At 34.0% G+C, this 56,747-nt stretch overlaps 1 protein-coding gene, 1 long non-coding RNA gene and 2 pseudogenes across 2 annotated transcripts; 3 read left to right on the forward strand and 1 right to left on the reverse strand.

Moving 5' to 3' along the window:
• The first annotated feature begins 11,920 nt into the window (after nucleotides 1-11,920).
• Nucleotides 11,921-12,591, forward strand: LOC125197913 (annotated as a pseudogene).
• Nucleotides 12,592-24,130: 11,539 nt separating this feature from the next.
• On the forward strand, nucleotides 24,131-27,462 carry LOC125197915. The gene is made up of 5 exons (XM_048096418.1): nucleotides 24,131-24,289; nucleotides 25,509-25,559; nucleotides 25,644-25,702; nucleotides 25,843-25,888; nucleotides 27,122-27,462. The coding sequence occupies exons 1-5, from the start codon at nucleotides 24,202-24,204 to the stop codon at nucleotides 27,262-27,264; spliced, it is 387 nt and encodes a 128-aa protein (XP_047952375.1). The 5' UTR covers nucleotides 24,131-24,201; the 3' UTR covers nucleotides 27,265-27,462.
• LOC125197914 lies at nucleotides 24,428-25,434 on the forward strand. The gene is made up of 3 exons (XR_007172295.1): nucleotides 24,428-24,479; nucleotides 24,849-24,951; nucleotides 25,035-25,434. It is a non-coding gene; the product is annotated as an uncharacterized LOC125197914 (long non-coding RNA).
• Nucleotides 27,463-29,699: 2,237 nt separating the features above from the next.
• Nucleotides 29,700-30,651, reverse strand: LOC125197916 (annotated as a pseudogene).
• Between the last annotated feature and the right edge of the window lie 26,096 nt (nucleotides 30,652-56,747).

The raw sequence follows: 56,747 nt of genomic DNA on the forward strand, positions 1-56,747 counted from the left end.
TTTACGTTTTGGCTATGAAGCAAATTTTCTTATGTTGCTGATCAGATCAACAAATTTTTTTTATTCAATTTGAATTCTACTAGTGTAATAATGGTGATTATGGTGTGATCATTCATTTTTATTTTCCTTTGAATTCTACTAATTTGTGTACCTTTTCCGTTGCTGATTTGTTCACTTTTGGTTATGATCAGTTCCTACCCCATGCTGATGTTCAATCGTTGATCTGCTGATGTTCATAACGATACTCTGCTGATTTTTTGCTGGAAATTTTTTTTGGCTGACAATATTTGCACCCCCTTTGCTGATCATCTTCTGTCTGTTCTTGTATCGTTTATTTTGCTCTGTCGAGACATCTACAACTGTGTTCAACTTCATCTCTCTCACACTCTTCATAATTGCATTTTCACTTGTTAATATCTGCACAATATTATGATCGGCCCCCCAATGTTTTCATCATTTTCACTCTATTTTTCTCTAGATGAATAAGTGATGAACTCTATTCGTTACATTTTAGGTGTTTATTAATTGAATTTATTATGAATGCTCTAGTTGTTAATAGGAATTATAAATTCATTTCCAATCTTTGAACTCTTTTTGAGTTGTTTTTCTTATCTGCTATTTTGCTTAGTTATATTGTTCATTAGGTTGATTGTAGCATAAGTTTTGTAATTTGGGTTCATATTTTGTTTTCTTGGTGTGTTTGTATATCTGTTCATTTTCTTGATTAGATTTTCTGAAAAATTAGCTAGGTATGGCAGTTTATGTAAAAAATTAGCATGGTATGGTTTGTTTATCAGAAATTTTAGTATACTATGTTGTCTTATTGGTTTATTTGTAAGTTTTAATCTGGTTTATTGTTAAATTTTGTACTGTGTTTTTTTTGTTTGTGGTATTAGATTTTTCTAAGAAAATTGTTTTATAATACTAAAAGGTTTAGATGCTTGAATAGTATCACATTATTGAAAAGTTTACCTTCTACAGAACTGTGATTTCTATAGCTTTATTCTCACTTAAAAAGAAAATAGATTTCAGAATATTTCTTCTGTATTACTAATTTCTTTTAATTTGTATCTTATTTTTTTTAAAAATATGATTATGAAATTTGAATTTGTATGTTTTTGTTTGTCGTCTGCCTTGTAATATTTTGGTTGGTGTATGAGAAAATTTGGTTATACTTTTTTTTTTGTTTAATATAGTATGAATTTGTTATAATTATAGTGTACTACTATGTTTTACTCATTAATTATCAACGTTATAAACGGGGCGCATTTGTATTAAACTACTTGTACTATGTTTTTTTTATGGAATTTTTTTTGTAGGAAAATTATTGAAATTTTTTAAATTATCACAATGAAAAACTGATTTGAGAATGTTCTTTCTTATTAATTTTATTTTTATTAGTATTTTTTGTATTCTCATAAATTTATTGTCATACTGCAATATTATTATATAATAATATTTTGCCAAATATATGTAGATATTCTATCCCATGAATTGTAAGTTTTTAGTATTATCTTTGTCGTGATCATAATAATTGATAATCTTTAAATAATAAATTGGATAATTATTTTGAAATTTGTTCTTTATTTTCTTACCTGGTATCTTGCTTGCGTTATTGTTCATGTGTTTTGGGTTTGATATTTGCATTGATTGTGTATTTTTTTCTTATCTTGTGGGTTTTCATATATTGTCTTCTTGGGGTGTTTGTATATATGTTCATTTTTTTTTAGATTATTGGAAAAGTTTTCTAGGTGTGATTTAGTATGGACTGAAATTCTAGTTCTTGGTGTATTTCTATATGTTATTTTAATTTATTCATTGTAAATTTTCCCATTTTTTGTTTGTGGTATTGTATTTTATTGTCTAAGAAAATAATTTCTTTATAATCCTTTAAAATTTTCTGAAAAGTTATTGATGCTCGAATTTTTTAAAGCTTAAACAATTATTGAAAAAAAAAATTTGTTTGAATCGTTTTGAATAAGATTTATCAATTGTAAATTATCCCCTTTATTATATTTTTATTTTTATTAGTATGTTTATATTTTAGAACTTGATGTAAATTTTATGATTACATCCGAATATGATGTAAATATTTTATTCCATAAACTTTGAAGTACTGTTATCTTTGTTAAAAGATTAGTTTAATATTTAAATAAAAAATTTGGTAATTATTTTGAAATTTGTTTTAAAAAATGCTCACCCATTACTTATGATTAATGACATCAGTAAGTGCCTATTAGATTCTACAAATAACTTTATTCTTAATAAAATCTCTATTCAATTTTTATCAGAATTAATTTTGAAAATTTTTAACTTTACCTTCTTCGAAGTTGTGATCATCCGCTTTATTATCACAATGAAAATTGATTTGGAATGTTTGATCTTATTAATATTATTTTTATTATTTGTTTATATTCTTAGAACCTAAATTTATTGTCATAGTGAACTTTATTATTATTGTATATGCCTATACGATGTAAATATTTTACGCCGTGAACTGTGAAGTAATGTTTTTATCTTTGTACTATAGATGTTGTGATCACATTAATTTTAATTTAATATTTGAAAAAAAAGTTACATAATCGACACCCATATAGGCATTTAATCATGGACATTTAATCGACATCCATATACACATTTGTTTTTTTGAAAGTAGAATCTTTGAATAATTATATTAGTGCCTACATTAGTAACTCCATTCATAAAAAAATGATGCATATACATTTTAAATTAGCTTTAATTTATTGATTTTTTTTTTAATAAAAAATAAAATATTATTTTAAATAATTGATAATTGATTTTAAAATTTTAAAAAAATAATTATAATAGTCTTCCTTGTGTAGAATATGGATTAAAAAAAAACTGATAATACATTGTTTTAACAAAATTTATTGAGTTGTAATTTGTTTTATGATTATGTGAGTATTATAATTTATTAAAAGGTAATTTCTTGTCTTTGTTCGTAACTCATACAAAGGAAGTTTTCTTCTAAATCAAGGACCTTCCGCTTTAGCGTATTTTGAGCTAAAACAAACTGTTCAAATGCTGTATTATGTGTTAGGGTTCGAACTGAATCTTGTCTCAATGAAATCGACAAAAAGAGTTTGTGTTAGGGTTACATTTATTCGTTATACGAATGAAATAGTCTTCCAAATCAGTTGTTGAGAAAACAGTTACTCGCGTCCCCTCCTTGCACTGACATCGCACCTCAATTTGAGCCCGATGAGAGGATTCCGTTTGATGCCATTGATAACTATGAAGAGGGCGCGGAGCATTCACAAGCTCAAGGAACGAAGCACCGCCACCACCGCAATCCCAACCACCACGCAGGGTTATACAGAGGAAGTGCTGGAAGCGGATACGCCGGACAAGAGCGAACCGCTGCCGCGGGAGGCCAACCAAGAGGAGTTTGTCAACACTTCCGCCCAATTAGGAGAAATCTTCTCCTACATGCAAACATGTCCAACGTTTGGGACAATCGAAGGAAAGAACAGCGGAGAATGCCTACAACCGCCATGGGTGGACGGCTCAAGGGCGACACACGGCGGAACAAGAATTTTGGGAGCAACAACGCTTGGAAGACGCTCATCGAAGGCCAACAATATGAAGAGCTCCGAATGATGCGACCGCCTTAAGCTAGGGAGAGAACTAGAGACAACGTAGAGCGATATCACGTACCTCGTTGGAGCTTCGGTGATCTTAGCGCCTCGTTTTCCCCTCCACCTCCTCAAGATTGAAGAAGTCAAGCTCGATGACTTTAAATGAGCATTTGTACCATGTTTTTGGATGTTTTTGAGACGTTTTATTTCCCTCTTTTGACAATAATTTTTGCTTTATTTTTAAGTATTTTTTGGTTTCGTTTAATTTTCAGGTTTTTGCAAAATTTTCGTGTGTTCTCGACCTTCCGTGGCGACCGCCGCAAGCTCATGAAGGTTCGACACCCGAACGCTGGAAAGCTTCTTTTGACGGCGTAAGTGACTGTCGAACAAACCTGCGGCGGACCGCCACTCCGGGCACATTTTCCAGCCGCGTATTGAATTTCAAATTTCGCCCGCTCAACTTCTACGAAATTTTTTCAGGTACGTTTTTGTTTCGTTAGTTTACTCACGTCCTCGGGATTTCTACAAAACTTATTTTACACTTTGTTGTAAATAAGTTCGGGGGATGGAAGTGGTGGACCGTGAGTTTGTAGGTTTTCTTTTTGTTTTTTATTTTGCTTTTGCTTTAATTTTCCAAAACCCGTAGGAGATTTTTGTGTTCTAAAAATGTTTTCTTTAACTATGTCATGAACATAACATGAAGAACTTAGAAACACGCATACTTAGGGACACATTAGACCGAGTTGCCAATGATATTATATTCCATCTATGTTTAAGTGTATTAACGTTTTTGATACGATGGTCATGAAAAGGCATAATTAGTGAATTGCTTAAGAGCCCGCTCTTGAATCGTGCTTCTACCTTGTGAGATTTGAGCCTTAAATTCTTTCTTGTGTGATTTATTTCAGATGCATGTATAAGGTTTCTAGAACTTACTCTGTCCGCTTGCTTACATAGTGTTTAAGCTGATTTATGATGTTAGCTGCTCTTTTCTTAGCTACTTTTATATCCAAATTTTCGAATCTCTCAATTTTTCCTTTGGAGCCAATTTTGAGCCTTTTAAGCCTTTTCTTTGGAAGCCAAAATAGAATGGGGACACCTCGGGTTAGTATAGTTTTTGTTATCTTATTTTGTAAAGGAATCGAGTACATAAGATGAAAGATAAAAAAGTAGTGAAGCTTAATATTAAGAAAGTACAAGTTGCGAAATTGAGAAAAAATTCCAAATATGTGCTTGATTCTAGAAAAAGAGAAAGGATGTGTAAGAAAGAAAAAGAAAGACAAAGACAAAGAAAAAAAAAAAAAGAAGAAAAAAAAATGCGTGAAAGGTCAGAAAAGAAAAATAAAATCAAAGGATTGAAAGAAGTTGAAGGAGAAAAACAAAGTGTTAGAAGTGCCTTGGTTTTAGAAAAGTGGAGTCATCCTAACTTTACCTGGGATATTTTTATATTTTGAGTCACTTTTTTTTATTCAAATATTCCCTCACCTACCAAAGAGCCTACGTTACAACCGAAAAGAAAGACCTTCGGACTTTACTTAATCACATCGAGTAGAGGAGGGATTAGACTTTCGAGCAAGCCTAGTGTAAACTTTCTCTTGCATGATGCATGATTTGAGTGATTTACACTTTTAATTATACACTTTCGAGAGCGAGGAAAAGAACACTTCCTATCTTTGGAAGCTCGCTTACATGTGAGTGCTTGAATTCAAGGTGTTCCAATGAAGCTAGTACTGAAAGTGCACTCATTAAGCCTTGCTTGATTTGATTGTGTTAATCCTTGCTTTGCACTCCATTCTTTCATCTTTTGAGGCAATTATGACGCCCAGCATTCCGTGCGTTTCATTCTTTGTGTCTTTTAAGGTTTTGTTCGAGGACAAACAAAATGTAAGTTTGGGGGAGCTTGATGTTCCGGATTTTGCACCGTTTTAAGGCCATTATTTGGTCCGTTGTCATCAAAATCACTCTTACATGTCCACATTTGCATATTCTATACATTTTGTGATTGGATTAAGCGGCGAATGCGATATTTCGAGCCGAAAGGGGCAGATAAAGATACCGGAAATCCGAGTCAGATGGCTGACCGATCACGCGAAAGTTAGACGGCGACGCCACGCTTCCGGGCGGTCAAAGCTACGCAGGCCCGCCTCAGAAATTTACGCTTAGGAGAAGAGTTCACGCCTGCCATCGCCGATATATGCCCACACTGGGTGGTCGAGTCTTCAATTTAACGGGCGACCGGCTGCCAGACAGGCGGGGGCGTGGGCTCACAGAGAGAAAGGCGGCGAACTGGACTAGCCTTGATTTGCTCCAAGATTTACCAAATTTTGAAGATCTTTTCCTTCTATGACGGAGTGAATAATCTTCCCCTATAACAACAGACCTGCTTCATCAAGAGTTTTTTTTCCTCGACACACAACAAGAACACATTCATAGAGATCAAAAGCTGGAGTACTTCAATTGTGCAAGGAGTTGAAGAAGGATTTCAAGAACATCAAGAACGACAAGGATTCAAATCCCACGCGTTTTATTTGCTTTAGTTTTATGTTCAATCGCTTTCCCTTCAATCTATGTTTAGTTTATTCAACATATAACTAAACTCATAGATTCTAGGGATGTGTTAGTAGCAACTTTGTTATAATCGCTTTCATTTAATATCCTTTGTTTTTACTTTGTTTCTTCCTAAGCTAATCATGATGCTTCATAATCAGGACACAATTATGTATGATTCAATACAACTTCGCTTCTATAACTGACAGAGTTCTAGCTAGTTAGATCCACTTAGTAGACACTACGCTTAGCTCTTTAATACTGCACTCGTTAATTGAGTGAGGACTTTTCAAGCGGGTCTTAGGAGCTTTTGGAGTTACGTGTTGTGATTTGGCCAACCCAATGCTGGGAGACCAACGTTTGGTATCGCATTTACGAGCATAAACTATAAGGACTCGGCCCTTCAAAGCATTAACCACAGGTATCAGAAGTTTGGAATTTGTATAACCATTAAAGTTTTCTAAAGCACATCCTCGAATTCCCTTATCTCTATACTTTTTCTCTCCGTATTTTGCTTGTTTTTAGTTGTTTACCGTTTTTAATATTTAATGCTTTTCAAAAAGTTTCAATAATTCTTGCTTCTCCAGATAGTAATTTATCTCTGTAGAAGATAGACACTTCTAGTACATCTTCCTCCTGTGTTCGATAATTCATCAACCTTTTGCTATAATTATACCTATCTTCAGATAATTTGCAGTATTTATAGTGCAAATAAAGTGCATCAGACGCCTTCAGACATACCACCACAACTCAAGGCTTTACGGAAAATACCATAATACCTTTTGAGCAATCTTTCTTTTCTCACCCGCTTGATCTCTTATCTCAAGTAATGCCATCTTGGTCAAGGACATGTTTCACATGAAGTTTGTCTTTCATTTTTCCCCACAATACAAAGTAATCATTTCGACAAGCAATGCATCTTTTTCATAGCCAAGTCCTGTTCTTTCATCAGCTTTCTCTAGCTTCATAGGACTTTTGGTAATTCATCCATGGCATCCGTAGCTTCTCTTAATAAGTCTAAAGCATATCAAATACTTTATTATTCAAGCTCCCAATGCACTTTTGGCGTGTTAACTGGATTATGAATGATAGTTTTGAGAATTTATCACATCCTTCATACAACGGTTTGCTGTGAACTCACAATCAACTCATAAAATTCTTTTGTTTGCCCACAAGATAATCTACATCCATCCAGCACCATGTATATCTTTCCTCGCATGTCCATCTTCGCTTGGAACCTAAATGATCATGAACTAAACCCCCGTGATATCATCACTAAACTATTAGGTAGATTTTCACCACCAGATGAAAGTCTACTAGGTGGTTCTCCATGAGCTATCCATTGGTTGTAGCCAGGAATAAATCCATCTCTGTCAAATGTTCAAATGCATCATCTCTACTCACCATTATACAATTTTGCAACGTTGCATGGACATAATATCGATCATGCATGCTTGCGTTGCGAAAAGCATAGTCCAAAAAGTATTGAAGTCCACTTTGGTATTCCGTTGTTACTCTTGATTTTGATCAACTTCTATCCATTTTATTTCAATAAATTCTGCCAAGCCTATATGTTTAATAAATTAAATATAGACAACTTAGTAAATAAGATAATTGATTATAAAATAAAATACCAAACAAAAATATGTAAACATTTTTAAGATTAGCCGTGTTCAATCAACAACACTTCCACTTGTCTGCATGTTATAACAAAAACACCAAAATAACCAAATTATCATCAGCATTAAGCATAATAGAAATTTGACGGTGTGCAACTTAATTTTGAAACTTATGAAATAAATCTACTAACAAATCAATTCTAAAAGATAAGGGTAGATATTCATTCTTCCTAATCGATATCAAGTAATCAAACTAAACAAAAATGTCAAAATTAAAATCAATCTTTATAGTACCTTGATCAACCATTCAACCACATTATCTTTATTTGATTATATAATAGTTGATTGTGATTGAGAAACTATTATGCATAAAAAGTGGTAGAATCAAAAATTAATTATCATGGAAATTCTCATAAAAAAAGCTATCGAAACCAAAAATAATTGAGAAGGGGAGATGATGATTTTGCCACTGCTGATTTTGGAAATGATTATATCAATGATCAAAACAATATTGAATTAGACGTTTACACAAACAAAGCACAATATTTCTTAAGCTAAAACCAACAAAACAATTCATACAAAATAAATTTCACATAGAAAAACAGGGTAACAAACCGTTAATTAAGGTGCATTAACTATAAGAATTGCATTCAAAAACAAAAACAAAATCCAATACACAAAAGTATATCATGCTCTGATTTTGCCCTAAATTATAAACATCAAACATAAAAAGCGCTCAAATAAAATTGAAAGGGAGATGATGATGGTGATGGTGGTGGTGATGATGATGAGTTCACCTGAGACAGAGAAGATAAAGCACGACAGTGGCGTGGCGGGGCGACAACCCTTCGCCGAGATAGAGCACAAGAAGAGCGAGATTGAATTCTTTCGACTCAATGGGGATATGGAGAATGATAGAGCAGCAGGGAGAGAAAGACAAGAACGATGGAGTGACGAAGAGCAAGACAAGAACGATGGGGTGACGACTGACGAAGAGAGCTGATTCTGTTAATTTAGGGATTCTGTTTTGACTCGCGTTTTTAATGTAATTTTGACAATTTCCGTGAAGCCAAATATTCAATTAAAATGAAATGGCTTACATTAAAAGGAGTAAAGTGCATATTTAGATTTACACTGATGTCGTGTATAATAATTAATTTCATATCTACTCCATAATTTACGAACGTGCCGTGATTCTGTTAAAAAATTTTAAACATTACTTTTATTTATTTATAAAATAGAGTACTGTAGTTGTTTGTGATTAATTTTTAACTAATTAAATTTAATTACTTTTTATTGAGAATATGTACAAATCTATTTCTGTTACGTATAATAGGCTTTTTTTATTGTAACAACATTCTATATAAAATACTCCATAACCTATGCAGTTGATAATTTAAATATATTATATTTATTATCATATAAAAACTAATCAAATTTGACATTTTATGGATAGAAATGTTTCGTTGTGATTATACAAACTCAAATATATTTATAGTAGTTATTTTATTATTTTACAGATATTTGCAAATATACTATTGTATATTAAAATAATACTGTGAGTATTATATTGAAACATTTATATAAACATTCCTTTACTCATTTCATTTTGACAATAAATTAAATTTTATGCATTTACGGGAATAATGATTTTTAAATAATAGAATTAACGTAGCATTAACGTGGCATTTCTTTGATATGGCATTTATTAATCAACGTAGCATTAATAATTAGTTTTGATGCATTTATTAATCAACGCTATGATTTTTAAATAACAGAATTAACGTAGCATTAACGTGGCATTTCTTTGATATGGCATTTTTGAACATGTAGCATTAGTATTTGATACCAGTGTCATAACATATGAGTGTATAGACAATGAATTTATGCTGGCATCTTCACGGAAGTGTGGCAAACTGAATGTAGTGAAAGACAATTATGTTAGGAGATTTAATATATAGAGCAGAAAAACGGATATTTGAAAGTGGTGATAAATACTTTAGATCAAATCAATTTGTGGTTCTAATAAAGTTATTTGATCGGATAAAATTCGAGTATGCGAAAAAATTTATATGTGTATTCAAGATGATGAACCGGAAGAATTGATCGGATTTTGAAGAAGATGAACCGATGCATGTTTACAAAAGGTGCATCCGTTAGGAATTTATGAAAATAACTGATTTTCAAAAGGTTTCCAAATTGCAAATTAGTCCTCGATTTTAGAAATTCATTTTCGGATGAATTTAACAAAGAACTTCGCTTGGAAATAAAAATTTCAAGGCTGCCCGGGACTACTCTTGGACCCCTAGCCCCGAACCCGTTCATGCTGTTTAGGGCTTCTAACATCATAATGAATTCAAATAAGCGTGCACTCCCACCTCCAAAACTTAAATGATGATCATTATAACAATCCGATCAATCAAGTTAATCCAATTACATCTGAAATATCGAACAAATTATTCTAGTAGTGTCGTCCTCCTTTTCTTAGCCATTTCCCTCCCAACAAGCCCCCAAGAATAGTCTACAAAATTGTCCAAGAGAGTGATGCGGCGGAGATCAGAGCGGCTAACTCAGCTTCACTTATTCTCATACGAAAACTTCCGTGGCGACGCGCCGTCAGCCTTGATGGTAGCGCAGGCCCCCACCACAAACACCTACCTAACCAGGTTGGGTGAGGTGGTGGTGTTAGACGCTCGGCTGATGGCGGGCCCGAACCTGAGCTCGGGGGTGGTGGCGCGAGTTCAGGGGATGTACGCATCAACCTGCTGGCCTCCTTATCTATGTTCAATTTAGTCTTCATCCGGGGAGTTCAAGGCGCAGCACACTACTCGTGTTTGGGCGTTATCAGTTCGCGCCGCTGTCGACTATGAGGGAGTTGCGGATCATCGGCGGCACCGGCGATTTCCAGTTTGCGGAGGGGTATGTTCTCATTAGGACATATTTTGGTGATGTGGAAACGGGGATTTATATGGATGAGTATGCGCTCCACTAATCATCCTCATGTATTTGTCTTCATTATTGTTCCACGCTTTCAATGTGAATACAATAAAAATACCTCCTACTCCTTGTTTGTGGTCCTTGGAGAAAATATATTTGATCGTAGCGTTTTTGTTCTAGTACAATTGACAATATTTGACGTATCACAAAATGATACCCTTAAATCTTAAAGATAACTCACTTTCTTTCATTTATCCAACAAAAAATGATATCCTTTCTATTTTTAGGAAATAATTAATTTATACTTCCCCGTTTCAGAGAATATGCACTTTGAGTTCACAGGATTTTAATATGAAATTGATAAAATAAGAGAGATATAGAGAAAAAGTAATTAAATATTATTATGGAGAATGGGTCATACCTTAATGGAGAGAAAAGACTTTCCAAAATTAGAAAGTGATATTCTTCGTTGACGGACTAAAAGAAAGATCGTATTGTGGACGAAAAAAGTATATAGTTAACTACTCCCTCCGTTCCCCAAATTTTATCACATAATCGGACACGGGTTTTAACAATGTAATGAAAAGTGAGTTGAAAAAGATGGCGGTATACAGTCCTACTTTTAAAGTATTAGTTTTATAATAAAATATGATTGGCAATAAGTTAGTGGAATGTTGGGCTTACTATCAAAAATGGTAAAAAAATGAAATGTGACAAATTTTGTGGGACGGACTGAAATGGAAAATTGTGACAAAATTTCGAAGGGGAGTATCTTTCTCTCTTTCTTTCTCCTGTTTTAAAACATCTATTATCAATCTATTTTCTCATAATTTGTTTATATTTCTACTTTAAAACGCTGAGCTAACCTTTTCGTTTTTACTTAAACTCCTGAAATAAGTGGGCATAAAATCCATTGGTGTCATTATCTATGTTACTTTATTTGTTTCTTACGCTTTAAAACATCCAACAAGCATTTTTGTCATAATTTGTTCATATTTCATATACTTTAAAACACTCTAACAATCTTTTCCTTTTACTTAAACTTCATATTTCATATTTTGCTATCAGTGATACAGTATATATCCTTTTTCACCCTGTTTTTAGCCAACTTATAAATACACAATATTCATATTCGTCCAGTATATATATGTAGTACAAATATCACCGATCGTCCGATCCCATACGCCACAACTAAAACAAAAACAAACTCATCTATTTCTCACAACACATCTGCAGCCATGGCCAAAGCAAAAACGTTCTCTCTCATAATCCTCCTCCTCTCCTTGCTGGCCATTTCCTTCCCAACAAACTCCCAAGAATTCTATAGTACTAAATTGTCCAAGAGAGAGATGAGGAGAGAACAGCTAACTCGCCTCCACTTCTACTTCCACGACGTCCTCTATGGCCGCCACCCGACGGCCGTGGTGGTGGCGCAAGCCGCAACCACGGCCTCCTACCCCTTCAAGTTTGGTGAAACGCTGATCATCGATGATCGGCTGACGGTGGGGCCGAACCTGAGCTCGAGGGTGGTGGGCCGAGCTCAGGGGATGTACGCGTCAACCGATATGGGCGACGCGGGGCTCTTGATGGTGTTCAATTTCTTCTTCACCGAGGGAGGTTCAACGGAGCACGTTGACCGTGGTGGGGCGGAACGCGGTGCTCTCAGCCGTGAGGGAGATGCCGATCGTCGGCAGGAAGCGGCGTTTTCCGGTTTGCGAGAGGGTACACTCGGACGAGGACACATTTGCTTGATTTGAAAAGGGGATATGCTGTGGAGGAGTATCATGTTTATGTGTTTCACTATTAATCTTCATGTGTACAAACTCTAAACTCATCGAAATAGTGTCAATGCCCTTGTGAACACATTGTAAAATTTTAAGATTTTGATGTCAACACAAGATCGTGCAGTTGATACCGTGTTGTCATTTTCTATTGATGTTATTTTATTATTAGTTGATATTTTTTAATGGTCCGATTATAATTTAGAGTTTCTAAAATATTTAGAGTTCAAATTTAATTACATTTTATAACATATGTGATAGTATTTTATATGAATATATACAATGAATAATCTCTTTATGGAGTAGTTGGAGAAGTATATTATTGTGAGTGTACATATGTGATATTATTATATATGAATATATATAATGAATAATCTCTTTATGGAGTAGTGGGAGAAATATATTATTGTCAGTGTACATACGTGATAGTATTATATACAAATATATACAATGTATAATCTCTTTATGGAGTAGTGGGAGAAATATATTATTGCTAATGTTGTTGTAACGTTACATTACTTTTTTAAAATCATACCTTGTCCATGAAATATTTATTAGCATCCATATCATCAAAAACATTTTCATATTCTCAATTCATATATTCTTCGTACTCTCCTTTCTCAAATCCCAAATTACTCAAGAGAGGGTGGCGGAATGTGGCGTGAGAGAGGAGGTGAAGAGGCCGAGAAATGAAAACCGTGAATTTAAAATATAAAATTACGAGATATTCAAATTGCAAGATTGTATTTCGAGAAATGAACCGATTTAGTTTGCAACCCCTTTTTTAATAAATAATAAGGAGATATATATCAAGTTTTTTTTAATAGGGTCCACTTTTGGACTCCACCCAATAACCCAATTAATTAATACGGGGTATAATTAGTTTATAATTTAATAATCTTAAGGCAATCAAATATTTTAGTTAAATTAAACCACGTACTTAAATTTAATTTAAAAGATTAGAATATAACGCACTCCTTTAGACCAATATCTCCCATACTATATAAATTTTCATAATTTTCTGATTTTTTAAATATAAATCATTAATTTTTTTTAATTCACGACATTCTTAATTTTGATTGTTTCAGGCGTTACACTTTTAGCACGGTTTACGTTAATTTGAGGAATTACAATCGACTCGTCAACTACAACTGACGCCTCAAATTATGTTGTGGCCACAAACTTATGCAACATGCAATGGATTGACACGGAATAAAGATTAATATGGTGAATTCCAACGTAATTCGAGTAAATAAATTAGGGTTTGTTTTTATTATGTAATTTTGTATTTTAACTGTATTAATAGTGTATTTCTTTTTGGATGTCGATATACATTTAACATGTCATTTATACTTACTTTTATAATTCTGATCCTCTCGTGTTAATTAACCAAATTTTTATTCTAAAGGGTGTATCCTTATATGTAGAAAAAAAATTAAGACTGGCCACGATATCCAACTTTTACACTGCAATCTCATTCCTCTTTTACACCACTCAGCCAACTTAAATTGTAACACAATATTCATGTCTGTTCGAGTATACCAAATCCTTGTAAAACAAGATAGTAGTAGTAGTATATAGTTTAAAAATATAACGTTTTCCGCATCAAGCCATGGCCAAATTAAGCACCAATAACGCTCTCACTAAGCCTCCTCCTCTCATTAGTCATTTCCCTCCCGACAAACTAATTCTATACAAATTAAATTATCCAAAACAGAGATGGGAGAGAGAATCTAACCCACCTTCACAAGAAAATTGAAGTGTATTTTTCAAGAAATTGATGATGATTCCTTTATACTCCATTTGAAATCGAAATTGATGTGTAAATATTACAATTGATGCATCAATGATTTTTTGATTTTTGTGGCCTTATCTTTGTGTAAGTTTGGGACTTAATTCGTTGGTCCACAAAAAGTATAGCATATCATATTCATATTCTCGTTGTGTTCAAACTGAAACAATTGTTCATGTCCAATTCATATTCGGATCGAGTAGATATATCCTTATTCCTTTACATATTGGGTTATGTTTGAGTTGGATCCAGGAAGACCAAGTTAAAAATGTTCTCAACTTGAAGAAAAGTTTATTAGATTACAAACTCATACGATATCAAATGAATAATTAAAATTAGAAGCCATATATAAGCATCATCCAGCTCCATTTAGCCTCATAAAAATGCATATGTAACATATAATATTTGTAAATTTAAAAGAGATTAGAAAAAAATTTTTTTTAAAATAAAAAAATGTCTATTTTTAAGAGAAAAATAAAAAAAGAATCTATTTTTGAAGAACAGAAATAGAATTGAAACAATAACAACATTATCTTGCTATATAGTACTCCCTCCGTCCCTAAAAAGATTAGACCACTTCTTTTCGAAAGCTTTACGATTTAAGGAATGATATTTAAATAGTTAAAGTGGAGAGAGTAAAGTTTTGAAAGAAAAAGTAGAGAGATAAGAGAGAAAAAGAGTGAGAAAAATAAAATAATTTTTTGCAAAAATGAAACGATAATATGCCGACATCCCAAAAAAGAAAGTTTTGCCTCATACTTTATACGAGGGAGTAATATATATTGTCCACTAGAAAACCCGACTCTAGTGGTAAACTGCTGTATGGGTCCCAATGAGTTTCGTCACGTCACTCCTCCACTATAGTCTGTCTCCCTCTATATAGAAAGTTAAACCATACACAAATTAAAATATGGAAACAATATAAAACAATGTTGCCCCCTCAAACAACTTTGAAAATACAATTCCATGTCTTGGTGTATAGAATTCAAATCTCACTCAACTAAAACCAAAAATATAAACTCATTTCTCAACACATTTAATTTGCAGCCATGGCCAAAGCACCATTAACGTTCTCTCACCATCCTCCTCCTCTCCCTTTGCCATTTCCTCCCATCATTAAACTCCCAAGAATTCGCTACAAAACTCTCCAAGAGAGCGACGTGGATGATCAAGAGAGAGGGAAATAACTCACCTCCACTTCTACTTCCACGACGTCATCGGCGGCAGCAAACCGACGTCCGTGGTGGTGGCGCGGGCCGACCACGGGCCCGACCCCAACAGGTTTGGCGAGGTGCTGGTCGTCGACGATCGCCTGACGGGGGGCCGAACCTGTTTTTGAGGGGGGGGCCGAGCTCAGGGGATTACCGTTGTCCGAAAAGGGCGCAAAGGGGGTTTTTGGTGGGGGCCCAATTTCGTTTTCGCCGAGGGGGGGTTTCCAGCGGCAGCACGCTGACCGGGTGACCCGGGGACGGGGTGCTGTCGGCCGAGAGGGGTGCCGGTCATAGGCGGCACCGGTGTTTTCCTTTTGGCAGGGGCGGCGAGGACGAGGAAAATTTTTGTTTGTTTGTAAGGAATGTTGTGGGGGGAGTTCATTTTATGTCTTCCCACTATTGATTCTCATGTAAAAGGATGGGTTTGGGACCCCTCTGCACCCGGTTGTGAATTTTTTTTTCCTTTTACATTTCCTTTTTATACACTCTACAATATTTTTTTTTAAATTTTGTAGCGATTTTGGTTTTTTTGAATTAATAAAATTTAGATTAGTAATTAAAACTACCAATAGTTAATCGGGATTCTTTAATATGTTTTAATTAGTTTTAATATATCTTGTAACAAAAAAAAAAAAAGTTAGTTTAATAGCAATACCTACGAAATTTTTTTCCTCCTCCTTCCAAAAAAGAGCCAAACTCAAAGTTTTATAAAAATTTGAAATTTTGTTTTTAGTTAAATAAAGAGAAAAAAATATAATTTTATATTCATGGAGAGAACTTTTTTTAAAAAATGGAAATGGGATTTTTTTGTAAAATAAATTAAAAAAAAAAAGATGACATCATTACACGAGGAGTAAATTTTTTAGGTTTAACCACATGTATATCGAACCGTTTTAGGAACCCAAACTTTATTATTCGATGGGTTTTTAAGGATTGGCCCAAAAAATTCTTTTGGGGGTGGGTTTAACTGCGACGGCCCCCATAGTCGGGCCATTTTGGATAATAGTATTTTTTTTTTTTAACCCAAAAAATTGATCTGAATTTAAAATTTTAAAAAAAAATGGAATTTTTGACCCAAACCCTTTTATATGATTAATTTATTAAATTTAAATTTCAGATTAGTGTTTCAATATATTAAAAAAAATTATTTTTAGTTTTTTTTATTATAAACAAATGTTGTAAAAATTTGATTAAACTTAAATATTGTAAACATATGGAGTATAATAAAGAAATATCAATAAAAAAAATAAAAAGGAAGAAAAAGAATGCAGCCTATTTGATTAATTTAGTTACTATTATAATTAAATTCATATAGAAAGGAAATGAAAAAAGGAACAAAAGAAAAACAGCAGAAAAGTGGGAAACCCTTTATTAGCACGCACGGTTTTTGGTTTACCCCAAGAGAGGATCTTTCCCCGGATGTTTTTATGTCGTGGTACTCCACCTCGTTTTTGTAGTCAAAAAAATTATATGCAATTTGGTTTACAATTTATATTTTTACAATATGTTCATTGATATGTTATGTCAAATTAATTTTTTAACTCGTTGGGTGGATTATAAACATGAAATTGTCGTACTTAATTATGGAGATAATCGAAGGATATAAATATGATTAGGGAGTGTTAGAGTGTCACCACCTTTTAAAAAATAACACCTACCCCCTTCATTCAATCATTTGTAACGAAAAATAAACCTAAATTTAAAAAAATCAAAAAAGATAAACAATATTAGAATATCAAAATTTTTTAGAATATAAAAGTTTATTGCAACAATCTATAGATGTATTTATAATATTGTTTATGTTGTCCCCCCCTTTTTAAAAAGGGTTTATTTTAAAAAACCCATACAAATTTTATTTAAAATTTGTTAATACTACAACACATAAAAAAACACTACCCGTGCAAAATAAAAAATGCTCCAACCAAAATAGGACGCGAGTATACTATACTTTATACTTACAAACTTATGAAGATGCCCAAAGGGAAGTATTTATTACTTGCATGGGGCCTACAACCACATTACTAAATTATTACATTTGAAAAATTTTTTTCTTAACCACCTAAACTCTGTACAAAATAAAGGGGGAAGAGATACCAATCCCTCGTCTTACTTCTTATTCATTCCTCATTCCATACTCTAAAAGACACATCCCCCTCTCTCAAATCCGCCATGGCCGGAGCCACCACCATCCTCGCATTCACCATCCTCACCCTCTCTCCCTTCTCAACCCACAGACTCCCATCACCTCCACAAACCTCAGCAAACGAGCAATGGGGAGAGAAAACTGCCACCTCCCTTCTCTTCCACGACATCGTCAGGGCCGCCACCCACGGCCGTCCGCATCGCCCAGGCCCCACCACACTCCTCCGCCCGGCTTCGGTTTCGTGGCGATGATGTTGACCCCCCTCCGGCCCAACTCACGAGGTCCAGATTGGGGGGAGAGCTAAAGGCTGACGGCTCCGCCGATTTGACCGAGGTGGGGCTTCTCATGGCGCTGAATTTCGCCTTTGTGGCGGGTAAGTTCAACGGCACGCTCAGCGTGCTGGGGCGAAGCGGTGTTCAACGCTGAGGGAGATGCCTCGTCGGCGGAAGCGGCGTTTTCCGGTTTGCGAGGGGCGCTCAGGCGAGGACTCATTTCTTTGACTTCAAAACTGGGGATGCTGTTGTTGAGTATAATGTTTATGTGTTGCATTATTAGCGCTTTTTGTTTTCCTGCTCTTTTTCAAATAACCATGGTTGATTGGGGTAAGCGTGTTTTTTACTAATCTTCATTTTCGCATTTTGGTTGCAGTTCTAGTCTTACTCTATCTACATGATTGTAATAGCTGTCAATTTCTCAAAGATGATGTGGTTTTATTTTTGGGTTTATGTTGATTCAACTGGGAGTATTATAAAATTTTATTATCGTGTTATTTATTCAAATGAATTTGAGTGTGTTAGTAACAAATGTAGCACAGAGATTATGAAAAGCAATAGGGGATAAATATAAAAGAAATATTTACTCCACCCCTGGTTATGCTAATGTAACTACTCCTATTTTTAAAGGCTATGGGAAAACCCTGACGCTACTATTTTTCTGAATTTATAAAAAAAAAAAAAAAAAAGAGAAAAGAAATTAATCTCCTTGACTCCTTTCATATATTAATATGCATTGTAAAATAGGTGAAACAAAGAGAGAAAAAATTAGAAATTTATATAAATAAAAATGAGCTAGAGTAATTTGGATGAATTGATTAATAAAATAAAAATTATCTTGATGGAGGGAGATCATTAATTATTGTAAGAAATCATAGTACCACTGATCTTAGAGTATCAAACCACTACAAGAGTATCAAACCACTACAGATTCCTCTTTGGATACGACATAAATATTTATTTAATTTTACAAAAAGTAAAATATATACCCATTTTGTTTAACCATGTGGTACAGACAGCATCAATAGTAGGTAGGGTTGAAATTTTGCTCGTCACTCCACCAACTCTACGGTCAGACAAATGATATGGTACAAAATGAATAAATTAACCATGTTATTATTTGCTACTTTTATTAAGCGTAGTTTGGTGAAATAATTTAAGAAAAATTATTAATTGTGTTAATTATCTTAACTAAAGATAATAATAATTTATTAGGATGAGAAACAATATCTGTATATTAAGTTCAAAATTCATAAAGATACACAATAACAATTTATTATACCAATAAAAACTTATATAATCAAATAAGTTTTGGAATTAAAAATTGCACACAAAGAACACGCGCGTCAATTAGAAACTGTTTTCTATTACAAAATGATCAACTACAAAACATCCTATTACATTTTAATGTTTAATGAAAAAAAACAGAGAATTTATTAAAAAAAAAAACAGAGTATTTTGCAAAAATGCATAATGCTATTTTATTTTCTTCTCTTTCCCACTTTAAAATACCCAATAAGATTGGCATGTAATATTCTACTTAGTACAGATATTACACCAATTGTTAATTAATCAAAGTAACATAACTTGATTCTGAAGTGTGATTATGTCATTTGTTACAATATCATTGGTCAATTAATATTTTATTTAACATTCAAATATCTTTTATATATTAAATGTAATATATGAAAATTATATTAAAATTCATAATCTACAAATAGAGATCACATTTGCTATAGTTCTATTCAAAAAAAAAATCTCTATTTTTCTCTAAAGATAATCTTTCTTCTATTTTACAATTTCTCCTTTGTTTAATTTATTCACCATGGATGATGAGAATAACATGTTCTCTAATTCTAAACATTTATATATATATGCACAATACAATGTATGCATATGAAACTCATTGCATAATAAGGTTTTCCCACCCAAATAAAAAGTAGGTTTTCCACCCAAAAAAACGTGGACTTTCCTCCTAAAAATAATGTGGGTTTTCCACCCCAAAATGGAGGGGTTGCTTGAAGCTAAAAAAAAAGGAGAAATTTGTTCATTTTAGAGCAAAAAATTGAAATTTGAAATTTAAAACTCAAAAGTTATTTAGAAAGTTGCTCATAAATATCGATACATAACACACATTCAAAAATTACAGGTTCTTCTCTCTCTACATTTACTTTCATATCTTTTTTCATCTTTGTATTTTTTTATAGATATTTCAATGGTTATCTTGATCATTTATATTTTGCAGATATTTAAGTATAGATATTTAAGGTATGTGAACATTATCCACCAATTGTTTTTACATAGCTTAACTATTTATTGATTTTTAGTTTGTGTTATTTTGCTAATCATTAAGGTTCGTTAGCTCTAACATTTTTCTTTTTTACATCTTCACTTTGTATTTTTTAGTTAGTTGTTTGTGTTTATTATTGCATTTTTTTATGATTCTAACTATTATATTTACACTACATAAATCAACAGAAAGCATAATCGATTTCATCCAAGATCTTCCCGCACACGCACAACAAAGAAAAATAGGGATAATTCAGAATAAGAAAAAAACAACTGAATACAAGTTCATTTTTGTAAAGCAATACATAAATTTGTAAATATGAAGAGATAATTATGTAGAGTTAATGCTCTAACTGCAATTGCATACCTTCTACCAGACCTCACCATTTTTCTCCCAATTTTTTTCTGGGCTTTGCAGATACTAAAAGCAATGGAAAAGATCTTTATTCTTATTTAAACAGTCTCTTTTTGTTTGAATAAGATAGATTTTGGGTTTAATTATTAATTAGAATTTTTTAGAGGATAATACGATAATGGACGTATTTCTTATAGAAGTTTGATCTTTGAGTTTCACGTATCCGTAGGTTCTTAGATAAACAAAGTTGGTTTATAGAATATGTGTTCAGCCATTATATGTCAAGATTTCAGTCAGATTGAGAGTTTGATGCATTTAGAAGAAAGTCTTGGGGGCTCAAAAGTATATTTTTTGTTTTATTTATTTCAGTTAATAGAATTAGAGATGGAAAAAATATTAGTTATTTTTGCTTATTATCTTTTTAGTTATTTTCTTTAAAAAGTTTGGATTTCTTAGTTATTTTCTTTCCATAAGTTTAGGATTTTTCTTTCTGTATAAAGGGTTATTGTTTGATCTTAAAAAATAGACTTTAATAATAATTAAATTGAAATTTTTATACTCCGAAGTTCTCAATTTATTGAGTTCTTTTATCCCTCGGTTTAATCATTCTCATAGTTTTCACGTTTATTTGCATCATTTGGTATCACGATCCAGGTGATTATCAATGGTTAACGTAACCCTGGCAACGACGTTGGGGATGCTCGAGGGGGGTAGGGGGCAGGAGATCTCCACCAAAGAGGCTGCCGACGAGCGTGATTCATAACATCGGAACGATGATCAGACAAAGGTTCGAGACCTCCAGCTGACATCGGGAACGGGGATCGCGCCAATAGTTCGGACCTCAACGACATTTGAGCGATTGAGAAGCGTTGTGGGGAAGCCAATCCCATGAGATCTCATGCGCGGGCGTCGTTCGGGATTTCGTTATTCACTGACGTCTACGGCGGAAGTCTAAGCCCGATACGACAAGGATATATTGTCGATGCCGTGTATGATAAGCCCGTATGCGAGGATATATTTCGATGCGGGATATGGAAAAGCCCGACGAAGATATTTTCTATGATGTTTTTGATACCATTAAGTTTGGTGTGAATGTGGTAGATTTAGGAGTAGTTGTTGGAGGGACAACAGAGAATGGATACAGGAAGGTTATTGAAGAGGAGGTCGACTTGAATCAGTCGATAGTGCTAATGAAAATGGTGATGGTATCGAGAAAGATGTCGTTACTAAGGAAATGGGAGTGGATCTTCAAAATTCTGAATCTGCAGCAGAGGAAAAGGGATATGACGAGAATCAGAAATTCGATGAATTCGAAGGAAATGATGCCGGTTTGTTTGCTTCTGCCGAGTATGAAGATTTGGATAAAGAAGTTGATGTTGTTTGGGAGACGATTGATCATAGGATGGATTCACGGAGGAAGGATAGAAGGGAGGCGAGGTTGAAGGAGGAGATTGAGAAATATCGAGCCTCGAATCCGAAGATCACTGAGCAGTTTGCTGATTTGAAGAGGAAAAATTTCACACAATGTCGATTGAAGAGCAGCGAGAAGGGGTAATGGATGAATTGCGTAATGTTAATTTAAACAAATTCTTCATTGAAGCTGTAGCTCTTTTGTGATGCAAAGCTTAAAGCAGCTGATATACAGTATCCTTTACAAATTTGTTCTTTGCTCCATCAGTGGTATAAAGAATTTGCCCTAGTCTTATTCTAGGTCTCTTAAAAGTTTCCATGCTGGGGAAATCTGTGGAGGATCTCGATGGAGACAAATACTCAGGCACAAAGAAGCTTCTTTTGGAGTTTTACTCTGTTGGAGCTTCTTTGAAGCTTCTTTTGGAGTTTTACTCTGTTGGGGTTGTAGAAGATACTGGTATATTTGTGGAAATGCCATAATTGTTGGTGTATGTGAGACGTGGTGATGGAGATAAAGTAGACTCGAGGACGAGTCTTTTCAAGAAGGGAGTATGATGCAGTTATAGAGACAAGTCTTGGAGGGTAAGAAAGTATATTTTTGGTTTTATTTATTTCCTAGTTATAGAATTAGGAGATCGAAAAAATATTAGTTATTTTTGCTTATTATCTTTTTAGTTATTTTCTTTCCATAAGTTTATGATTTTTCCTTGCCTATATAAAGGCTTCATTGTTTGATCTTAAAAGATAGACTTTGAATAATAATTTGATATTGAGTTTTTATACTCCGAAGTTCTCAATTTAGTTGAGTTCTTTTTATCCATCGAGTTTAATCATTCTCATAGTTTTTCTACGTTCATTTGCATCAGAGTTGATTTTGTAATCCCGTAATTCATAAGATATAATTGAATATTAGAATAAATCACCGTTTTATCGTGAATGATTGGAGCAACAATTTCATCTCTTAATTCGTCTTGCTTATTTTATTTCTTTTAATTGTTGTTGCATGATCTTTGATCAAAATCTTAAAAATAAAGTATTTATTGTTATGGATTTTGTTTGCTTTAGAGTTAAATAATCTTTACTTTTAAAAATAAAGTATTTTTGGATCGATACTCGAAGTACTACATTCGATGATGTATTCTTGCAGTATCGTTGTAATATTAGATTTATTCTATTAAACTTATGTGATCTTGCATTTGATTTTAGAACTCGAAAATTATATATTTTGCGATGATGATTATGTTTGTTGTGATGATACATTTAATATTATGTTTTTCAACATAAAGTCCATATTCTATTAAGGTGTCTCGGGAGTAGATGTGGAAAAATAAGTATTCATGTTTATACCCTTCTACATTTTTCTTATGTTGAGCCTTTCTTATTGTTTTGTGATGATAATGATATTAGTGGTGATAATGCATTTAATATTGTGTTGTTTCAACATAAGTTCCATATTTTCAAAATACTTAATCCGTGCATCACGCGTGTGTAATACTTTGTGTTGTAAAAATGCCATGTAAACTGCGAACTTGTTCAGTCAAAACGAAAGCATAAAATAAAATACACTTTCTTTCATAAACTCAAACACTCCAACTTTGAGCAGGTCCAATTCGATCAAATTGATGCACGAAAAAAAGATACTTCCATCATCATGATTTCATCATAAACTAATCAGTCGCAAAATTACTTTAGCTACATAGAACTCCACCTAAAACATAAACGAAAAAGTCGATCAAACAAAGAGTGGAGTATAATTTTTTATGATAGTTTTGATTAATATATAGAATTTGTATTTGTAGAAGATGTGGTAATGTTTAACATTCTTTTCCGAATTGACTTTTGTGTGTCAATACCATAAATTATAAATTAAATCAATAATAAATGCCTCATAATTATTTTAACCTTTCAAATTATATCAATAACTGCATATTTTATAGGTCAATTAATAAAAAATAAGTTGAACTAAATAAAAAAATTTAAAACTAAAACGACATGTAGTATTTTGTAGTGACCTCTACAGGTTTTTCTATTTCACATTTAAGCGGGCCTTAATCGTAGAGTATTAAGATATTTTGAGGCCCAAAGCCCATAGTAATGATGATGAAAACCTTCAGCTGGAAATGAATTCCTCATTGAAGTTGAATTCACGAATTTTCGAGTGCGAAGAGAGATGATTGTTTAGATCAATTGCAAGGAGAGATACTTGTTGATCAATTGGAAGGGGAGAGGAGTTTGTCGATCAATTGATGGGGACGCGGGAAGTGTACGAAGAGAAGCTGCGACGAGGTAATCTCATACACGATCCCACCATCAAACCAGGCCTCGGCACCGCCCGTTGCCCCGCTGCCTCTCTCTCTAAATCCTGCTAAGTACTATCTCTCACTCTCTCTGTGTGTGTGTCCACGTATACTTGTATTTGGCGATGCCGGTCAGCTGTTTGATGAAATGTGTCCTTAACTATTTTTTGGAGCAGGAGAAATCGGAATGGGAAATCGCACCGGTTCTGCACGACGCCACTAACGTGGTATGTGCGCGGTCTTTAGTAATAGCTGTTTTGATGCTTGAATTGCTTTTTTCTATACTAGTTTGATTTTAGAATGGGGCGAATGATTTCTGTAATGGATTCCGTTTCATATTTCTATATGTTCTTCTTATGTTGTGATTGTTAGTTTAGTTCCCGAGTTTGGTTAAGTAGCTAGTTTAGTAGTATATGACAAGTATCAGCAGTTAGGTAGTAAATGTTGATTAATATAATAGGATAAATGAGAATGATAGGAGTTATGTAGCTAATGAATCCTGATCTATTGTTCTTTGTACACTCCTTCATGCTCCTTGTGTGATCATTCGGTTTTTCAATCAGCAACTTCTTGTCCATGACTCCAAGTTCTGCTAGTTTCAGTAATCCCATCCTACAAAGATGCACATGTGCAGCATTACTCTGATATATTTAGATGGGCTCTGAGTCACTAGGTTTTGCACGGCAACATCTGTACTTGGTAATAATTTATCAGTTCTTATCTGGGTGTTGAGTCCATACAAGTAAACTGATTTGCTTCTCTTACTTATTATTTCTTTGAAGATATGAATCTACGATTGCTCTTAGTGAGATAGCTGCACGGCTGCGCCTACTCCTGCTGCTGTTTGCCTTTTAAAGTTTAAATGGAGACACTGTCGATTAATTTTATTTAGATGTTCTCATTGTTTTTGTACAAATTCATTCTGGAGAGTTTGCAATTTGATATTGTATTAAATATTGGTGGTGTAAGACAAGATACTCATGTGCTTTCCTTTGCTAAAAGGAGTATATCTGCCTGAATTCTTCTTTTAAAGAAACATATGCATATCATAGATCTGGGCAGCTTGTCATGTTCCGATTCTGATAGTAGTTTCTTACCTTCACATTTACAAACTGTGGATTCCTATGCCTAAAAATGACATTATGAATTTGTGTATGTGCACATACATGAACATCCACATGTATATAATATACGTCCCCCACTCTCCTTGACAATCATAACTGATATTATCCAATGAAATGCACTGTTCTGAATAGGCTGGCTATGGGATTGGGGTTTGCTCAGTGCAATTCATGGTTTTAACACAGGTAGACCAATTCCATCTATTCACTCATTCAAGTGTTTCTTTGTCTATCAGCTTATCTCATTAACCTTCGATGATGTCTTTCTAGGAATTCCTTATTTCCAAAACCGTGTGAAGGGGCCTAAGTGGCTTCCCTTTTTTATTGGGGTATGCTATGTTTGCTTTTTCAGTACTCGTGTCAATGTAATAAATACATTATTCTGCTACGACAGCTAATTCCTCCCCCTCCCCAAAAAAAAAACAATTTTGTATGAGATTTATAATCTTTCTGCCTTTCCAATTGGCAGGTTCCACCTCTTTTGATGTACTCTGCAGCTAGTGCTGCGTTTGGAGGTTTGTGTCATTTATAATCAGATAATTACTACTACTATTTTACATGTGCTTTCTGTAATATCAATATTTATATGCTTTGTAGCTTAATTCTTCTCCTTTCCTGCAAGATTTGAGCCACTGAATAATATCTGCAGCATATATCTTTTTCTTTGAATATAGTCTACTTGACATAGAACATATAAATGTAATAAAACGAGTGAAAATCAGAGATTCTCCTACTATAAAAGTTACTAATGGTTTTCAACATATTTAAAACTTGTACAGTAGTACATAGGAATATGATCTTCATGTATAACTAAAATATAGTTAGAGCTAGGAAGCATGGCGACTACGACAAATTACATGCATGATACAGGGTAGTAGCCGATATGTCAAATATTAAGAAATAAAGATACGATATGTCATAAATACTTTTAAGGTGTAAAGAATCCATGATTCAGAAAATATGCTGTAACCACATAATCTATGATAAAATTAAGCAAATAGTGTTTAGGATTTAGTTGCTGTTAGCGTCCAGAGAAGAAAGTGGATGGGCCTGGTGATTCCAGCGGCGTGAGGCAGCGGAGATTTCAGAGGAGGCTGATGTGAGAGGAGATTATGCGGAAGCAGAGATGAGAGGACTTCAAACACAGATGCAGCGGTGGACGGCTTACCTAGTGGTTGGAGTTAGATGGGAAGTGGGTTTAGGATTGAGAGGATGTCAGGATGGTTCATTTGTGAATGTCTGAAAGGAAGGCAGTGGCGGCAGTTTTCTAAAAACATAGGGTTTCGTTGAGAGGATGGTTCATTTGTGAATGTCTGAAAGGAAGGCAGTGGCAGCAGTTTTCCAAAAACATTTGACCGTAATAAAACGTATTTAAAACAAAAAAATACATGGTAAAATATTATATATACCCCCAGGGGATGTATTTTGCACTTTTTTTTTTTTTTTTTTTCATTTGTCCTTGGGACTTCCCTGGATTAAGTACATGGACCTGGGGGCATTTCCATGCTTCACAAGTAAAAGGTATCAACAAAATCTCAAAGGAAAGTTAATACTCACAACCCCGACAGCTATCGTTTATGTACCACATCCCAAAGTAGCATCCCAGAAAAGAAGACATAATCTATTTAGCTCCCTTTAGGTACTAGGACCATACACTACCTCATTCTCATCACATGCAACTGTTGTCTTTTTCTGAAAGCCTTAACAATAATTTTTTCAGAATGATTCATTTTCGCCTTAATTCACAGGCTATGCACTACCGAAGCTCAGTCAACTCATTGTGACATCTTATTTGGCTTCTTCAAGTGTTTCCCATTATGGCATTTCATTGCTTACAAGACATATTGAAGACAATCACATCTCTAGAGTTCAACAGAAGCAGCTTCCGTGATTGGCTGGAGGGGTTTAGAATCTTAGCTACTCTACTTGGTTCTGTTTTGTATTTTGTGTATCATGTAAATTAATAAACATAACAATTTCTGTCTGTTTAACTGGCTTGCACACTCAGCTGTTTGATCTGCCATTTGAGGCCATATGATGACCATATCAGATTTAAGAAATGTTAACAAATTAAATACTGCTTCGCATTGCTCTTTGGTTATTTTGAGCATTATACATAATTTGTAACATGACTTGTACTAGCACAAGAACCGGCCTTTTTCCTTTTAAGTTTTCTGTCTGTAATATATTGCCTTTTACTGCTGTTCCAGTGATACAATCGACATGTTTTGCATTTCAATTTCTTGTGTGTGTTGGTACGTGGTAACACTAGACCCCATCTATTTCAACCAATGTTGGTGTATTTTGCTATTTTCTGGCAGAATAAGTGCAGTCAGGTAGGTAGTATGGAAATATTTATTAGGTCTTGCACTAATATTGGTGGTACTGATCTTGATATATCACAAAGCTTGGCTATTAAGAGGTAGGTAGAATTGCTATAAATTTACTGTGATCAATGATATTGTTTATATGTTCTAGGTCAGTGTTAGTTACATGGTTGAATTCCAAGCCGTGCTGCAGTTATAATCTAAGTTATACATTCAATTTCGTGCTTTGTAACTTGAACTATATGATTAGTATTTACTAATGTACTTCTGCTGTCCTCTGTAGCATAGACTGGTAAGAGAAATTAATTGCAATTATGGAATAGTTGTAAAACTCATTTGTGTCCCGCTTAATAAATGTATATGCAGTTGGTATTCGTGGCGAGACTTCTGAAGCGCGTCCCCTACAGATGCAGTGAGCAGAGTTTTTTACCGCGTCCGTTCTGACCTGATGAGAAGTCTAGAAGTTTCATCTTTGACATAATCTATGCTGGTGGTAAAGATTCTTATTATGTTTTGAAAGAAAATATCTCAGGTCTCCGCTGCTTATGATGTGCATTCTGCTGGTGTTGGTGATATAGCGTTGCCATGAAACGAGCACTCTACTGCTGTTCGGGTAAGTGCTTTATGAATATGATATGGTAGACGGAGAAATAACATTATGTGTTGTGTTGAAGATGAGTGGATATGTTCCCACCCATCCTATCCATTGGGAGGTTAAGAGTGTTAAAGGTGTCAACCTCGTTTATAAGGTTGTGGTCCAACCAATTGTTGCTTGAATCCCAGTGGTCTGTGTTAGAGGTGTTGTGGTCCTAACTTCCATAATGCATTCTACTCTTCATATGTCTTTGTTCTCCTCTTTATTTGTCAACTTTTTCGCTTACATGTGTTTCTGTAGGTTTTCTGTCATCACCAGACTATTAATTCGTGGGCCTTCAGATAATTGGCCTGGATTCATCTCTCCTCTCTCATTTGGTAAAATTAAACCCCTCTCTTATTTGAATTATTATTCCCTTATGCACTGTGTTCTTGCTTCTTTTTTGGTCTCTTTTTTTGGGTATCTGCAGTGGGGTAAAGAGAGGTACCATAATTGAAATTATGTCAGGTCCATCCAATTCAAAATCTAATTACATATACAACTATACAAGCCCTCTCATACACCTCGATGCGATGGTTTTTTATCTTCCACTTCAAGTATTTGGCTAAATATTCTAATCTAACCTAAAAAAGCATTTGTTTTCAAATTTAACCCAATGAACGAATAGGGACAAAAATATCTACCTAAATTTGATTTTCTTTTCAAATATAATCTGAATTAACTTCAGTCATAAAAATGCGATATTTCGGCTGCTAGCTTGATAACAAGGTGTCGAAAAAGTGACCCAAGTTAGATTTGAGAAGAAAATCAATTTATTAGGAACGTTTGTCAATATTCATTTACTGGATTAAACTAGGTTAGTACTACTACACGTAATTCGGAATAGAAATATATCTAAAAACGTTACAGCATGACTAGAAATGGTTTATGATTTGGTAGGTTTATGTGAGTCATTCTTTTCCCAATAATTAATAAGCATATCGACATATATCCGTTTTCTAATAATTCAGATGTATATGCACCAAAATAATAGAGGTTTTAGGTCGATAGATAAATCAACACTTGGCCCTTGTAGTGTACTAATGATAAGTGAAAATAAGTGAGAGTCGAATCATAGACTAATATTATTTGCTCCAAATATGAAACCTTTTTATGACATTAATCCTAAATCGCATGGCACGTGTCATTTCCGAAACAGGCCGTGGCATAAATGTACATATATATATGCTAATTTATTGTGATCTAAACAACATTAACGATTGTATTAATTTTGTAAGAAACGCCCATAGAGGGGCCGGCTAGAATTAACACATTTGAATTTATTTTGAATCTTTACAGGTATTTGAATCACTAGTGTGATGGAGTACTTAGTTGAGACAAGAATTCTTGAAAATAGAGTAATAATAATAAAAAAAAATGAACGAAGTAAATAACCGAGGAAGTTAATTCATTTACACACTAGTATGAATTCTTGTAAATAAAATCAAGAATCTGAGATGATGTTATTCCTCGAGAAATAAGCAATTCATTTATATTTTCCTCTTTTTTTTTTTCCAAGAAAATCCAGCTAAAGATGCAAATCCAAACTCACATGTTCTTGCATTTGAGCCTTTGATTCGTATCCAAACCGCAGCTGAGAGGCTGGAATGCTACTGATCGACGATGGTAAGGCCCTCATCTCCAGTGGCGTCTGCGGTGTTGCTGGCTGCGGCCAGCAAACGCAGCCGGAGCAGCAGCAGGGACCCGCCAGAAGGCCAAGGGGCTGCAGCTGATCGCTGCTGCTGCGGCTGCGGCTGAGCGGCGGTGTTTGCGTAGCTGCCATAGATCCTGCTGGTGGCGGTGTAGGCGCTGCTGGATGCAGCGCCGCCTCCACCGCCCCAAGAGTGGTAAGCCACTGGCAGCGGCGGTGCTGAGCCGAGGCGGCTGTAGTTCATTAGGCCGTAGACGTGAGAATCAGCCAAGCTACCATGCAGCATTGCTGACTGCAGATGAGCTCTCTTGGCTTGCTGCCTCTCCCTCTTGTGGGCGTTTTGGTGGCCGCCGAGGGCTGGGTGGGGGAAGTTTCGGCAGCAGTAGTGGCACTCGAATTTCCGGCTGCTGCCTCCGTTGCTGGCCTCGAGTCTTGAGTGCTGTTGAGGTTGTTTTCGTCGTCATTGGAGTCTGAGGGATCGTCCTTTGGGGTTTTCTTGGTGCCCAATTCTTGGCCGAATAGTCTTATTCCGGCGCCCTTGTCGCGGGGCGCAGAGCGGATGAAGGGCAGCTGAGAGAAGGACTGACGCTCATGAAGTCTCGAGTCTCTCTCTCAGATGCTTTATCCATATGGAGGAAGTGGGAGTTTTCCTTTTAGGCAAGGGTGGGAATGGAAAAGAATTTGGAAGAGGAAGGGAAAAGAAAATTTAAAGAGGAGTAGAGTTGTTGTATATGGGGGTGTTAGAAGAGGATATGGTGGGGCTGGAGAAGGAGTGGCCGCATAAATTTTACTTTAAACATTCTTCTATTCTCGTATCATTCATACACGTTAGCCTGTATAAAATACACGATACTATTATCAATACTATACACACATTATATGGAGTCTAGAGAAGTAAGTACTTGTTTAGGTTATTTTCTTAGAGGGAGGGGTGTTTTTCTACACTTGTAAATAGTTTCTTGATTGTGTTTCTGTAGTAGGTGAGTGCAATACAGTAGTGATAATTGATTACTTAAACACGAGCCCTATTATTTATGTACAATAGCAAGGACACAAAGAACTAGCAAAAGTCATCAATGTAGGTTAATTATTGGGCCCTTATTTGTTGTTTTTCCTGAAAAAAACGGCCAAATCCAACCACCAAAAATTGATTCTTGTCTGAATATCAATCACGTTGATTTATAAAGATGGGAGTATGTGGAATAGTTTTATTTTTTGGCTTTTTTAGTCCATTAAAGATGTACTGGTATTAATTAGCGAAGCATTACTAGTAGGGTTTGTTTCTTGAATTTAAACAAGATATTCACCGGCCATCTCTCTCTTCTCTCTCTCTCATGTGCAGGACCATGTAGAAAGGCATTGTTGGGTAGTTCTTATTATCAAGTTGGGTGTTTTTCTAGTATATCTTGGAACCTTTCCTTAAAGTGGTCCAAAAATGTTAGCAAACATTACTTCCATGAAAGAGATGTCTAATGGGAGTTCATCATTATCTCTCTCCTCCTGCACCTCCTCTCACCAAGTACCCCCTCTCTCTCTCTCTCACACACACACACACACACTATCACTTGCAGTTTGGCTTTCTTGTCTTTTCTTCTCATATATATAATGGTCCATGATGTTTTCTACTGTCAAACCCTCCCATTTAAACTATCAAAACTTCTTCCAAGTTTCTTGTTGAAATACAATCATTTATAATACCCTAATCTGCCTAGTGATTAATTAATTGAGATTTTCTATTGAATTCTAGTATCATATGCTTAGATCAAATAGTATAAATTTAATTTCATTATAATCAATTCTACAGTTTAGTGTAATTTAAGTAAGTAATAATTAGAGAAGAATTGAATGTTTCTGACAGGAAGAAGACATGTGCAGTCAGGGTGTTTTTATGGCTTTTCATCATTGCATAGTTATATGAAGTTTTTGTTGTCATTTGTAATTCAAATCAAATGGTATACATATTAGGGAATTTCACCTAATGTTTTTACCTCTAGATGTACTTGTTTTTATGTGAAAAAAAAACTGTAGAAAATTACAGATTTGATCTAAAAGTTTCTGAATGTCATCTTCACAAGGAATTTTTTACAGCTTTCTAACTTTCACTACTTCCAATATGCAACTACTTGATGAGCAAAAGTTTATGCTCAGAGAAGGGCTTTCTCTCTTTATCTCTCTCTCATGAATTTGTGGAGTCGTTGATGCGTGCTTGACCCATTATATTTTTGGCAATTATTCTTGGTTTGTACACCACACTTACATACTAATAATTCAAGCTTTTTTGGTATGCAGTTTGAAGACAAGTCGTTGTCCTAAATTGCTTTGGGTTATCATAGGATTTTAATTACAATATATATATGTACCGTGTGTGGTTTAAGGGTGATGCAAGTGTCCCCATTTGGATTTGCAGATTCAACTTACATGGGGGTGGGGGTGGGGTGGGGGGTCCTTTCTCTAGTCATGCAATAGCTAGCCAACCTTCATTCATGCAAAACCCTTTCTTTTCACCACTAAAGTTGCATTCTTTGCACCTCACAAGGGGACCAGTGTGTTTAAGGACTCTTTTGCCCTCTCCAAGACCTAGCTATTGACAAATATAGATAAGGCAGACTCCCTCCGTTCCATGTTAATAGATTCATTTTTCTATTTTGGGAAGTTCCAAGTTAATCATTTCTATTTTTGTCAAAAAGTAATTCTTATTTTTACTTTATTCTCTCTTGCGTTTTTCACAATCCATTTAACACACTATTCTTAAACTTCGTATCGAAAAGAAATACCTCTATTAATAAAGAACGGAGTAATAGAGTCATTTTGCCATTTTGGTACGTTCCATAGTAATAGAGTCATTTGTCTTTTTTAGTAAAAATCAACACATATTTTCACACATACTTTATCATCTCTTACTTTTTTCTCTCTTCATCTCTTGCCTTTTTCATTTTCCACTTTATTCTCTCTTTACCTTATTCACCTAACACAATTTTTCTTAATCTTCGTGCCGAAAAAAACACTTCCATTACTATAGAACGGAGGGAGTAGTAAACAGATTATAAAAAAAGAATTCTTATTTTCAGAAAACGAAGTGAGTACTAGATCATTCTGTACTAAATCATTCTGTTCCGAATTTGATTCCTACTGATTTTCCTTTTAAAATGTTACTTGCACACTACTACTATTGTTTCTCTTGTGCTATTATTTTATCTATATGCCCTTTTTTTCTTATTTACCTACATTTTTGGTTTCAAATTCACTTGCACATGAAGTTCTCTTATTTTCTATTTTACTCATACTTTAATTTTATTTAATTTAACAATTTCCACTTTTATTTTTCTATTTACATCTATTAGTATTTTACTTATTATATACTACATGATTTTTGGTCTTATTTTTTAATTTACTCTCAATTATCTTTAATACTCGTTTTTTTTTCGTTTTACATGCTTTTCATATACATTTCTGAATTTTTTTTTTCTTATTTTCTCATTTACTTATAGTTTTTTTCTAATTTACTTCCATGTGATATTATTTTTTCTCTTATTTTTTCTATTTAAATTCTACTTCAATTTTACTTAAATGCACGAACTTCTCTTTTATTTTTCTATTTACTTCCAATTAAATTTTACATATATGATCTTTTCTCTTGTTTTCTATTTTATTCTCAATTTTATTTTCTTATTTACTACTAGCTTTCTGTTTTTTGTTTCACACACGTTTTACTCATACTTTGAAGAAAAACTTTCAAACGTGCAATTTTAACGACAACGATGATATGTGTTTCTAATTTCCATCACTCGTTAGTTATTTTTATGATTTGTCTCTTGTTTCTCTTTTCTATCACTGCATTTCTTTACTACTCATAATACCATATACTACTATTTTCAATGATATTGATGCCAAAAAATACTCCAAAACTTGTAACTTTTTTAAAAGTGAATTGGGACTCCCAACGACAAAATTCTGGCTTCGTCACTGAGTGCATGTGCTGGATCATAGTTACGATTTATGACATGGCGGACGGTTCTGATTTTGAATAGGCGGTTAACCTTGTTATGGCATTTCTAATGCATTTAGAGTTGATATTATGGTGTCGGTCGGAGAAGGAAACAAGTCGCATAAACTGTAGCCACGTAAGCCAGATTGAATAGATAGGAGTGCACCGTTTGTATGGCTTGGATGAAATAGTAAGTATAGTATATAGTTAGTCTCATCGGTTAGTACACCAGACGTGACAAACATCCAACATATGCAATTGTTCTGTCCTTTCCTTTTAATTAATGTTGCTAACCAGAGTATTTATAATCTCCACCTAAATTAGGCCCCATTTCTTTTATTGCATTAGAATTTCATATAATGCAAAATTCAGACATGAATTAATTAATTAGCAGCTTACAGGTTATGGAGTATATATATAGGTATATAACACACACACACACACACTGTTCAAGTTAAGTAAGAGTTGATGACTTAAAAGTTAAATAGTTCAAAATTTAGAACATGCCTCCTTGATTCGCGGAATTTTTTGCATTTATTGTGAATAAATATACTTAACTGATGATCTCAAGGCGATCATTTGGTCAAGACAAAGTACAAATTTACCAGTGATGTTTTTTTATTAATTTAACCTAATTATGCATTCATCAGTGAATCCTATTTTTAGATTAAAAATTGATTTACATTAATTTGAAAATTAGAGGTATGATTTTTAATTGCTCGTTTCAATTCAGGAAATGATTCAGTAAATATAATAATAATAATAATAATAACAATAATAATAATAATAATATTCTCGATAAGATAATTCATAGGAGTACTATGTTGACATCATGACGATTTTTAGTATGTGTATAAAAATGAGTAATTTGTATTGTTATACAAAATACCGTAGATTGTATTACTGCTGAATTTATTAAACTAAAAATGCAGAATTGCATTAACTCAACAATATATATACTACTGTACTAATACTAAACTACGTATATATAATTAATAATCCATAATTATATAACAAAATTTATGAATAATACAGATACCGCGGAATGGCTGAGATTAGTTATATTATCATATACTAATATTTATATGCAAATTAAATGGGAAGTAGATATTCCGGTGGGGTGGGTTATTAATTGATACCATAGTAAATAAGAAGAAGAGTATACAAGTGGATGAAATAAAATAGGAGCCCACTCACTAATATCCAACAAACTATTTAGTTATAAGGGATCAATATATTCCAAAAATGTAATATAATATAAATTCATGTATAATATTTATTTTTTGCAACACATGTCAATTTATATATATGAACAGAAAACAACATGCCATTGAACTATCTTTAAAAGCTTGATGCTCAATGATACATCAGTATAATTGTCTGCAAACTGATATTTTAGGACCACCCAACACGTTTCTTTATCAGATGTTTCCATCAACCCTATAATCATGATTTATTTATAATTAAATCAAAATCCTTTTTTCCTAGTAACTTGCAAAATTATTGATTTAGCTATAATTATTATGCACGCATGTCTGATACATAAATTATTAAGATGGTACAGCTATGATATGAAAAAACTATTAATATTTACATTACTATATGTATGATAAAGTAGTACCATTGAATTAATTTTATCGACTAGGGTTGTGTGCAGTGGCGAAGTCATGAGTTCCTAACAATTTAAATTACTTAATTTAAACTAGCGTGAAAGTGTCGGGATTAATGAGGTCGGGAGTTTGGGTCTATTAACGAGAGTCGATAAATATTTTTAATTTCTATTACTCATCCTCTAATTATCTCTTTGTAGTTACCGGTGGCATGGAGCCCTACCAGTTCATTGAATTATAGCTAGAATGGTGGTGAAATATCATTTTCCTCAGATCTTGAGAGGATCTTGATGTTGAAATTTAGAATTAATATTATTGTCTTTTTCTAACTCGTATATGAGACAATTTTTATACATACGTACTGCAGTTTACCTGCATACTGTGATTTGCATTCATTTTCATCTCAGAACAATATATATAGATAGCTCTGCCAATTCTTTACCAAACCCTAACACGCGCGCGCATATATATATATATATATATATATATATATATATATATAGGGATGTATTCAAATCCTTTTCATATCTTTTGTCCTTTTTCCTTCTTAATCCTAGCCCCACGATTTTGTCATCTAACGGTTAGATTAATGCCACGTGGCATTTAATAATGCACATTTTCATTCTAATAATGCACAGCGGCTAATAATGCAACATTATAGACTAATAATGCACATTTGCATTCTAATAATGCACAACGGCTAATAATGCAACATTATAGACTAATAATGCATTGATCACAACCATCCAATTCAAGGATCCAAGGGCTGAGATTAAGAAGGAAATAGGACACTTAGGCTGCAAAGGAGCCTAACGCACCCCTATATATATATATATATATATATATATATATTGAGTAGTGATATGGGAAAAGTGCCCCTTAAGTATATAACTAGAGAACAAATCACAGCCACAAGATCAAGAAAATTAAGGGCTAGTTTTAACACATGAGATTTTCGAATTTGAAGGAGAAATCAATTCACTCTATCACAGATTTACTTCACTATACAAGGTGGGGGTATAATAGACATTTCACTAAATTGCAGAATTCATCTCCCACCATCACTGCTCTTCCCGTCGCCTCCATCCATCGTCGCCGTCGCTTCCATCCACCGTCGCCATCGCTTCCATCCATCGTCGCTGCAATCGCCGTCGCCTTCATCCATAGTCGAACAATGAATCCAAATGAGAAAGATTTTTCAAAATGTAAGTTGTTCTACTAGTTACTGATTTAGATTTCTCATTCTTATTTAGATTTAGTTTTGAGAATTCTGCAAATTCTAACGCCGAGTGTTTAATAAATGAGATATGCAATAGTTTATTATGGAATCCAAATTGAACAGAACAGATGTTAGCTTACAGTTAATTACTACAGTTAACTACTTCTATGTTTTGTGTAGGTTTTGATCGACAGAAAAAAAGAAAAACAACAACCATAGACTCTGATCGTGAGTAACAACTACATGCTCTGTTTTTCATTTAGTGAATTATTACATTATTAGAGTGAAGTGTTTGTGATCTATGCTTATTGTGCTCTCTGTGATCTATGCTTGTAGTAAAACAGTGTTAGAGTGAAGTGTCTCGTGATCTATGCTTGTAGTGCTTTGTTTTCCATTTCAGGTGAAGTAAAACATGGTTAGAGTGAAGTATTCCGGGAAGGTGTTAGAGTGAAGTGTATGTGATCTATGCTTCGAGAAAATTGATATAGCAGTTCATGAAATCAACAATTAAGATGAGGAAATTAACTCTTGAGATGAATATTTTGCGAGATGTGATTGTTGAACATGAGCCCTAATTTTACTCACTGCGAAATCGAGCAAGTTTTCCCCTCATTTCCACCGATAATCTGAAAATCGCGGTTATTTGCAGTGTAATCCTAATTTTGAGCCCTAATTTTACTTTTACTGTGAAATCGAGCAAGTTTTTCCCTCATTTCCATCGATAATTTGAGAATCGAGCTGTGCGGTTACTTGCAGGTCGAAGTATGAGCACTAAATGTGAAATTCCGGCGACGGCCGATTCATCCTCGCCGCCGTGGATCGAGCTGCCTGCAGATGTGACCGACAACATTCTCAAGAGGTTGGGGGTGGAGGAGAAGCTGTGCAGCGCGCAGCAAGTGTGTGCAACCTGGTGGAACGTTTGCAAGGATCGGTGGCGGAGCGAAGGACGGCGTCGCCGAAAATCTGGATGATTTTGTTGCAGCAAGATCTGGAATTAGCGTGAATCTTCCATAGAATATAGTTTCCAAAAATGCCCTTGTTAATTACTTTTTAATTAAAATATGTAAAAATAGTTAAGCCATAAGATTAATTTTAAGTATTAAGATATGTGGCTGAGATTTGTTCTCTAGTTATACACTTAAAATTAGTGAAACATTGATCACTCCTCTATATATATATATATATATATATATATATATATATAGGGGTGTACTAGTATAACAACTAATTTTAAAGTTACAACGTACATCCAACCACGTGCTGCCACATGGCACGAAAAATGCAATATTGTATACAGAAAAATGCAATACGCATTTGTAGAAGCTATAAATGAATTTCGGCGGATTGCATTTTTGTTATATGCATATTGCATTTTTTATCATTGAGTTTTGCATTTTTGATATTGACTGTTTAATTTGCATTTTATATATAGACGAATTGCATTTTTATATGTGAAAATGCAAAACTTAACAATAAAAAATGCAATTTATGTGAAAATGCAAAACTCAACACTATAAAATGCAATTTACATACAACTAAAATGCAATCTGCGAAAATGCATATACAACTAGATTGCATTTTTGTGTTTAAAATATTGCATGTTTTGTGCCACATGGCAGCACCAGATTGGATGTACGTTATGACTCTAAATAAGGGGGCACCCTAGTGCTCCCCTATATATATATACATACATACAAAACATTTTACTAGCTTAAAAATATGTCTCGTATCATATACGTATAAATAAAGTGGCAAGACAACGCAAAAATGGGCCTGTGAATTTTTTTTTAAGATAACAATAGAAATAAGGAAATGGTTATAAAATTATGATATCACCCTTATAAAATGTCACTCATAGTTTGGGCGTTCTTTGAAAATTATGAATTAAACCCGTGACAACACAAATAAAATGCAAATAATTTTACCACCTATACTAAAATTAACAACTTATACTCATTTGAATATAAGCAACCCGCGCGCAAAACACAATAACGCATTCAAAGGACCCTAAACTAAAACCCCTTGAAATGCAAAACTGCAACTCACCCCAATCAAAACACAACATACACAACAACGTATTCAAAGCACCTTAAAATAAAATCTTAGGAAAAGCAAAACTGCAACCGACCCCAATCAAAACACAACATACCTGAATCAATAGTTTTGGCTCAAGGGGTTCCAACTTCCAACCTCCATCCCGGTCTCTATGATTCCCCAGTTTCTCACCAATATGGTTAGGAGGAAATTAAAGTTTTGCACATTAATTTTTAATCCATGATCCAAAATACCCCCTCCGTCCCCCATTAAGAGTCACACTTTTCCATTTCGGTCCGTCCTCAATTATTTTTACCATAAATAGTAAGTAGGTCCCACATTCCACTAACTCAACTCACTCACATTTTATTATAAAACCAATATTAAAATAATGGGTCTCACATTCCACTAACTTTTTAAACCAACTTTTCTTTACATTTCTTAAAACCCGTGTCTGGTCAAAGTGTGACTCCTATTCGGAGACGGAGGGAGTATTAGCAATGGACCGTTCACCCCCTTAAAAGCCATCATAAGAAAGAGGGTTTTCCACTATTATATAGATGAGATAGGATCATCACCAAGTTGATATGAGATAAGATTTAGAGATTTTTAACACTAGACGTCAAAATCCATTTCTTTCGGTTTCTCAATTGGGTTGGTAATATTGGAAAATCACTTTGTGTCGAATCTTCCAAATTAAACATGATTGATGTAGAACATGGACACATGTAGCGCTTGTAATTACACCGATTATGGCATATTTGAATATGTACTGGCAAGATCCTCAATGCCTATAAATATGGTAGTCACATGCATTCCACACGCCAATTCACCGCATAAATTAGCGTACGAAAGCGCACGCTCTCTCACTCTGCAACCTTCATCGATGAAGTTCTGCACTCGCCTCATCCAGTTTGTCGGAGCTTGTGATGTCAGTAGTGTTGCTACAAACGAGATGAAATCGTTTAATCTTTGTAATGACAAGTATGATCCTAGGGCACACTACTTGGGTGTAGATCTTTTTGCGGAAAGAGGACTCTTAGAACTTAGCTTTAAATTACGATATTTTCAGTTCCTGTATCTCTAGTTCAATTTATATACAGTTCAGTTTTTATTTTTGTACCCAAATTTTCAATAAAACCTTATTGTACTTCATAAAAGAAACGCCCTTGAACTTCTTTGCTAAAGGTTTTATAATTAATGATCTTGGTGTTTTTGAAAAATACATTATTCATTTATCATTCACATGAAAATATTTGATTTGGTTTATCTATTGTTTTATAAAAAAACAAGTAGACATAATTGGGTAAAGAAACAAATAAGGATACCAAATCTAAAACATAAAATTACTAGCGAATGCCGGTAGAGAAAGTAAAAGTATTACTGATGGATATATTGTCGTATGTCAGCACCTCCAATGCTAAATTAAAAATTAATCCAATATTATGTGATTAACTTTTACTAACAGAGTACGCTGCCGATAATTCGCTGGGATGAATTAGCAACAAATTAATAACTCTTTGAATGTGTTACCATAATCTAAAACTAATTAAAGGTGCCAGCTAATTAATTGCCGGTAGTGAAAGTAAAATTAATTCAGTTTGAATGTAACTAATTGGGTAAATGCTGAAATAAATTATTGGTAGTTGTAAGGCAGTGACATTCACATGAATGTCTCCCATTTTACTACATTATTACTATCAATTGGTCCACTTTCTTCATCTAGATGTTGACTCTACATCAATACATATTTAATTTAACCACTTGACAAACCTTTAATTTTTGTTTTCTGCTTCCATTTACAATAATTATATATAGCCAAATCATTGACTAACTCGGTTACTCAGATAAATAATTAAGGACTCCAAATCTGGAGTTTCCAATAATTATTACTTTCATTAAAGTATAAAACAAAACCAACAAACTATTTGCATCCTCATATACCTAATTTTCCCCCTATAAGTTAAAAAATAAATTGATTATCAACCAATTTAGTTCATTTAATATCTACCATCTTTCCCTGCTAGATTCACCAATCATTTCTGCCTCCCCTTCATTATCAAAGGCCAATGTCGCATTATGATTTATGACATTACATTTGCAGTCATGTTTTCCCTCTCTCAAAATAAAATTAAGAGAGAGAGTGGTGGGGCTTCATTTATCAGTACTAGTATGACCTATTCATATATGAAACACCACTTCTTTTTTGGCATTACTTCAAATGGTCCCAAACCAATGTACCCACAACTATTGTCTTAAAAAATCTATCTTCTTATACTACTCTCACATCACTCCCACAACTACATAAATGTGTCTTACTCAACCTTTTCTCCAATTAACAAAGTGTATATAGGGGAAAATGTTTTCGTTCCAATATTGTATTCATTGGTAAAGTCAGTGAATTTATAGTTGAACATTTATGAATTCGAATTCGAATTCGAACAATGTTTTTGGCTACGAGTAAATTAGTAAAATTAGGTAAAGTGGGTGAAGTTATAATCCAACATTCATGAGTTTGGATCCAAATTATTTAACCTTTTTTTAGTGCAATCCATCCAAAAAATTATTTACCGTGATATTTTCACCTTGTTTATTTACCAGTTCTTGTGTGGCTATAGAAAAGAAATGGTTGGGACCATGAGTTTGTTTGTTGCATTATAGTCTTTTTTTCTCTCTTTTTTCTTTTCCTTTTTTCTTCCCATCTACCTAGAGATGTTGACATATCATCGTCATTGCCTAATTTTGGGTAGTATTTGTAATGTTTTATAACGTTTGGAATTTATTATAGTTCTAATTAAAAAAGGGATTTAGAAGGATATGTACTTGTGAAACCTAGACTATGCCCAATATTTTTTTTTGAGATACTAACTAATTGTGGAAACATAGGAATATACCATAAGTTTCCTCTTCAAACAAACATTTCCATCTTTACCTTTTTCCACTTTAATGGTCAATTATGCTACAGTCCTTAATCATTTACAAAAAGGTATTATATGGTTTTGATGTTGATTTCTATTTATTATTGGTGTCTTCTCTTTTCCTGTTTATTTATTTAATAGTATGAAATTAAATTGTTTTACTTAACTTTATGGGTAAAATTTAAAATGATTTAAACTGACTTTGTTTATTGAATAGTCTCGATATTTGTCATGAATAAAGTTACTGGTGAAACTTTAAAGGAACACATGCAAAATAATTTATTGCATGCACGTACAACTCTTAGCTTAAAATTAATACTAGTATAACTTTTCAAGTTTGTACGTTGTACAATAAAAATTAATATTAGTATAACTTTTCAAGTTTATACGTGGTACAATAAAATATAGTACTACTATATATCATCTTATTAGTATTTTCTTTATGAAAAATAACGAAGCAGCAACACCCGTCATTCATTTAGGATGTTCTCGATTATTTAGTTTTAGTTAAATATATGTAACAAACATAGTACCTTATTGAACTTAACATGAGTAATTTAATTTAGGATCATTATTCCCCAAAAATATTACTACTACAAACATTACTAAAAGGCCAAGAAAAATCCAAGACCCGAAACTCGATTAGCCCAGTGTTTCCCCGCATAACTAGGCCCAGTAGGTACAATTCTTTACTGATTCAAAGCCCATATATATATACATATATATATATATATATATAATATATATATATATATATAGGGATGTATTCAAGTCAGAACGCTAAGTATAAGTAAAACTCAAAACACTTGCAGTCCATTGGATCTTATGATCTAACGGTTAGATTAATGCCACGTGTCATCTAATGATATAGAATTTTAGACTAATAATGTAGCTCGGATAATAATGTAGCATTTTAGTTTAATAATGTACAGTTTTAGTCTTACAATGTACATTTCTAGTCTAATAATGTACCTCGGCTAATAATGTAGATTTTTAGTATGATAATGTAACTAATCACAACCATCCAATCTAATGATCCAAGGGCTGTGATTAGTGCTGTGTTTTACACTAAGATGTTGTAAGGACCCTAACGCACCCCTATATATATATATATATATATATAGGGATGTATTCATATCCCAATACTAAATAGTTAGAAAACACAAAACTCTTCCCACTCCCTTGGATTTCAAAATCTAACGCTCAGCTTTTGTGCCATGTGGATTAATTAAATGAATATTTAAATTAAAAAAGGGCACAATCGACACCTCTAATTTTAGGCGGTTATATACTTCCTTAATTTTCTCCTCCAAGATTGGTAAATATATTATATAATTGGTTTTTCTTAATTAAATCTTTAATCTCTTCAACTTTTACGGTTTATTCTATTGCAGATTCAAAATTCTACTGCAAATTATTGTTAATTATTATTTTTAGTTGGAAATATCAATTACGGTAAAAGGACCCATTTATATTTTCATAATTATTATATAAAGGAGACATCATATTATGATGGATATAATATAAAAAATACTTTATAAATTAGAGTTGTATGATAAATTTAGGCAAAGTACGTACTATACATATATCGTATATAATATTTATATAATGTACATTTTGGGTACGTGTAATGTAAATAACATGAGTCATGGACAACTAAAAAATTTGCAGTAATTAATGTACAAATAAAGTGATTTAATGTATATGTCACTTAGCTAGTAATCTAATTTTTATTTGTTTGATAAGGACCGGAAGTTAAATCCCTTCCCCAAGGGTTTAGTAGTTCATTTGGCTAGGGTGTAGTACCGACTCATTAATATAACGTTCACTAAGGGCATGAAGTTAGATTCATTCCCCTAGGGTTAACTTATCCTATGAGCTAGGATATAGTACCCACGACTTCCCGTATAGAACCCCAATGGCCGAAACTTAGGTCCAATTCCTTAGGGTTAAGCTATCCCCTGGGCTAAGGTATACTACCAACCCAGCCAGCAAAGGTCGTGTTTGACTACATGTCGTAGAATTCATAATGCTTGTAATGTACGAATAAAGTCGGTTAATGTATATTTTACTTCCTAGTAATGTAGAGTTTTATATGTTTGCTAAAGGCCGATAGTTAATCTTTTTTCCCAAGGGTTTAGTAGTCCATGAGTCTAGGATGTAGTACTCAACCATGAACCTAGAGTATTCATCCCATTCCCTATGGATAAGCTATCCTTGGGCTAGGGCATAGTACCAACCTCATTTCACCAACAAAGTTTTTGTTTGACATAATGTTATTAGATATTATGATGATTCTGATGTACGAATATAGTTGTTTAATGTACATGTCTCTCATTGAGTATTATAGATTTTTATTTGTTGGTTGTGGGCCAGAAGTTAAATCCGTCCCCTAAGGGTTTCGTAGTCCATGGAGCTAGGGTTTACCATCAACCCAGTAACATACTATACTTCTTTTTCCCTTAGGGTTAACTTATCCTTGGGGCTAGGGTATAGTACCCACCCAGCCAGTAAATGTCGATTTTCACTTTTTTTTTTCAAGCATTTTGTAATGTATATATTTATCTTTTATATTTACATTACAGTTACGAACAAGTATCCATTGTTTACAAAATTATCTACATTGTTCAAATATGAAAATGTACATTATTCTCCTTGTAATATACATTAATAACAGATATGGTGAACGCCACTAACATCTGGCACATCATCGCCATCCATCTCCTCCATCTTCTCTTCATGCATTTCTTGCCGCAGGCGGTGCACTAATGCAATGGTCATGTCATCCTTGAAGTCATCATCGAAATTGACTCTGGCCCTATTTGTACCTATTCAGAAAGGAGTACATTGATTAGTCAAAATGGTACATTATTAGTAACTACAAAAATACATTACTAGCAATAACAACCAATAATGTAGCACATCCGTTGAATAATGTAAATATTTACCTAAATAATGTGTAATTGCCTAACGTATGCATATAACCTTATGTAGTAGGCAATGTAACTAAAAAAGTGTATTAATGTAATAGAGAATTATATAACACAAAATAATGTAGCATATCCGTAGAAAATAATTTACACATTTGTTGGAATAATCTTTAAAGGCCTAATGTAAGTAGATATACAATAACCATAGACAATAGATATTGTAACTCAACCAACTGTGTTAATGTAACATATCATAGAATAACACAATAATTTAGCACATCAATGAAATAATGTAAACATTTGCTTAAATAATGTATCATTGCCTAATGTAAGTAGATAATGTAACCTTATGAAGCATATAATGCAAGTTCAAAAGTGTATTAATGTAACATATTATAACACAGAATAATGTAGCACATCAATAGAAAGTAATATATACATATTTGCTGCAAATAATTGATTTATTGAAGCACAATTCAAAAACATAATCAATTCCATGAACATGCATACACAATCATCAAACACAATGAACAAGAAATCAGAAACATATGAACAATCATTAGCAGATTAATCAACAATGAAGAACATGGGGCTCCAGATTCACATACACCTAAATTACATTGTACAAACAAAATTGCACATTACTTGCGGCTAATTAGTGAATCTAAATCAAAAATCAAAATCTCGTTGAAATTTCATTGGATTGAACAACCATAACCCCTATAATGAACAAATTAATTAATCGCAATCCATATGCTCGGAAGTAAAATTCACATTCTAAACAAAACCACCACAAATTTAAAAAATAATATAGTTTAATGTAAACAGAAACTGAAATTCTTACTCCCATCAGTTATATTATGAAGTTTTACCTGATTTCAGTCTCGGGAGAATAACGGCGACGAGTGGTTGAGCCAAAAAATGAAACACGACCATCGCTTGATGAATTCAGTCCAATTTGGGCAGATTTACCATCACCTTTTCAGTCTCAATCGGGTTTCAATCGGTAGTGAAATGTTGTTATTCGCCTTCAAAGAGGCAGCTAGGGTTTGCTTTGCAGAGAGAATTGAAAGAGAAGAGAGAGAGTGAATTGATTGTGAGAGAGTGGGTTGTCAAATCGTCGCTCAAATTAGTCTCGCTGAAATTTAGGAATTGCAGTTTTGAAACTGCTACAGATTATTGCGTGATGCCGATTTTACCCCGATAATGTACAAAAATGGCTGAATAATGTAGCTCGGGTTATTTAAATCAACACCATCCAATCCATCTATCCTATGGATGTGATTTGTTTTGTGTATAAGACTAAAGGGATGTAAGGACCTTAATGCACCCCTATATATATATATATATATATATATATATATATAGGGGTGCGTTAAAATGACAACACTCTTAAAATGACACTTTGTGACACCACGCTAGACTGCAATATTATAAACGCTAGACTGCAATATCCAATACACTAGACTCGCAATCTATAGATTGCAGTCCATGCGTATTGGATATTGCAAGCGGAAAAATTGCAGTCTAGCGTATTGGATATTGCAGTCCGCGAAAATTTACCCTTGAGCAATTTTTATAATTGCCATATGACAGCTGATTATTCGTCCATATGTACAAATGATTGGCTAGGATTGGTGGTATGGTGTTACCTTAAGAGGTGTTGTCATTTTAACACAAACCTATATATATATATATAGGGGTGCACTAGGGTGCCACCATAGATAGGATAACACCATACCACCAATATAGTCCGTTAGATCTCGTTTATGGACGCCTAGGATTAAGTTTCGTGAAAAACACGGGTTTGCAGTCTATCGTATTAGATATTGCAGTCATGGTAAACCGCAATATTGTTGTGGTAAGACTGCAATATTCAATGAACAACACTGCAATCTGGTAACGTAAAATTAGAAATTTCCTATTTTACCCCTCCATGTTTTTACACGTGGCAGCATGACAAGCACACGATTTTCAGATCCAATGGCCTAAAATGGTGGTATGATGTTACAATAAAGAGGGTTGTTATCTTAACACATCCTATATATATATATATATATATATATATATATATATAGGGTGCGTTAAAACGACAACACTCTTAAAATGACACTTGTGACACCACGCTAGACTGCAATATTATATATGCTAGACTCGCAATAGTATAAACGCTAGACTGCAATCTATAGATTGCGATAAGCGTATTCGATATTGCAAGTCGGGAAAAATGAATGCTAGATCTAGTGTATTGGATATTGCAGATCCATGAAAATTTATCCTTGAGCAATTTTTATGATTGCCACATGGCAGCTTATTATTCGTCCACATGTACAAATGATTGGCTAGGAATGGTGGTATATATATATATATATATATATATAGGGATGTACTAATATGCTAACTAATTTTAAAGTGCTAACGTACATCCAATCACATGCTGCCATTGTTGGGGTTTGTATACTAAAAGATGCTTCGAGCGTACATGCCTTTGTACGTAACTCAAGTTCATGATATCTTGGGTGGTAGTAATTGAATAACATGAAGGTATTGGAATATTATTTCATAAAATTCGCGTGCCCAGTGTGGTATGATTAAATCCCTAAAAGGGTGATCCCCAATGAGGTGTTTGAAAGAGAAATTTATTATTCAGAAATCTGCGCAGTTGGAATTTATTCCACGAATAATAAATAAAGTTTCAAACTAGAAAAACTCTTTGGAGAATTAATTTAATTCTAGTCACATAGCAGACAAAAGAATTAAATTGATGGATCAAGATAATCTTAAACGCGGGAAATATTATAAAATAAAATGGACCCAAGTTATTTGTAATTTGGTGATTTAAGTGGGAGTGCAATATTATTCTTTAGTGGAACAAAATAATATTCCATTGATAATATATTAAATCATGGGTCATTTGATTTAATTAGTAATTTATCTAATGGGTGAGCCCAACACTTAAGTCATTCCATGGATCCCCAACCTAGCCCAACAAGTCCATTATAAATAGTGATGAGATGTGGAAACCCTAGCACACCATAAGTTACACCCTAAACCCTAACCCTAGCCGCCGATCACTCGGCCTCTCTCTCTCCTTCTTGCCTCGATTTTCGAGCCATAGAACAAGGAGATCTAGGGTTTTTGGTTTGTTCTAGTCTTGTTCATTCTAATCCATAGAATTGAATCGAGATAGATAGATTGGTGTAGTGTTCTTCCTAGATCTCATCAAGACTATTTTGATTGTTCGAGATCCGCCCACACGGATGAGTAATCAAGGACTAGGGAATAGGTTGGAAGATTCACGGTCGATAAACCAAGGATCTCCGGGTGGTGCAGCTAGCAACTTCGATCCTATGATGGATCAAAATGAGGTAACAATCGAATCTACATCAAATTGCATGATTATGTGTTTATTTGATGTTATATCTATAGATCTATGTTAATTGCATGAAATTGGAGTCGAATGCATAATCACCTAAATAGATCCGGTCAAGGACCTATTTGGTTTCCGTGTCTTCCGCTGCGGTAGTCCCAACAACTGGTATCAGAGCCAATTTTTAGGCTCTGATTATGTATTTGATTAATTGAATTTTTCGAAAATTATAGTGTTAAAACTTGGGATTTTCGAAAATAATGCAATATGTGTTGGATCTATGTTTTTCTTGATTTTAATTTTGGATCTATGATATGATGTTCTAGATCGATGAAAGAATATTATGAATCTTGAATTTTATTCAAGTTTTTCACAAAAATATTCTAGATCTATGATGAACATCATTAGATCTATATATTCTAAGTAATATATACTAGATTATATGTTTGTTGATTACATATATGTATGTGTTTAAGTGAATATATGTTTTTGAATCAAGAAATAAAGTGGTCCATGATTGAATACTTGGATCGATGAAAGAATATTATGAATCTCGAATTTTATTTGAGTTTTTCACAAGAATATTCTAGATCTAAGCAAGTATTCATAGATCTATAGTTTTATGTTCTTAATATGCTAGATCTATTTAAATTGCTAAATGCTAGATGTTTAAATGTGCATATGTGTTTGAACATAAAAGATTGTTACAATTAAGAAACGATTAATTAAGATTTAAGATCGCGGTCAAGCGTAGCGACCGCGATGAATCGAGTTAATTAAAAATCGAAAAACAAAAAAAAAAAAAAAAATTAAACTAGGGTTTCGAAAAACCCTAGCTTCACGCCGACCGGGGATCGCGACGGAGGCGGAGCTCGGGGCGGCGGCCGGCGATGGTCGTCGACCAGAGGGAGCTCCAGTCCAGTGGGAGAGGCGGCAGACGGCGAGCAGGCGGCGGAGCTGTCGGAGGCGCGTCGGATCGATCTCGATCCGACGGCGTGGGCCTCCGGCGGCTGCTGCAGCGGCTGTCTGACGACGACGGCGCTGGAGGCGACGAATCGGCGAGGCGGCGGCGCTGGAGGACGAGGTTTTATATTAGGGGCGGCGACTCTTGTGTGTGCGTGTCAACTGGCCAGGAGGGTGCCTAGACCTAGCTGTGTCGTTGGGTCTGTGCCTAAAACCTCTTGTCAACAAAAATACCTCAACCCACTTCTACTGGCTAGTATAGTGGAGTAAGGGTCGATCCCACAGAGATGGATGTAGGCGAAGTGCAATTGCAAAGACATTTTGGAAGGGTTGGTTAGCTACCACGCTTTTGGGGTTGAGTTCTACCTAGGCGTAAAATTAAAATGAGACTCTACCTATACTGACCAGTAGGTAACTAAATGCTTAATGCTACTGGATGTGTACGTGATTGTGAAAGCTGGACACCTAGTTGTGCATATGAGAAGCTACTAGACAAAACTTACTAAAAATGGCTAGACAAAAGGTAAAGGGAATCAAAGGACATGCTGGCAGACTGGCTGCTGGGTTTGCAGAAAAGCTGAAAAAGTGCAAGTACAAAAGCAAAAAGTAACAAAAGCAACATATCTTTGATTGTGACATTTTCTTCTTCACCAAGCTAAACTAACTAGATCTAACAAACTCCATTGATGAATGCTCAAGCTCAAAAATTCGTAAATGCAATACTTAACTTGAAATCAAGAACGAAAGCAAGAAAAACTGAGATTTACGCATACTGGTCAATAGGACAGAGTGACAGAAACAAACAAAAACGAATTCCATGCATTTTTGTGAAACTTAAACCGATTAAAACTTGTAAACACTTGAGGAAAGACTAGATCTAACTAAGCTAGGCAGATTCAAGCACTTAAACAACAGAAATCAACATAAAACTATCAGATCTAGCTAACTAGAGAGATTTAAAGCAATAACAAAGCTAAAACTCAAATAAAACCATAAAAACTTAACTTCATTCAAACGTTCAAATCAAAAGATGCTTCAAACAAATTTAACTACTGAAATCCGAGACAAATGCAAGTAAAACAAGTTCTTAAACTAAGAAAGCATTAAAAGAAAGCATGTAAATGGCTGATGGCTTCTTCTGAAACTGGAACTGGACTACGGCGGCTGGAATGATTCAGGCATGATGACTCCCCGCCGGCTGGTGGCCGGAATCTTCATGGCAGGCTGCTGGATTTAGAGAGTGGAACTTAGAGCTAATGGAGCTATTCTCTCAAAAGTGATTTCAAAGTGATAAGTCAAATGTGATGATAAAGTGTTAAGTCCAAAAAAAAGTGATGATCCCCTTATGTTCAACTCCTATTTATAGGGTGGCTTGCCCTAATTTCTAGGGCTGCCTCTTCATGCGAAATGACAATTTTGCCCCTCTTTAGTAGTTGATTGTTCCAAGCAAGTCCTTCTTTCTCGTGTCCAGTTCCGTAGCATCCATCCTGACCAGTTTGCACCTTTTCTGCCCATAATTGCCAGTTTGCACTTTTTCTGCTCATACTGGCCAGTTGCACATTTTTTGCTGCTTTTTCACTCGAATTTCTTCCGATCCTTTCCTCCTGATTTGGTACCTCAACCTGCACACTTTAGCAACTATTTTGCAGATATTATCCAATAAAGCACGTTATACTGACCAGTAACCAAGGCTTAGAACGAGACTCATCAAATACAAAAGGCGGCGCTGGAGGCGCGTCGGGTCTGCCAAGATCCGGCGACGTGGGCCTCCTTCGTCGCTGCAGAGGCCGATCGACGCTTGCGGTGGCCAAACTCGGCGTTTCCAGGCAACGGCGGCGGTGGCGTGCGGTGGTTCCAGTTGGCGGTCGACGCCGGAGCAGTTCCCGACGGGCCAGAGGCGGCGGCGGTGGCCAGACGCGGCAGCGGCGGCTGCTGCGAGGCAGTGGCGGCCCAAACCCTAATTAGGGTTTGGGTTGCGTCGTCTCGTCGTCTCGTTTTGTTTTTCGTATTTTCGTTTCGTTTCTTAACACGCAAGCTATTTATAATTATGGTTTAAAATCCTAAACCTAGAATAATTAAAATATCTTGTGGTAATTAGAATGATTTTGCAATTAAATCAAGATTCTAATTTAAAGAGAATAATTTGTCTTCTTTAAATATTGCCAATTGGAATAATTAGTCAAATAATTGATTTAATTTGTTAATTAGTTGATTTTGGTGGATTGTGTCCATCTAGATAATATCATGGTAATTAACATAAGGAAATTCAATATTTGATTGATCTAATTTTTGGCTTTTCCTTAATTGGATGGAATTTTAAAGAATATTCTCTTAATATGCTTTCATGTTTTAATTTTAAGGTTTAATTGAAAATTGTCTATATTTTAATTGGTGTGTTATGGAAATATTTCCTAGAAATATACCTAAGTAAAAGACATGAGTTTTTCAATTGTTTAAAGCCTTAAAATTTTCGAAAATTACATATATATAATAATTGGATGGATTTTATTTGGAATCCTATTCCTAGTTTGAATTTTGTCTTTAATATGATGTAGGTGAATTTTATTTCATCTAGATAACATCGGTTTAATTAAAGAAGTGAAAAATTCATTTGGCATTAACATGCTACTTAAATCCTAAATTATTAAAGTGTTAAATGATTAATTGGATTTTAATTGGAATTCAATTCCTAGTTTAATTTGAATTTTATCTTTAATTTTGATGAAGGTGAATTTGTTTCATCTAGATAACATCAAATGTGATTTAAAGGTATGAAAATTCATAGAGCATTAATTTTGCTATTAAAATCCTTAATTATTTATTAAGTTGAATTTTGTCTTTAATTTTGATGAAGGTGAATTTTATTTCATCTAGAAAACATCATTTTGAATTAAAGATGTAATAAGATTCTTCTTGTCATGTGATTTTATTTGAAAGCTATGAGAATTTTAATTCTCGAATTTAATTGGTGTGTTTTAAATGGATTTAGTCTTAATTGGATAAATGCGGATTTATATATCCAAGTGGGCATTTTAAATTAAGACTTAGCTAATCTTTTATGATATACACCTAGACATTAATTTTAGGATGAGGATGGATTAATTCTATCTAAGTAAATCCTAATAGTATTGTGGATACTGCATTATCGCCGTGATAATTAAACTAGTAAAACCACCAACAAGAAAATATGAAGCGATAATTACAACACGTTTGTATATGGCCTCCATAAAGTGGTCTTAATTTAGTAGTGACGGCACACGTCTTTACGGGAGGAACATTACCAGTTAAAGCAGTTGGACTTCTCTAGATAAGGTTATTAAAATCATAAAATTAGTTTTTCGGTAATATCGCGACTGGTCTTTGGGAGCAATATTATGAAATTGATTATATTTTAATAATGCTTAGAAAGAGACTATAGGAGGAGGTGCTTCTCGGTTCGACCTTTATTTTAGAGGAGTTCACGCACAAGTAAAGAATCACGGAGTCTTCAATTTTTATGGTTATACGCTTTAACGATTGTTAGTCAGCACGTACCGTGCCCATGGTCTTTTGGACTATACGTAGATATTGTGTGATGAAAATAATGAATTTCTTGCATGAATATGACTCGGCTTCCTCGTAGAAGAGCGTTTGTGCTTGATTTTTGTGGATGTAAAATTGATGAATTGTTTTGTGGTTGTGCAATTCCTTGAAATTTTACATGTTTATATTAATGAGTTTTTATTCTCAGCTTGAACGAAAGATGTTTACTACTTGGGAAGTTTATAGTGCGATCCTTAAATCGGAAAGACAGCGATTCGATTCTTATTTGGATTGGAAAAGGAGACTTGACATTGATCAGTTGGCTAATTGATTTGAGGTTGGTCCTCACTAAGGATCACCTACGCTTATTACATATCAAACAAGGAAAAGGATGCTTGTGATCAATGGGATACCGCGGTCATGTCGAAGTTTTTGTAGGCCTCGGTCGGCAATGCTCTTGGCAAGGTTGACAAGCCCGACGAGGTCATTGATTGAAGAGACCTAAATGGTTTGATGAAATGTCCACCAAGTGTCCTCGAGGATCGGTGGTGAACATTTGAGGAGAACGGTCTTGAAGGAGAACCAAAACATTAGCGACTATGTCGTGGAAATGGTTGATGGTTTTGATAGGCTCGAGGTGGGTGGGAAAATAGGCCCGAAGCCCGAACAACTCATGATTCTCCGAACGGACTTCCAAAGAGCTATGAAAAGTAAAGAAAGAGATAATGGACAATCTTTGGCCAACATCTCTTCTAGTACTCAGCAAGCTGGTGAACTGTTCGAGATAAGGAAGATGGAGGGCGGGATGGTCAATAACTCTCCCTTTTGACCTAAGGCCAAGTACGACATGGCGAAGTTGAGCCAACCCAATGTGATTAGGAGGAAGACATGATCTTGATCTAGCTATGACATTTATGTTTTGAACAATGAAAGTCTTATTTTGCTTTATTTACATTGTTGAATTTTAAGAGTTTTTGATATTGTTTGGTTTTGATATCATATGGATTATTGATATGGAATTTTATTCCTAGTTTATCAATTGTGTTTTTGGATTATCAATATCATTTTATAATGCTTGCATTATTAGATAAATGAAATTTTGATTATCCAATTATTTATGACATCAAATATAACATGGTTAATATCAAAAATTGTTTACTTGTAATTAAATTTGTTGGTTCAATTATTATGAAGTTTTCTTCTAGAAATATTGATTATTAAGTTTCTTTAATCCTTAAGTCTTTTGAACCATTATTTTGTTGATGATGAGTCAATAGAACATTAATGTTGACATGGATTCAATACAAAATAAAATATGATCTTATGATCGCGTTTGTTCAAATAAAGGTGTAAGAAAAATAATACAATAATTGATTACAAGACAAATTTTAATTAAATTCAACTAGAAACAAGATAAGTATTTATTATAAATACTAGAAATTCTTGTGTAGTAAATATAGTGTGCACATTAAATTTATTTTTAATGTTCAAGCCAGAAGTTGACTATTTAATTAGTTATTGTTTTATTTTGTTGTGAGTGATAATTAAAATAGTGGGAGCTTTTCTTAAATGAATGAATAAATTCTAAGTGTTTAATAAAATACATAGCTCATTTTATTAAACTAGGATGAATTTAACTCAAGCACTATTTAAATTGTTTTAATAGCCTTAAAGAATATTGAATAGTATTTTTCTACTTTAAAAGTGGGAGCTAAATTTTGTCTCATAGAATATTCATAAATGGAATTAAGGTAATTTTGATAGAGTTAAAAGGGTTCACACCCTAGAATGAAAGAAGTGATGAATTGCACACTTTCTAAGACTCTAATAACATTAAAAGACATTTCCAAGTTAGCTATTAAAATTAGAATTGCTTGGTTCAAAAGTATTATTTCCTAAAGATCACAACAAATGGTTAAATAAATGAACTCTTGGAATTTATGACTATAAAACAAGAATCTGAATCATTCGGTTTTATTTTGTCATAAGGACTAATCATCACAAGTTATTTAGCAAGGTTAATACCAAGTTAAGTTGGTATTATATAATTAAAGTTTTGGGAATCATATTCGACATGATTAAAAACTTTATATTTGCTATAAGTATTCTACTTTAATTAGTAGAAATTCAGAAGGATCAAAATAGTGGATTTTGATAGAGGAATATGTATAAAGTGTCAGCAGAAGGCACATAAAGTATTCCCTTGGATCAAGGGCCTAGAAATATTTTGATCAAATAATGGAGTGCTCTCTAGCAAGAATTAAAAGGTTATAAATTACAAGTATATTTAAAGTTTTATAAACTCTAGCAACCTATGTTGGTAGATTAACTTTTAAAAGAATTATAGTTTTGAGTACATAATGGCCAAAGCGCTTTGAGTATAAGTGGAATGTGTTTGTGAATGTGTAGCACAAGGCCAATAAAGCGCGGTTGGTATACTCGAAAGCATTAACTTTGAGTATAAGTGGAAGATTGTTGGGGTTTGTATACTAAAAGATGCTTCGGCGTACATGCCTTTGTCGCAGTTAGCTTGTGCATGTATCTGGCAGCCATCCACTTGTTTACCTATTTATGAGAATAAATAATATAATATAAATGGTTTATTATTGAAATATGATAAACAAGTCTAAGGCTTTTACTAAAGAGGTCAAGTAGGGAAATTAGATGAATCTCACCGTGAGTTTTCGGTAGGGGACGGCGAGATCTAGTAGAAAGAAGCGATATTCACAACCTAGATAGGCTTTGGCTACCTATTGGAGCGGTTGCGGTGATTGTGAAATAATTCTCTCTTACCTAAGATGAGATTAGTAACACCGGTGTGGTAAAGCAACGAAAGGATCTATCTAGAAATGTATTAACTTTATTATCTAGCGAAGAATATATTTGAAAGTTTAGTATTTTCTAGTCTATGATATTAATATCAATATTGTTTATTCAATCAAACGCCACTTTGACTTATCAATATGTGAGAGTTTGTACGTAACTTCAAGTTCATGATATCTTGGGTGGTAGTAATTAGTTTATGAAGGCATTGTTGGAATATTATTTCATAGAATTCGCAATGCCCGTGTGGTATGGTCTCCTAAAAGGGTGATCCTCAATGAGGTGTTTGAAAGAGAATTTATTATTGAATACGCGGTTGGAATTTATTCCACGAATAATAAATAAAGTTTCAAACTGAAAAACTCTTTGGAGAATTAATTTAATTACAGTCACCATAGTAGACAAGAATTAAATTGATGGATCGGAATAATGTCTTAAATATGGGAAATATTATAAAATAAAATGGACCCAGTTATTTATAATTTGGTGATTTAAGTGGGAGTGCGATATTGATAACTGAATTGAACGAAATAATATTGATTGATAATATATTAAATTATGGGTCATTTGATTTAATTAGTAATTTATCCGATAAGGTGAAACCTGGCAATAAGTCGTCAAATGAATCTGATCTGGCGACAAGTCAGATTATAAATAGTGATGAGATGTGGAAACCCTAGCACACCATAAGTTACACCCTAAACCCTAACCACAGCCGCCGATCACTCGGCCTCCTCTCTAAATTTCTTGCCTCGATTTTCGAGCCATAAAACAAGGAGATCTAGGGTTTTTGGTTTGTTCGATGCTGTTCGTTAATCAGTAGAATTGAATCGAATAGATAGGTGGTGTAGTGTTATCTTCCTAGATCTCATCAAGACTATTTTGATTGTTCGAGATCCGCCCATACCGGATGAGTAATCAGGACTAGGGAATAGGTTGGAAATACGGTCGATAAACCAAGTCTCGGTGAATGCATTGCTTAACCGATCACATGATGGATCAAATGAGAGGTAACAATCAGTCTACATCAAATTGCATGATTATGTGTTTATTTGATGTTATATCTATAGATCTATGTTAATTGCATGAAATTGGAGTGAATGCATAATCACCTAAATAGATCGATTGAGGACTGTTTGGTTTAAGTGTCTTAAGTTTGTGGTAGTGCAACCCATTACGATGTATATCTCGATATTATATACGAGAAAAATCACATTATGCATTTGTAAAAGTTATAATTGATTTCGACAGTGCGATTTTTGTTATATATTTCCTTCTTAATCTCTCTTGGATCCTTGAATTGGATGGTTGTGATCAATGCATTATTAGTCTATAATGTTGCATTATTAGCCGCTGTGCATTATTAGAATGAAAATGTGCATTAATAG

This window comes from Salvia hispanica, unplaced genomic scaffold, assembly GCF_023119035.1.
Source record: "Salvia hispanica cultivar TCC Black 2014 unplaced genomic scaffold, UniMelb_Shisp_WGS_1.0 HiC_scaffold_1080, whole genome shotgun sequence".
Classification (NCBI taxonomy): domain Eukaryota; kingdom Viridiplantae; phylum Streptophyta; class Magnoliopsida; order Lamiales; family Lamiaceae; genus Salvia; species Salvia hispanica.

What these genes read in the sequence shown, in the direction of transcription:
- LOC125197915 (XM_048096418.1), top strand. Translation starts at nt 24,202, where the DNA reads ATGGGGACGCGGGAAGTGTACGAAGAGAAGCTGCGACGAGGTAATCTC. An exon ending in ACCAGGCCTCGGCACCGCCC is followed by an intron (nt 24,290 to 25,508) that starts GTTGCCCCGCTG and finishes TGTTCTGAATAG; the next exon opens with GCTGGCTATGGGATTGGGGT. An exon ending in AATTCATGGTTTTAACACAG is followed by an intron (nt 25,560 to 25,643) that starts GTAGACCAATTC and finishes ATGTCTTTCTAG; the next exon opens with GAATTCCTTATTTCCAAAAC.